At 36.8% G+C, this 52,005-nt stretch overlaps 5 protein-coding genes across 6 annotated transcripts; 3 read left to right on the top strand and 2 right to left on the bottom strand.

Annotated features, from left to right (window-relative positions):
- Positions 1-6,753: 6,753 nt before the first annotated feature.
- Positions 6,754-20,862, top strand: LOC103436541 (copper-transporting ATPase PAA1, chloroplastic). Its single transcript, XM_008374972.4, has 17 exons — positions 6,754-7,376; positions 7,480-7,533; positions 7,640-7,793; positions 11,585-11,659; positions 11,817-12,094; positions 12,935-13,168; positions 13,490-13,588; positions 13,723-13,872; positions 14,306-14,452; positions 14,649-14,699; positions 15,186-15,358; positions 16,385-16,517; positions 17,617-17,714; positions 18,696-18,936; positions 19,354-19,557; positions 19,893-19,973; positions 20,132-20,862. Exons 1-17 carry the CDS (start codon positions 6,933-6,935, stop codon positions 20,387-20,389), a joined length of 2,874 nt encoding a protein of 957 aa, XP_008373194.1. The 5' UTR covers positions 6,754-6,932; the 3' UTR covers positions 20,390-20,862.
- Positions 20,863-21,623: 761 nt separating this feature from the next.
- Positions 21,624-30,513, bottom strand: LOC103436540 (potassium transporter 7-like). Of its 2 annotated transcripts, XM_008374970.4 has the most exons (10): positions 30,004-30,513; positions 27,184-27,412; positions 26,741-26,989; positions 26,495-26,545; positions 25,831-26,091; positions 25,468-25,520; positions 25,207-25,321; positions 24,815-25,069; positions 22,774-23,296; positions 21,624-22,543 (listed from the first exon to the last, which is right to left on the bottom strand). In XM_008374970.4, exons 1-10 carry the CDS (start codon positions 30,280-30,282, stop codon positions 22,000-22,002), a joined length of 2,559 nt encoding a protein of 852 aa, XP_008373192.3. In that variant the 5' UTR covers positions 30,283-30,513; the 3' UTR covers positions 21,624-21,999. The 2 variants fall into 2 exon arrangements, with proteins under 2 accessions (XP_008373192.3, XP_070678289.1); XM_070822188.1 differs by lacking the exon at positions 24,815-25,069.
- Positions 30,514-31,826: 1,313 nt separating this feature from the next.
- On the bottom strand, positions 31,827-37,528 carry LOC103436539 (uncharacterized). The gene is made up of 10 exons (XM_008374969.4): positions 37,395-37,528; positions 37,078-37,309; positions 36,487-36,612; positions 35,962-36,114; positions 34,819-34,948; positions 34,618-34,659; positions 33,591-33,926; positions 33,467-33,509; positions 32,641-32,718; positions 31,827-32,042 (listed from the first exon to the last, which is right to left on the bottom strand). Exons 1-10 carry the CDS (start codon positions 37,457-37,459, stop codon positions 31,976-31,978), a joined length of 1,272 nt encoding a protein of 423 aa, XP_008373191.1. The 5' UTR covers positions 37,460-37,528; the 3' UTR covers positions 31,827-31,975.
- Positions 37,529-37,602: 74 nt separating this feature from the next.
- On the top strand, positions 37,603-42,866 carry LOC103436538 (ATP-dependent Clp protease proteolytic subunit 6, chloroplastic). The gene is made up of 9 exons (XM_008374968.4): positions 37,603-37,846; positions 38,033-38,097; positions 38,278-38,347; positions 38,631-38,832; positions 38,958-39,023; positions 39,672-39,812; positions 41,440-41,493; positions 42,385-42,477; positions 42,687-42,866. The coding sequence occupies exons 1-9, from the start codon at positions 37,746-37,748 to the stop codon at positions 42,732-42,734; spliced, it is 840 nt and encodes a 279-aa protein (XP_008373190.1). The 5' UTR covers positions 37,603-37,745; the 3' UTR covers positions 42,735-42,866.
- Positions 42,867-43,541: 675 nt separating this feature from the next.
- On the top strand, positions 43,542-46,528 carry LOC103436544 (annexin Gh1-like). Its single transcript, XM_008374978.4, has 5 exons — positions 43,542-43,724; positions 44,395-44,540; positions 44,642-44,869; positions 45,009-45,221; positions 46,091-46,528. Exons 1-5 carry the CDS (start codon positions 43,649-43,651, stop codon positions 46,382-46,384), a joined length of 957 nt encoding a protein of 318 aa, XP_008373200.2. The 5' UTR covers positions 43,542-43,648; the 3' UTR covers positions 46,385-46,528.
- Positions 46,529-52,005: the final 5,477 nt, after the last annotated feature.

The raw sequence follows: 52,005 nt of genomic DNA on the forward strand, positions 1-52,005 counted from the left end.
TCGCCATTATTTTTCTAAGTAATCATTTTAAAAGTGACAGATTTTGTTGATATTTTTGACCAATTGGTTAAATATTGAAAAAATTATTATATTTCGTACAAACTAGTGTTTGACATTCCCTCAAGTTTAATTTTAAAGTTTCATGTTTTCCATCGCAAGGAGCCGATATTGAAACCGATAATCCATCGATATTTCTGCAAATTTGTTTATCTATATTTTTACCGATACGGATATTTTAAACATTGGTTGTAGTTAAAAAGCTGGATCTCATACAAAAGACCCCTTCGGTCATTTTGAAATATTTCATTTGAGGGATGTATGGACAACAAGAAGAATTGTTTTGGCAGCTCATAGCATGCTCGATTTCAGGAAAATAACTAAAATGATGTCCGAACCCAGCATATTAAACAACAATATAGAAAACTATCGGTTTCGACAAAAATAAAAAACTATCAGTATTAAAAATTAAAAAGAACTTATGCATTAAACACGAAAGGAAAATTAGTTTAAAACTTATATTTGCACAGTAGGTGTAAACCTCAAATGATTTCCTTCAATTTTTATGTATATGTAAGGGCACAGTGGATTACATTTTTATTGGATGGTGTGCCCTGGGGTTTGTGTTTCCAATTCTAACTCATCAATAAGTTCATCTACCTCCAAAACTTTCCCTGCAAAAGTTGCCAATGATTCATTTTAAATTTTTATGTTTTCCATGAAAAGTAGCCGATATCGAAATCAATAATGTATTGATATTTAACAAATTTGTATATTAATATTTTTACTGATACTGATATTTTAAACATTGATTGCAGTAAAAGCGTTGGATCCCATACGAAAGACCCCTTCGGTCATTTTGAAATATTTCATTCAAGGGATGTATGAATAAAACAAGAATTGTTTTGGCAGCCCATAACATGCTCAATTTCAGGAAAATAATTAAAGTGATGTCCTGTGTAATCCTTCATATTAAACAATAATATACAAAATAATCGGTTTCAACAAAAAAAAAAAAAACAACTATCAGTATTAAGAATTAAAAAGAACTTATGCATTAAACGGAAGGAAAATTAGTTTAAAACTTATATTTGCAATGTAAACCTCAAATGATTTCCTTCAATTTTTTCTGTATATTTACAGGCATAAAGTTTCCTTCAATTCGTCCAAACTAGTGTTTGACATTCCCTAAAGTTTCATTTTAAATTTTTCATGTTTTCCATCGAAAGCAACTGATATCGAAATCTATATGGATTTATCCATCAATATTTCTACAAATTTGTATATCGATATTTCCACCGATACATATATTTTAAACACTGGTTGCAGTAAAAGCATTGGATCCCATATAAAAGACCCATTTGGTCATTTTGAAATATTTCATTCGAGGGATGTATGGACAACAACAAGAATTATTTTGGCAGTTCATAACATACTTGACTCCAGGAAAATAACTAAAATGGTGTCCTGTGTAATCCTGCATATTAAACAATAATATAGAAAATTATTAGTATTAAAAATTAGGGTTAATCTCTGTTTACTACCCTAAAGTTTTGTGGTTTTCAACATTTGGTACATGAAGTTTTTTTCATCCCAGAGTCATACCTCAAGTCTTAATTTTGGGACAATTTCATACATCCGTTAGGTTTTCCGTTAGAATTTCTGTTAACTGATAATGTGGTGCCTACATGGACAATAAATGAGCGACACGTGTCAATATGGACCCACTTCAATATTAAAACATTTAAAAAAAATACAAAAACACAGAAAATAAAAAAAATCCCCACCCCACCCGTCTTTTACCTCCCCAACCCGATCAGTTAACTTTTTTGGGCATCCTGCCCTACCCTTCCCGACCCCCTCCCTCATTCTCCCTCCCTTCTCTTTTCTGCACCCATCCATCCTCTACCCAACCTGTTCACCCATCTACCTATCTACCCCGCTTCCTCATTTCTCATCGCCGTATTCGAAACCCCCGCTCCCTCACTTCTTTTCCCTCTCGAGTTGGTTGAAAACAACTCAAGCAAAAGGGTCTTGAAGCTGTGGCAGGCCACCCCGCCGCACAGATAGGTCGGCGTTATTGAAGGTCGGCCGCGGGTGGCGGTGGATCAACGAAGCCAGTAGCAGATTGCCATTTCGGAGATAGTGAATCGTAGTAGATAGATGGACTTGCCATCGAACCTTCATGGACATTGAATAAAATACAAATCAAACAACCTAGAAGAGATCTTCTCTTCCTTGTTTCTTCAACCCCAAAATTTACCCTTTTTTTCCTTCATTTCTTGTGAACTTTCTCTCTACTGCTGAAAGGCTGTAGCTAGAGACTTTTTTCCTTCATTCCTTCATTTCTTATTGCTGCGTTTGTGGTGGGGTTTGGTTTAGGGGAGTAGGCCCGCACTAAGAGAATTTTAGGTAGGAAACAGAAAGAGTTTGTCTTTTTTTATTTACATAGATTAGGTTGTTCTTGGGGTTTTTGTTGTTTTTCGATTTCGAATTTGGAAGATGGTAGATGGTGCAGAGGTTGGGTGGGTGCAGATGAGAGAAGAGGGGAGTAGGGTAGATGGGTGGGTGTGCAGGGAAGTGGGTGCAGGGAAGAGAAGGGAGGGAGAGGGAGAGGGAGGGAGAGGGAGGGAGGGAGTCGAGAAAGGTAGGGCAGGATGCCCAGAAAAGTTAATTTTTTTAATAATGGACATCCCAGTGGTCCTCAATTGTCCTCGTCTGCAAATTAATTTTCTAGGGTTTGGTGGGTTGGTGCAGAGGAGAGAATGGAGTAATAAGGGAGGAAGGAGGAGAGAAGGGAGGGTGGTGCAAGTTGTAGAAGAGATAAGGGATGTAAGGGGTGCGTGTTGCAGAAGAGAGAAGGGAGGGAGAGGTTGTGGGAGGATGAGGGAAGGAAAGGGTGCGGATGGTTGGGGGAGATAGAAAACGAGGCTTTTTTTTTTTTGAATTTTTCCTTTTTTTTAACACCTTCTCCACAAAAAAAAATATTCCACGCGGACCCTTAATGACACGTGGCTCCCAGTCATTGTCCACATATACGTCATATCATCAGTTAACGGCAGACTTAACAGTTTGACTAACGGATGTATGAGACTGTCCCAAAATTAACACTTTAGGTATGACTCTGGGACGAAAAAAACTTGATGTACTAAATGTTGAAAACCACAAAACATGAGGGTAGTAAACAGAGTTTAATCCTAAAAATTAAAAAGAACTTATGCATTAAACATGGAAGGAAAATTAGTTCAAAACTTACATTTGCATTGCCAATGTATTAAAAGGCCGAGGCGTGGGCGAGGCATCCAAAGGATAGCCCCGCCTAGGCGGGAGGCGAAGCCTCACGAGATTAATTTTTTTAAATATATATGTTTTAAATATTATACATATAATTGTATAAAAAATAATACTTTGTAAAATAAACATCTATTCTCAATTTTTCATTCAAATCCATAGTCATTCAAAAGATAATATCATCTAAATTCATCATTCAAATGTAATATCATCCAAATTCATCATTCAAAAGGTAATACAAAGAAAGAAATCAATCATTCATCCAAATCCTCTTCATCTAAATCAAAATACAAACATTTCAATGCATATTCTTCAATGCATAAATAATATATAAACAAAACTATATAATTAGGCCATATGAACATACTATATAAACTATATAATTAGGCATTTATATGTCTGGACTTCACACTTGCATAGGGACCGTGAAAGTATATGTCTTGACTTCTTATAATTATATGAACATACTATACAAACAATAATTAGGCCTTTATAGGGCCGTGACTTCACATTTTCACACTGGTGTAATTACTAATTAGGCATTTATATGTCTATAACCTACTAATGCACAACAGTTTTGTAATTTGTAGTTACACACAAACTATATAAAATCTATATATTATGCACAACAGTTTTGTAAGCACAGTAGGTCCCTCAAGTAATCATTCAAATCAAGTAATCATTCAAATGATCAAATCACACTACATAGGCCAGTAAGATAACACACAAACTATATAAAAAAAATTTTAAAAATCAAAATCACAAACTTTTTCAGAAACCCTAACCTTTAAAATTGGGGATTTGTGGGCGCTTGCTGACGACAATGTTGTTGGGTGACGGCAGTGGGGTGACAGCGGCGTTGTTCTAAAGTTGGTGACCGTTGCTGCTCCAAGCTGGCGGCTGCTGATGCTGCTGTGTGCTCCGGCAAAATCGCACGCATGGAAGAATAAGGAGTGAAGAAGGCAGAGAGGACGCGATCGAAGAAGAGAGATGAGGTATAGAATTAAAAACCTTTACCCAAACGACATTGTTTTGGGTTTAGGAGGTTTTAAAAAAAAAAAAGCCAAAAAGACGCCTTGAGGCCCGCCTTTGCCGCGTCGGCATCTCCGACGAAGCCTTTCGTTGCCTTGGCATCTCCGGTGAAGCCTTTCGCCCACTCCCTCAAAACAGAGGCGGGAACACTGATGCCCAACCTCAGAGGCTACCTAGGTGCGCCCTAAGGCGAGCCTTTTAAAACACTGTGCACAGTAGATGTAAACCTCAAATGACTTTCTTCAATTTTTTCCATCAACATATGTATAGGCACATTCGACTAAGTTTTTATTGTATGGTGCCCTTAAATTTGTGCTTCCATTTCTAACTCATCAATAAGTTCATATGCCTCCGAAACGTTACCAACAAAAGCTACCAATACGGGTGGTTATGTCATTATCTGGCGAACCTTCTTTCTTTCACGACAAATCAATTATTTCTAAGTTTTGTTAAGGAAGTGATTTTAAAAGAGCCTTTTTACTTTCATTTTCCCAATTTCACCAATCTATGCATTTGAGATTTTTTTTTTCTATGATAAATCAGCTTTCCGAATGAGTTTTGGTGTGAAGCGAATTGAAGGAAGCTAAGAGGATGTCTCAAAATTTCATAATTTTCCATGAAGCAGTTTGTTTTAGTTTTGCAAGTTAATCCCACAAAAGTTACAATCCCGTCAGAACTGCGCAACTGTGGGAGAATGAAGATTCGAAGTCTTTCTTGATTTTTCCTAGCAATATGTGATAGGTGCTTGGAAAACTAAGACATAGAACTACAAGTTTCCTATTTTTTCTTCAGAATTTTCCAGAAGCTGAATCTAACCCAAAACAGGTGTGCAACACAAACGACATGTTTCCCAAGCCAAGAAGGATGTTTTCCTAGTTTGTATCATTAACTATTTAGAAATTTGTTTCTTTTTAGGAGTATTTCTACCAGACCTTTTACGGGTTTTCTAGAATAAATAGGGTCATTGTTTTATTTTTATTTCTATGTGTAACTAAGCTATTTGCTAAGGTTTATGATGAAGTCATGACCTAGATACTTGTGAAGTACTTTGTTGATTTGTATTCAATTTAAAGTTTTGTTAAATTCTTAATCTTTGTAATTAGTCTATTCTACATTCGAGTTTCTAATGGCTAATCACCCTTAAAATTTTTGCATCCGAATACTTAGATAAATCCAGGGGAGACACGCCATCCACTAGGTTTATTGGCACTGCGATTAAGAAAAGTAGACAACTAGGAGAGAAACACCATCCATTAGATCATTCGGTTGACATAATTCTTCCATGTGTAATGGATCTTGCATGTTAAATTTAGCACATTGACATGGTAGAATTACATATAAGGGAACACATTTTATTGACTTTGATGGGCTTCGTCATACTTTAGAAAAAAAAACCTTTAAAATTGGCATGGTTTAAAGGAAATTGAATTGTTGGTGGCGGTCCTTTGGCCTAACAATGTCCAACCCCAATCTTGTAGCTATGGATTTTTACAAAACTGTTAAGATTTAACTCTAATGGATCATGAAAAGGACTTGTTAATAGCAGAGGTGAAGAGATTGATCCATTGGCCTCTACTTACAACTTCTTCAATCTCTTATCAAGGCATGCTGAGACCTAGCTAGATACTAAATACAAAACTTTGTAGAGAGAAGGACATGCCATTAGGACTGTTGAGCATGGATTTGGGAAGAGATAAGAAGGAAGAGGATCCTCTCAAGATCCACTTTGTGGGGATCCTCACATCCTAGCTGTTTATCATACATTATGCGGCTGTTTTTGTCAAATACTATTTGTGTTTAATTTTAAATTTAAAAAATAATTTTTGACTGCACAATACATGATGAATGACTAAGATGTGGGGATCCCTAGGATCCTCACAAAATGGATCCGAATGGGATCCAATTCCCTTCGAGAAAGATATGGAGAGAGAGGAAAAGGCTGGACATCTTTATTCCGACATTTAACAGAGAGTTAACGAAAATCTCACTTTTGGATAAATTTGCTAACAATATTTATCACAAGGGTTTACATCTTTTTTTTTTTTTTTTTGTTATCATAGCCTATCTTTCAAATACTCTATCATTAGGAGACCATTAATTCGATTTCGCCAAGTTATAAAATTAGTTTAATCTCAAATTTATGACTTCTTAAAAGTTTTGTTGTATTTAATTTTAATCAGCTCAACATTATAATTCTTGATCATTTTAGTAGTGAGAAATGTTAAGGAGTGTCTCTCAAAGTAGGACTAACCATGAACTTTCTGTCATCTCATAATTAATGTCAATTTTATAAAATATTGTGAAAAAAAATAAAATGACGGAATGTCCATAAAGAGTTTGAGTCTCCTTGACATTTCTTTGTTTTTAAAAGTATAATCTATTAAAAAAGATGAAGTTATGTTGCACATTTAAAACGCACAACCATCACACGGAACATATTTGATTCGATTGTCACAGCGACATTATTCACGTGTCGCTCCCATTGCGATTATCTCATCACATTTATTACTATTACAATTATATAATATTTTCAGATGATAAGATAGATTGTAGAGGAGAAGCACATAAAACTTTGAGAGGAGCCGCGGCGATTTACCAACCCATTCTCTTCAATGTCAATGGAGGCCACATTGTCCGCCGCGACGCCCACAACGGCAGCTCTCCTTGCCGCCTCCAAATCCCTCAACCGCCGACTCGCCAGGACTTTCCTCAGTCAACGCCTCCCCAGTCGTCTCCTTGCTCGCAGGCACCTGACTTCCCTTCACACCAACTACTACGGCTTTCAGACCCCTAAACCTAATCCTCTCTCTTCCTCGTCTCTGAGGAGTCTCTGCGTCGTTGATCCGCTCTTACGGCGCCGTTTAGAGTGCGTTGGTAGCTCCGCTGCTTCATTTGCCTCTGGTGGTGGAAATGGTGGCTTTGGCGGAGAGAGTGGCGGCAGAGGCGGTGACGGCGAGGGAGGTTCCGGCGGCGGCGATGCCAAGTCCAAGGTTGTTGCTGCTGGAGGCGATGAGGTTTCGGTGCTCTCCACTGATGTCATTATTCTCGATGTTGGAGTATGAATACACTATTATTAAACCCCTCTCTCTCTTAGTCTCTCTCTCTCCCTCTCTCTCTCCCTCCTACTCAATCTGATTGATTGGTGATTTTCTTGGATAGGGAATGACATGTGGGGGATGTGCAGCCAGTGTGAAGCGAATTCTAGAAAATCAAGTAAGTTTAATTTCATTTTTTCATCTTTATTGACATGTATTTCGGTTGCAATCAAAGTTTCAAGTAAGTTTAATACCCGGCATATATGTGTGTATGTATATGGCAGCCTCAGGTGTCGTCTGCGAGTGTAAATCTCACAACAGAGACGGCAATTGTGTGGCCTGTGTCCGAAGAGAAGGCTGCACCAAACTGGCAAAAGCAGCTAGGAGAGACACTTGCAAACCAATTGACCAGTTGCGGTTTCAAGTCTAACCTTCGTGGTAAGCATTTCACAATTGTTTTGCTTTCAGCATGTTACGATTATTTATTGTTCATATGAACGTATGAATTCCATGGTTCTCATTTATTGGAAAGTTGTATGTTTGGTTAATCCTTGTAATGGCTAGTCTTTTTTACTTTTCATGGGCATTGCTAAAGTTTGCGGATTATTTTCTTTGAGTGTGTTTTCGGTGTTAGTTATACACGTTTAGGAAAAGTGTGATGAAACTATGTTGCTTTAGAGTCTGCTTAGACTAACATTGCTTGAATCAGTGACAACATAACTTTTTTAGTAATTGAAAACACCAAAGTGTTAATCTTTAATGCTAGATGTTCTTGAAATTCTTGACACATTAACATGATGTTGATTAAGATTAACTTATATTGGCACTTTGGCAGACATTTAGTGGCGATTGTCTGATGTTGGCTGTCAGAGTTTTATTAGCACATTAGTTGAGTGCGTAGGAGGACTAGGCTTTCATCTTTAGATTGTTGAGTTGCAAAATGAGACCAGCTAGCAGTAAGTGGAAACTGGATTCATCAGGGGTTCTCCTTTAAGAAATTAAAAAAATTTCTGTCTAACAAGCAATCACTTCCTGAGTTCCAGTCTACTTAAATGATTTGGAAATCTAATGGTCCTACGAAGTTTCATGTTTTGGTTTGGATCATGGTTCATGGAAGGGAAACTACTTGTGCTTTGGTACAAAGAAGATCACTTTTTTGCTTGTCTCCTCGTTGGTGTATTTTGTGCAACAAAGAGGAAGTGCTTGGAAATCATTCGTTTCCACATTGTCCGTATGCATTGAGATTGGTGGCAGTGAGTTAGGGTGGGGAAGCAAGAGTTCATTGGGTTATTCCTCAGTCACCTTCAAACATTTTTGTGAAAAGAGTATGCTTTGGTGGTGGAAAAAAGGCAAGAATTTGTGAAGTTGCATTGTGTTAGCTTTCTTTTGGATGTAAAAGAAAACTCTTCAGTCAGGTTCTGAGCATCATTTTGGGCTTCTGTTTCTCTAGCTTTTAGTGATCTATCATCTTCTATAATTTTATCAGATTGGGTAGTTGCTGTAGGGTAGCTATTCAAGTTGTAATGCAATGTGTGTGAGTATTTAGGTTCTGTTTTTGAGGATTGTATCAGTTTGTTGGTGGACCTCGGGTCAACTTTGTATTTTTATTATGCTTTAGTTCTTTAATGAATTTTTGGTTCTCACAGAGAAAAGGGTGCAAAAAGAAAAACAAAGTCAGACATAAGAGAATGAGAAGGATCTATCTTGCCTGAAAGGGTTTCTTTTCTATCTCTGTTTGATTTCAAACCCAGAAAGCTCTTTCTCTTTTCTTGGTACTCAAGCACGCCCCTTTTACATCTAAAAAAATTGTGATGCTGCGGAATTTGCTATATCCTTTTGAGAAGTTGAGGATTGAAGTTTCGTAAACTTTGGGTTGTACTGTTGTCATAATATTACAATTGCTGTGGAAGGTTGAAATTGTTTCAGCTGCTATCCATCCACAAAACAAGTTCCACAGAAACTAAGTGGGGGTAGGTTTTGTGCTGCTTTAGAAATGACGATAGTACTCATCGCGGTTTACTGGGTCAGCTGAATACAAAAGACTATTATCTATTTAGTCCTTCGAGCGTTGTTTCTTTACTTGTGGTTGTCCAATTAGAACCCCATAGCTTTAAAATAAGAGTATACATTTCGCCTGCTTAGGATTTCCAAATGATTTATGTGAAGCTTTCTGGGTTTAGTGGCAGGTGAGGGAGCTACGGAAGGAGATATATCACCATAAAAGATCAAACAATTTCTTGTCAGGCTGAACCATAATAGTTTATGGTATGTCCTCAAACTGTTGGATTTAATTTCAGTGGAGTATATGTACGCATAATGTCTTACGTCTCTCCACTTTATCAGATGTAACAAAAGAGGATTGAAAATCGTTATTGATTCAGAACTACTTGCTTCTTTAGGTAGTCTCAACCAGCAGCTCATTTTGGTGGATAAGTTTGAGCAGCATTTCTGTTATGGAGCACCCATTTGGTTTTGGAGGATTTTCGATTCCACTTCTACTCTCCGAGCTTAGCAATTCCTTGGTTGTCATTAGGAAATCGAGGACTCCTGCCTTTCTATAAGTTGGCTGTATTCTATTCATAAGATATTTGAGAATTAGACTGATCGTTTGCCCATAGGCATCGCTAGTGTTCGTATATGCTTATCTACAATTACGGAAAGCATTCAATATTTTCTCTTCTGTTTTTGTAATCTGTACTTTGTAGTAGAGGTGTCGCTATTTACAAAGATTAAATTTCTTTTGATGTCAGCATCCTTCAAACCAAGGAATAAATTACGCCCTATTTGATTTGGCCTTGTATTTCTTAATCCTTGTTTCTATTATTTGTTTTACTAGGTCGGAGTGAACTCAGATCTCTTCTTATATTCTCATCTATTCCAGTTGTCCTACATCAAGAGGCAAAGTAAATTAGATAATTTGCTGGTTTTTTCTTCTTCAAGGAAGCTATTTTAAGGAGGGCATATAATAAAAGAAAGTAAAGGAAAGTAGTTATGCAAGACTAAAAGTCAGCTCACTACAAATTTATAACTAATGACACAAATGAACAACTAAGAGGTATGTACTTTTGAAGGATAGTCTTTACAAGGGGGGATGTTACCTTACAATCAGTTTTGAGCAGCAATCCTACTTCACGTAGAAAGTAAATAAAGCATTAGATAAATGGTCAGTGGCTTTTCCAGTTGATTCCTTGTTCCATCATTAGGAGCATATACGAATTGTATTGTCAAGGGCGATCGTTTGAGGATCTTCCTTATGGTACCCTTGGAAATACATCTCTCCAAGGCTTATCTCTTTGTCAAAGTGTTTGGCACAGAAATGAGGCTGTTCTATCTCATCTTTATTAGTTTTCTTCATGTCATAATACAGTGAAGTACAAGTTCTGAACTAAAGTACAAGATCTTGTTGGCAGGCAGTTCATGGTGAAATAAAAATTACAAGACGCTTCAAAAAGGAGTTTCCAGGTGTAGTGCATGATGTGCCTAGAAACTCCTATTCCTTGCCAACCTAAATTGCTGGATAAACCAAAAAGGGTGTTACTCTTTGGCATCGTGCAGTTCTGCCTTCCATTCCGACGATGTAGTTTTAGAGGAAGAGAATAATTTTCGTCTATGGAGAAAACAAGGTGGTTTTTGTTTAGGTACACAATTAGATAGTTTTCCACTCTTTGGCTGTTACCCATCCCCGCTTGGTAAGCTGTTCTTGTGTCTCTACCTAGATGTTTGCATCTCCAATCCGTTTTTCTATGGAAATTCTTTGTTCGTAAATAGAAAGGGAACAAATGACTCTCTTGAAAAGAATATTGGCAATGGAAAATGAATGTCATCCCTTTGTATTTTTTATTTTCTTCAGTGCTTCAAATATATGATCTCGTTTTTGTTGTTTGGTGTGAACAACACTGTCCACTATGCACCATCTATCTGTGACCTGGAAATTTTAGTCTATTGTGGCAAATAGATTCTATCAATCTGTTAGGTTTTGCTTTGTGTGATAAAGACGTGTTTTCTTTCCTAGATTCATGTTTTGATTGGAAATACTGCATACTTACCAAATTCAAGACCCCAAACATACATTCTTGTATGATATGGCTCTTCATGTCAGTCATCTTTAATCTCCATCATGGCAAGAGGACTTGATTATTACCCCAATGTACTAATTTGATTCTGTGTAATTGACCCAAAAAAAAAAAAATGATTCTGTGGTTGAACTAATTGGTTATTCTTGTGTGCAGATTCAGGTCGAGACAATTTTCTCAAAGTTTTTGAAAGGAAAATGGAAGAAAAGCGTAAACGCCTAAAAGATAGTGGTAGACATCTTTAAGTAGTGAGCATCTCTAGTTTACTTGTTATATTTTTTAAGCGTGTGTAAACTTCTTGTAAACTACATCAAAGCTTCATGTCGTTAAGCACTTATGATTAATATGCATACACAGTGCAGCTAATTTTTGCCTTTTCTTTTGTTAGGAAATGAGCTTGCATTCTCTTGGGCTCTGTGTGCTGTCTGCCTAGTTGGCCATGCATCTCATTTCTTTGGGGCTAAGGCTCCATGGATCCATGCGCTCCATTCGACAGGATTCCATTTGTCCTTATGTCTATTTACATTGCTTGGTCCTGGGCGTCGACTTATCTTTGATGGTTTGAGGAGTCTTGTTAAAGGGGCTCCAAACATGAATACTTTGGTTGGTTTAGGGGCCTTATCGTCATTTACTGTCAGTTCATTAGCTGCCTTTATACCAAAACTGGTTAGTGCTGATCTTTCTTGTTATATTTTTTGGGTTCCAGATCTAGTCGGATCTGCAACATTTAATTTCTATTGGTGGATGAGTAAGGATCCTCTGTTATAAGTAGACTGGCTTGATACATATATTATTGTCATGTGTTTTGAATAGTCAAAACTGTTTTATGTCAATACCAAGAATTTTGGTCTGTTCACCGTTTAATCGAACAAAGATTCTTATTTAATATTGCCTGTTATTCTCTAATGGTAGCGTCCACCTGCAGCGTAAAATCCGTGTTTGTAAACTCATTACAAATGTTTCATTGCTGATCTTTGCAAGGTGTAGCCTAGAAAGTAACTGAATGCGTAGAAGGGGATGATATATGTTTATCTCTGTTCCCACATGCATTCTTGAGGAATAATCTTATGCTCTAACTGTTTGGGCTATCAAGTCAATTAGGCTCCAATTCCAACTAACTAGTTCTTTTAGTACATAAATATCTGAAGTCATGTTGGTTCAACAGGTTAAAGTTTGGACGACCTGGCCCAAACACTTGGTTTTAGACTAATTACTTGCCCTATGTTTGTGTACGACCCAACAATGTCTATATTTCTGTTGTAAAAAAAGTAAATTTGCCCTTTCCATTGCCCTCCCTTTCTGCCTCCCTCTCTTTTTATAAATCTCAAAATTTGATAGACTTGGCTAAATTTGTATTTCACTTAAACATATGCGTATCCTTTTCCTTAACACATGCACACACACACACACACAAAAAAAAAAAAAAGAACTTATGTCTCTTAATAAAAAAATGTGTATTGTGCTTGCTAACTCCGTAGCCTTGTTCAATGGACCTTCTGGACACAGGGCTGGAAGACTTTCTTCGAGGAACCAATTATGTTGATAGCATTTGTCTTGTTAGGGAGGAATCTTGAACAAAGAGCTAAAATCAAAGCAAGCAGTGATATGACTGAACTTCTTAGTATTGTACCGTCAAAGGCACGTCTTTTGGTCAATAACGGTGAACAAGAGTTGGAATCAGTAGTTGAAGTTTCTACTAACAGCCTCTCTGTTGGAGATAAAATTGTTGTACTACCTGGAGTAAGTATTACACCATCTTGCGTTCATTATTTAATGTTTTTAATCATCTCAGCCCCACTTGGAGGAAGTAAGTATGATACAATCTTGCTTTTGCTATTTAATGTTTTGTACCCTCTACCACCTCTACATGACTATCAGTTATACTCTTATTTGATTTGTCCTTTGCTAAATTTGGTATTTTCTGTTGTATGCCACTTTTATTTTGTGGATCGTTAGTCTCCCAGCTTCTGATGCAAAGGATAAAATAGTTGTGAATTATATATCCTTTTAAAATTCTGAACTGTGGCATGCAGTTATAGTTTCCTTTTTGCATTGCTTTAGGACCGTGTTCCAGTAGATGGAATTGTTAAAGCTGGTAGGAGTATCATTGATGAGTCAAGTTTTACAGGAGAGCCGTTGCCTGTAACCAAACTACCTGGGGTATGTTGCTTATTATGAGCATGTGCCTTTTTCCCCTATCTTCTGTGCACATATTTAAATTCACTTAGGTAATTATAAAAGCTATCTCTGATATGAGGTTATCACGATGTTGGAGAATTTTATCTTTATGCTAGAGTCAAGTTGCCGCCGGAAGCATAAATCTCAATGGCACTCTTACAGTTGAAGTACAGAGACCAGGTGGTGAGACTGCTATGGCAGACATTGTTCGCTTGGTAGAAGAAGCACAGAGTAGGGAAGCTCCTGTACAGCGCTTGGCTGACAAGGTTATCCATTCTTTCTTACAGTAGTTGGACTGAGTATTTTACAGTTGGCAATTTTGCAGTAGAGATATCCAAAATAAGGTATTGTTATAAAACTAGCATATTGTATAGGGGTACAAATGGGTTTGCTTGGGTCGGTGGCCCCAAAGTGTACCTTGAACCGACATAGTTGGATATAGGTTAGATACACTTGTCAGTTGGTATTCCAATAACTTTTATCTTCTTCTAATTCTATGTATGGCTTACTAGTATTTGTCTTTCGTATATATATTTGGTTCTCTTATTTGTTTTTTTTATATTCTTTTTCTTGTTTCAGAGCCAAAAAATTGAATCAAGTATAACCAAGTAACTTACATGCTTAGCGTTGTGGTAATATAATTTGTTGATCTCACTTACTAGAATTGTGCTCATCTTTTGATTTCTTTGGGTTCACCAGGTGTCTGGACATTTTACATATGGAGTAATGACACTCTCTGCTGCTACATTTCTATTTTGGAGCTTGATTGGTGGTCATATTTTACCTGCTGCTTTTCACGGAGGAAATTCAGTTTCGTTAGCATTGCAACTCTCTTGCAGTGTACTGGTATGAATTAGAGGTTTATGATTTATCTCGCTTAAAATTTTGAAAGGGACCCTGATTCTTGAATGCCATGAAGAGATCATATATTATAAAAAATAAATAAATAAATAAATAAACAAGATAGGTACTCTTTGCAATTAAGTTTTACTTTTCAAAGTGTAAAATAGCTGTTGGTGAAGCTCTGTTTTTGTGATTGCAGGTTGTTGCTTGTCCATGTGCTCTTGGGCTAGCCACACCTACAGCTGTGCTGGTAATCTCTTTGCAAACTCTAATCACTGCTACACAACTTTTCTTATTTGAAAAAAAAAAAAAAACTGTTTCGGCCATTACCAACTTAGAAATGATTTGTGCTTATTAGGCCTTAAATTTTTAGTTCTGTTGTGTTTGTAATAGAATGGTTTAAACTTTAACCAATTCAAGATTTTGATTGCAACACTTTTAAGGGCTCAGATTTTGAATCCAACTCTTTCTGTTTTATGTTTGAATTAGAACTATATATGATTCCATAAAATGATAAATAGAACAGGAGGGACATGCTAACTTGTGAACGCAATTTACTTTGCATTTAAGCAATTGAATTTTAAAGATACTACTCCCAACACCTGACCTCAGGTAAGGTAGGCACACACTATCTGAACAAAATCCTTACCTCCTTAAACTTGTTTGATAAGTTCTAAATTTGAATTTTCTTGCTTATGATATGTCAAATTTATCTTCAGTATTGAGTTCTTTCCAGGTTGGGACTTCATTGGGAGCTAAAAGAGGACTACTTTTGCGTGGCGGTAGTATTTTAGAGAAGTTTTCAATGGTGAACACTATAGTGTTTGATAAAACAGGGACTCTGACAGTGGGCAAACCTGTTGTGACTAAGATTGTGACTCCTGAACGTTCAAAAGTTACTGACTTAAAGTTGAGTCGTGACAAATCTTCATTCTCACATTACTGTTTCATTTAAGGATATTAAATTTATTTGAAGCTTTCCGGTGACATAGAAAAAGGGTTGCTTTAATTTTCCATGATATCAAAAGGAGTTCATTATACTTCTAGGATCTCATCGACCCTTACCAGCTTATAGTTAGGGAATTCACAACTCTTAACTTCCTGTAGCCCAGGTCCTAAAAAAATGCAAAAAAAAAAAATTCAGCTGATGGTGTGAAACAAGTAAAATAAAATAAAAAATATGTTCTTCAATCATACTAAAAAATCTCTTTAATCAATACCTAAACCCTAAACAACTTCTCTGATAACTTAATTTTGTAAAAAGGTTTTGGAAGGACTGTGCTAAACATGTTGACGCAATAACTTTGTGTTATATATTGGGTGCCTTTAAGCTTTGAATTTCTCCATTTTACAATAAGAAACGTGTCTCCAAGGGAATTAACAAAAGTCAACAAGGAGACAGTTTACTGAAACTGTTCGTCCTGCATAGTTGAGCCGTGTCTTAGACTCTTAAGTCAGGTAGCTTCTAGATTGCAATCTAGCTACATGTGTTGATGAATGTGCTTAGGTGGTTTACTGACATGTGGATTACCAATTCTTTCCTGGATTGGAAAACTATCCAGTGGCTTTGCATGCTGTATCATATCTGTATCTAGGTACAGTGCATTTGTTTGATCTGTTTCACATTTTACCTGTACTACTAAATTTGTGTTTTCTGCGACAATTTTATGCAGTTTTGAGGATCCAAATGAATTTTCATGCATGATTTGTTTTTGGGATTTGAATTATTAGAGGCACAACTCGAACAAATAACTCATCTTTTTATTGACTAGAAAGATAACCACGTATTACCCTATACTAGAACACTATCTTTGTCTGAAAAAGAAAACGTCTTTATGGTTAGCTCAGATCCAGACTGTTTCCAATTCAGAGATTTTCTTACTAGGGTTTGCCACTAAGAAAAAAGATGGAGTGATTTTTTTTTTCTTTTAACAGAGAAAAGATAAACCATACTTGGTCAGAAGTTGATGTTCTGAAGTTTGCTGCTGGAGTAGAATCGAATACAGTTCATCCTGTTGCAAAAGCTATTGTGGAAGCTAGTCAGGCTCTTAATTGTCAGAATATGAAGGTTCCTTCTTCTCAAGATTTCTAAATTTGCTTCTTATGGATCATTTTATCTTTAACTTAACTGAATATATGGGCTTCAGTAGCAAATGATTTTAATAATTACTCTCTTTCTCAATTACTGTGGGATTTGTTAGCAGCAGTAAAGTGAGTTAGGTCTAGCTATTGTTCCTGTAGCCAAATCCTATTGAGAGTTTTTCTTGTTTCTTGTAAATGGTGGATTTCTTATCCACTTCAGTATATTTCTCTTTTCTTTTATAAAATGTTTGTTTCTTCTCAAAAAAAAAAAAAAAAAAAAAAAAAACTTAACTGAATATATCTGGTTCCATAGACTGTTGATGTGGATTTTGAGTGTTTTGCAAAATACTTTCTGGAGTGCATTCCATACAGGATTTAATACAAGTCAAAGTTTCTTAAGAAGTGAACTTATGATTTTTTTTTCTCCTTGATGATTGCATATCGGGGTTCTTTGTCGTTGTTTCAAGTTTCTATTATATTCACAAAATCCCACTGTACAATTCTCCTTTGGATGGATCGGTATGCAAGTTATGCCAAGTGAGGTGTTGCTTGTGGTTGTCTCTATTCACAGGTTATATTTTCTCTAACTAAAGGTCGTACCCAATGCACAAGGCTCCCGCTTTACGCAGGGTCTGGGAGAGGTGAATGTCGGCTAGCCTTACCCCCATTTTATGGAGAGGCTGCTCCCAAGTCTCGAACCCGAGACCTACCGCTCATGGGCGAAGGCACTTGCCATCGCACCAAGTGCGACCTCTTTATATTTTCTCTAACTAATGGATTTTATTTGGGACAACTAGATATTGTATCTGTTTGGGAATCTTTGGTCTAAGCACTTTAAGGATGTCCCCTTAGTGTGCTTTTGTCTTAACTGGGCTAGATTTTTGTATAGAGTGGTGCTGGAGTTCTGCATTTAATTTCTCCCCTATATGAGCATCATCTCTTACAAAGAAAAAGAAAGAATGCAGTTCTGTGAACAAATCCTTGGTGTTCTAGAAGAGGATTATATCATTAAGTGCATGCATTAGCTGGATAAGGTTCCGAAAAAATCATGATGCTCAGATCCTAAACTGTGCACTTTATTCCAGGTTGCGGATGGAACATTCTTGGAAGAACCTGGCTCTGGTGCTGTAGCAACTGTTGAGAACAAAAAGGTTTCTGTTGGGACTTTGGAATGGGTTCAAAGGTAATTACAGGGTATAATGGAATATAATAGTTTGTATCATTGCATATTTGAATGTGAATTTGCTTCTTGTAAAGGTGTAATGCTGATAGGCATTGGCCCTGGACCATTGTTAAGGGAATTTAGAATCCTAATTTTGAAAATTTAGATTCATATAGGACAACATAAAGAGATTGCTGTCTATGATCATGATGAACTCTTTAGGATACAAATAACAATGTAAATGGAGAAGTAATGCTTGACAGATTCGACTTACAGGAGCACTAAACAGAACCAGCTTATTGCGACTAAGAAGATATAGAGGTTACTTCAACAGATGCTTATTTTTTTCACTCCAATTTGACTTTGGCTCACAAAAGTGAGCCTTTTCTGAAGGTTTTTGGAATCAAAACGACTTTAAAAGAAAATCCTAGAGACTCATTATAGAATCTTAGAAAACTTCTAGGGCTCATTTGGTGTTAGGGAATTGAAGGTATATTGAAGGCAACCAAGGGCACATGTTTTGTTAAATTTAGGGATCTCAATTAACAGAGTTTTGGTTCATGGACCAACTCTAAATTTTACTCTTGATTGTTTGCCGCAGTCTTAAGAGGTTGCACTTGGTGCGATGGCAAGTGCCTTCGCCCATGAGCGGTAGGTCTCGGGTTCGAGACTTGGGAGCAGCCTCTCCATAAATGGGGGTAAGGCTAGCTGACATTCACCTCTCCCAAACCCTGCGTAAAGCGGGAGCCTTGTGCACTGGGTACGACCTTTTTTATTGTTTGCCGCAGTCTTAAATGACCCCAGAAGATGGATCGACTGTTTTCTTACCATGGAAATTAATTTTGGGAACCAAAGGCTTAGTTGTTTTCATCTTCCAAATATGATATCTTTTGTTTTTTGTTTTTTTTGTTTTTTTGTTTTTTGTTTCCTTCTTAATATGACTTAAATAATTTAATATTGGATCATGTATTGAGGTCCCATTGAAAAACTAAATATATGCAGGCATGGAGTTACTAAGAATCCATTTGACGAAGTAGAAGCCCATACGAGTCAATCTATTGTATATGTAGGCATTGATAGTACTCTTGCCGGTCTCATTTATTTGGAGGATCAGATAAGGGATGATGCTGGACAAGTTGTTAAATCTTTATCTAAGCAAGGGATCGATGTATACATGCTATCTGGGGACAAAAGAAATAATGCGGAGTACGTCGCGTCTGCTGTTGGTATTCCGAAAGAGAAGGTAAGGAGTTCTTAATTACTTCTCTCTTTGATGGGAAACAAAATTTTTATCAATTTGGAAAAATGTAAAAAATAGTGAAACAACTTCAAGCAGAACACCAAAAGCTTGTCCTCTGTCTTTTATTTTAATTTATTTTTTGAAATGAAACAGATTTTTAATAATATCATAAAAAATACAACTTTTGGATAAGGTATCCACAATCTGTATATCGAGCCTATAATACAAAAACCTCAAGACTAGAAACCTAAACTTAATCACAGCTGCTAACACATCCGTCATTATAGAAGAGTGAGAATACTCAATCCCTAAACTCATTTGAAACTGATGCCCAAATAGCTGCCCAGTATCCAACTCGATCCCAGATTTTTTTTTTTTCTCTATTGAATTTATTTGTATAGCCTATGCTATGGATTGCAGGTGATATCTGGTGTTAAACCGACGGAAAAGAAGAAGTTCATAATGGAGCTTCAGAAGGATCAGAACATTGTAGCAATGGTTGGTGATGGAATTAATGATGCTGCAGCATTGGCTTCATCGCATGTTGGAATTGCCATGGGTGGTGGTGTTGGAGCTGCTAGTGAGGTGTCTTCTATTGTGCTATTGGGCAACAGACTTTCACAGGTAAACATTGTAGTACGATTATTTGCACAAACACCTCTTGGGTTGTTTTTTAAAGCATGAATAGGTGCCAGATTCTGCAGTGTTAGTTTTGGAAACCAAACTGTAGAGGATTACATGCTGTCGTGTGGCAAAATTTGCTTTTACACTTTTACCATCAACAAGTATGAATAAATAATTGAAGAATGCAGCGCAAATCTTTTCACCGTCTACAAAAGATTATTTGAAAAATATGCATGATGTTGAGTGCTGGAGAACTGATGGAAAAATTTGGTATCTTTCTTTTCATATAATAAGCACTGTTGTGTAGGATATTTGATCTTCATAATGTCCTGCAGTTACTTGATGCATTGGAGCTGAGTAGACTAACTATGAAGACTGTGAAGCAAAATCTGTGGTGGGCTTTTGCATACAATATTGTAAGTCCTTGTATGGATTAAGAATAGCCCGATACTCTGTTTATTTCTGGTGTTTTGTTCTGCTGAACGTACAGGAATTAGAGCCTATTAACATCACAAGCTTATTACGAAGTTTATTTAGAAGCAATACCCGGTCTTATGCTACTAGAATTTTACAGGTAGGACTTCCAATTGCTGCTGGAGTGTTGCTTCCAGTAACTGGGACCATTCTGACGCCGTCAATTGCTGGAGGCCTCATGGGCTTGAGTTCTGTAGGGGTTATGGCAAATTCATTGTTTCTGAGATACAAGTTCTCTAAACAGGAACACAAATATAGTGGATCTGCTCGCTCCAAAACTAACGAGGAATCCGATCTTCTCATCGACGTAAGTGCAGAAGAAGAGCATCCTCGTTCTGATGGTAAATGGAAAGAATAAAACAGCCAACAAAAACATCGGCCTCTGCGAGTTCTGCCACTAGATGTGGAGGAGCAGGGTCATAATTTGGCTTCAAATAAGGGTCCTAACCCTTTCATTTTTCAGAAAAAAGATTTTTGAAAGACGGGTCAACGACCAAACTCAATAATGCACAAGTGAATTTAGGAATAAAGTGCAGAATTAGATAAAAGTTCAAAATTGAGTAGTGAAAGTATTCTTCTTGCACTGTATGTCTGTCCCGGTGCAATGCCCGGATACGAGGTACGAGTCGAGTTCATGGTTTTGTTCGTGTACGGAATTCGCTAGTAACCTATTGTAGCTATTCGATAGGGAGTGGCCATACATTATGATATTTCGGCCCGATTCATTCTAAAACTTGTTTGGGAGTATAATTTGAATTTGGTATGATCGTAAAATATTTAAAATGATACATTTTATACATTTTTATTTATTTATTTATTTATTGTAAGCAATTATTTGTGTTTTATAGCAGTGATTATATATCTAAGTGAAATGCATAAAAAGGTGTATCAAAGCAATTGAATAAATGCTAAAATGCTAGCGGGTTGAATTGCTTAGAAATCGTCCACAAGCACTCTGTTGCAAACTTCATTGCCCGAGAATGCCAGAACAACTCAACAAGGGTGAAACCGTTACTACTTACATCAGTTATCATTTAATGGGTACTAATATTATCTTTGTTAGGTCCCCATTGGGGAAAAGAAGTGAGACTGCTCGTGGCCCTGTGTTTGTAACGGTTTATGAATCGAACTAAATTTAGAGCCAAATTACATTTTCAAACGAATCAAATCAATATATTGTACATTGTCTCCTTCCTATCGAAAGATACAATAGGTTACTAGCGAATTCTCTACCTGAACCGAACCGAACCGCGAAATTGCCTCGTATCCCGTATCTGTTAATGATTCGGGAGACACCCTTCCGTTAGCGAAGGGAAAAACGATTAGCTCTATTTCCTGATGACATGGAAAGGAACAAGTTTTGAACATTCTAACTTCCCTGTAGAATGTGGGCATTCGTATTAAAACCAATTGGTAAAAACAGAGAAGGGGCTCAGGGTTGTACGACACCCTTTTTTAACCCCTACTTATTTCTGGTCATCGGTTGAATAAATAAAAGAAAACGGACAACATTAAACAAACGTGTGAGAGGCTAAAAACGGTGTTTACCATTTCCCATTTGTACGTAATTGATCATAGTGAAAACGACGAAAGACAGATGAATTAGGTATGTACTCAATGTAAATCAATCTGAAGATGAAGGATGTCATTACAAATCACATTCACATAACTTTGACATCGTAATTACGGCACTTTCCAGATGCATAACCGCAAAAATCGATGCTTGGAAGACAAGCCAAGTACAAAGTAACAAAACTTCAGCCATGCGACATCCTCAAACGAGTGGTGGACCAAAATGACCGGCAATCAAATCCGGGCAATGAAATTCCAGAAGCTCGTGGTTTCCAACTGCAGCAATGAACACGTCGTGCGCTACATGAAGACCACTTGTAACATAACACCAGCTGCATGTCTCGGACTCCGGTGTAAGAGTTCAAGTTGGCCTTATTTTCGTAGCAAAATCAGCCTTCATACCATATATGTCATCCCAACCTGCATTAGATGCGAATGGGGCACGCTCAAATTCGCAGTGCCCCTCCTGCAATTTTTCCTCAAGAAAGCATAAAAGTAATTGATGATTAACTTCTTAATGAACCATGAATCTTTCCTGGCCCTAATATCACCATGACCAAGAAGATAAACAACCCCCGATTCCTTGGCCTTCCGTATAAACGATAGTTCCCCATCAATACTCTGCTCAGAATCAGAAACTGTTGGATCTGTTGGAAACACTGGCTTCACCTCCTCTGATGTGCTTGCTTCTGATGTAGACTGCTGTCTTGTCTCCTTTAACTCAGCCAGGAGAGGAACGCCAAGTGAGTAAACACTTCCATTGGGGGCTATAAGAACCCTTGAGCAAGAGGACTCATCCTCTGAGTCTGTATCACCATCATCCCCGTCACTCTCTAGTGACCGCTCCTGAGCCTCCCTACGTATGAATTTCTCAAGGCTCTCAATTAGTAGCTGTTCAAATGTTTGGTGATTTTCTTTACGAACATCCTTATAGCCGTACCTGTTGAAGTCATAACATCAGACATAGAAGGCAACAAGACATGATAGAATGAAAAAGAAAACGGAAGAAAAAACACTTTGAATGTAAACATGAATGATAACACATCTCACTAAGGCTGAATATTTTCCGATGACTGGTTTGGCCATTTTACATTATGGATCTAAACTTTGCACTAGATTATACAAAGGCATCATTCTACCCTACCAAATCAGAAGCATTGAGCATATTACCTGGCAATACAACGAAATATGTGGTAGCTTTTTGGGCAGACACGCCGGAAAAGGAACCTTTCACTTTGAGGTACTACAGGAACTGGAACATACTTTATACAAACAAATATGATCATCGAGTGGATTGCGGGAAGTGTGGTCAGAAAATGGCCAAGAATTGCTGGAATTCCCTTCACCAGCTCATTATAAAGCAAACCAATGCCTGGAGCTCTTATTGTCCCAAGATTGGGACCCAATTGCCGCATCAAATCCATTGACAGCTTTTGCTTGACTTCAGTTTCATACTTAAGCTTGCTTCCATAGTTCCAGATAAACATAATAAAAAACATAATTATGGCAAATACCAAAATGATCCAACTTCCATCTCCCACACTCCACAAAACTGATGAGAAAAAGGTCAACTCCAACCCCAGGAAAATTATTAAGAAACTCAGCACGATGATAATGTTTATCTGCCATATAAGAAGCATAACAATTGTTACTAAAATGGTCGTCATCATCATCACTCCTAGCTCAGCAATGCCTGTAGTAAAAGAGGATTCATATCAAGAAATTTAAAAACCTGCAAGGAAATTGATTTTATGCAAAACTTAAGTTCAACAACGGAGATACAGGAAACATATAAATGATGTTATCTGTTGAAATAATTCACGACAACGCCTGTATGTTATTTCTCAAGTGGGTAAAGCCAGATATTTAGAATGTCCCGTCAGGTAGATCTAACCTAAGAAAAATAAGAAATTGTACTGAGGTTAAAAAAAAACCTATTCACCAAATACAAAGAGAAATCATTCCATGGCATTTAGATGTCTTATTCTATGCATGTAACAGAAAGAGCAAAGACTGCAAATATCTATTTAATCTTAGATAATTTTAATCAAAATTTATTTTTTAGTTTTTTTATAATACCAATTTGTATATCTTGATAATTTTTTTTTTTAATACTGTGATCAATTAAGGCCGGCGATGTTGTATGACACAGAATGTTGGGCGGTGAAGCATCAACACGTACATAAAATGGGTGTAGCGGAGATGAGGATGCTTCGTTGGATGTGTGGGCACACGAGAAAGGATAAGATTAGGAATGAGGATATCCGAGGTAAAGTAGGAATAGCCGAAATTGAAGAAAAGATGAGAGAAAACCGGTTACGGTGGTTTGGACATGTGCAAAGAAGGCCTACTAACGCTCCGGTTTAAAGATGTGACTACGGGACAGAGGTTCAGGGCCGAAGGGGTAGAGGAAGACCTAGGAAAACTTTGGAAGAGACCCTAAGAAAAGACTTAGAGTACTTGGATCTAACAGAGGACATGACACAGAACCGAGCGCAATGGCATTCTAGGATTCATATAGCCGACCCCACTTAGTGGGAAAAGGCTTTGTTGTTGTACTGTGATCAATTATAATTTTATTTAATAAAACGTGTAAATTAAGGAACTTGATAAATTTTGGAATACCTGATATATGTTCTTCAACATTAAAAATATAGAAATTGTAATTGGAAAGAGGTTAACTTTGGGGGCTATGGCGATGACAAGAATAAACAGCAGAAGAAATAGGGTAACTATCTTATAAAATTACACAAAAATCACACAAAAATAACGAAAGCGGGTACCCAAGCAGTATGAAAGAGGAGACTAAATAGTGTTGACATAAAAATGAATAAAAAGTGGGAAAAATTATATTCTTTGAAATAACATAATTCCAACAAGGCATTTTTGTGCAACAGATATTTTGTTGAAAACCAAAAGACAATAATAAGATTGTCTAACCAAACAAAGTTTGACTAGACAGAAATTTGATTGATGAAGTTTGTCGAGTAAACTGTGAAAACATTTGGTGATCAATGCTAGGTGAGGGGATACCAAAATTTTTTTTTCAGAGTTTGGTGAATTCAAACCTGAGCAGTTGTTTTCACTAAAAAGCTTATTTAGTATGACAACTACAAGAAACCCAAATTTAAAACCTAGAGTTTATTAACAAACAGATAAAAAAACTGAACAGATAACAAGACTAAATGCTTTGGAAGATGATGAGTATTACCATATGCATTTCCAATCTCATCAATGTTTGAAATAGTGCAGACAGACACCAGGCAAACCACCAGCAAAAACCAATTTACGACAGGGATATAAATTTGCCCCATAAACTTCCTGGAGGTATGTATGATTTTAAGGCGAGGGAAACAACCAAGTGCCATTGATTGTTTTATGCATGAAAAAGTGGCTGTTGTCATTGCACGACTAGCAATCAATGCAGCAATGTTAGCAATGAGGAGCATAGGCCAGAAAAAACCACCTGCAGACGACGTGATATTATTTCTCCACAATCAATTTCTCCAGAATCAGTGAAATAAGTATGACTACTGACATGTTTGTAGAAAGTTCTAACTGAATAATTTGCTTGGAATCTATAAATGCGTCAGTAAAGCTTACTTGGGATTGAAGAAAAGAAAGCTAGATCTGCTTCATCTGGGTTCTCCATAAGGTATGCAGCTTGACCCAAATAGCCCAACATAAGGCAGGGCAAAACAAGAAAAACGAACGTAAGCTGAAAAGAACAAATACCCAGTGAATTACAGTTCAAACAATCTGAAGGCTGACAGTCCGACACCGCACATTCTGACACTTGATGCATCATATAAATAAAATGAATAAAACAATCGTCCAGAAACCAATTATTATTCCATTCTTTACCTGGACTGATCGCACAGAAAAGTAGCAAAGATCCGCAAACATTGCCTCAGAACCTGATACATACTATATATATCAGTAAAGAACATGAAAATAGTAGGTGATAACCAATAATATATAGGTTTCCAGTTCACCATATAATATTAACCAAAAATTTGATATTGTGAGGGTATCATACTTCAAGATATTTTGTATACTTTTTACAAGGAAAAAAATTAATATTGCAGAAATTCATTCCAGTATAAAATCCATGTGTAGGCTAAAATATGACAATAAAACTCATTATCAAGGTTGTGAAAATTTACAAAAAAGAAAGATAGCAACTCTCATGCATCCCCAAGGTCCAAGTTTTTCCAGATTGATTACCTGTTGCGCATAAAATACAACCCCCAAGAGCATACCAAGCCTTAGTTGAGTTCCTCTTGAAGAAGTAATATATGTGAATAGGATTGAATGCCTTAAAGACACTGCTGTCATATTTAACAAGGTTGTAAATCCCAATGCCCCCAAGGGAACAAAACCATATGAATAAGGCAGGGCCTACAGCCAGTCCAACTTTACTTGTCCCAAATTTCTGTACACTGAATAAAATAACAAGAAAGGCAACCGAAATCATCACCACTTGATCTGCACCCAATAAAAAAGAGGTAAATATTAAAGTGTGGTTTAATTTATTTATAGAAGAAACAATAACATTTTATTAAAACAATAGCATGAATTACAAAAATAGTGGATATGAAATCCACCACCTAGCAAAACATGCTAAGAAAGAAATAAAACGCATATGCAAATATACGCATACTAAAAAGTTCAGACATCAACTGTAACTTTATTCAAAATAAAAATTGTAATTTAAATAAGAACTAGAAGATTTCAGATTTGCAAAAGTTAAAGTTCTATGCTACAACACCACACTGTGCAAGCCATCTCCTCTAACCAAAATTTGCCAAGACTATGTAGGCCCTCCAACAAAATTATGACAGTAGACAAAGACAAATTTTTTAGACTTGCTCTATGGGGTAAACAATACCTTGCTTAATTGCCTCTACTTCAACCGTTATACCACCAACAGCTGATACTACTGCATTAAGAAAATAAAAAGCAAAGGTTATATAAAACATAAAAGAATTTATGCACACCCACTCTTAACAATTGAAACAAGAACAATACATCTAAAACAGCTCTGCAGCATTTCCTCATTTCATCACATCAATAGTAGGTTGATCAGTTGCAACTTGCAACAAGTTAAACAGAATAAGAATTGATTATGCAATACCTGACATTGCTGGTGTAACAACCCCATCAGCTATCACCATCGCAGTACCAGCAAGAACTAACGTCAGAAGAAGCCTTTTCAGAGTCAGTGAAGCCTCAAGCCTTTCCTTGATTTTTAAAGATCTCTCAAGTTCAGGAGATGGCACCTTTAGCCTGAAGCTTGATATCCGGGCATCTGACGGAAGCTGATTGGGAAGAAGACTGACCTTAGCATGTCGACAGATCAATGAATACAAAGCAAATGTACCACCTGGAAAAGTTAAATGACCATGAAATAGATAATATGCATTCAACAAAGCATTGACTTTGTACTGCAATAACTGCATACACAATAGGTTTGTTTGTACTGTCAGAGAGAAGGGAGAAGGGGGCGGGCCCGGGGGGGGGGGGGAGAAGAGAGAGAGAAAGAGAGAATAACGACTTGATTTACTGAATCCCACATACCTTCACCATCATCATTTGCCCAAAGAACCACCAGCACATACTTAAGCAAGGGGATCAAGATTAACGTGTACAGGACTAATGACATTGCTCCAATAACATCCTCATTTCCATTAATAGGTGCTTTTTTAAACATGACACTGAACGTATATAATGGACTTGTTCCAACATCACCAAAGACAACTCCAAGGGTCTGAAAAGCAATTATTATTTTCCTTCCGAGACTGAAATCCTGCAATTAAAATTATTAAGGAAACTTGGTTTAGGTCAATAAATAACTTCATATTTTGGCATAGGTCATTAGCATAAGTTAATCAAAAAAAATTTCCTCTTCAATTATGGTAAAAAAAAAAAAACAATTTTCCTCTCCAACCAAGGTCAATACCCCTTCCTAATATCTCTCTTTATTGACCTCTTACAAAAATATTGCTAGACTCAATTCAAATGGGAAAAATATTTTGTGACCTAAAACAAATTACCCATGCGTTATTATTAGAAGAAATTCTAATCATAACATGCGTGCACATAAACATAATTTATTAGTTTAGCAAAAAGACAAATTCAAAATTATAAAAGCAAAAAAGAAAAAGAAACACAAGTAAAGCAAAAAAAAGGAATATATGTGTTCCAAGTAAGGACTTTTGTAACAAGGTTCCCTCTTTCAGTAGAAATTTAAAATTTCATTTCAAACCTTAGCTATGTACAAATTCATAATAGAATACTTTTCTTACGAACTCAATATAATGCAGACAATGAACTATAAGGAAGACTAATCTATCAATCCATATTGGAGAAAAATGCCACTTTCTACAGTGAGCATAGACAACGCAAGTTAACTGCTTTTGTGAAGCAAATTTCAAAGTTACCATGGGTTGCCTAGGTAATAGTTAATTGTCAAAGTTCAACATACATGGGGTTACGATTACAATCTATGTTTCTAAATATTATCATCATCCAAATGTGACAATACCAAGTTGCTGAACACTAGATCTCAATCTTCTTGACATATTCACAAAGTAAAAAGGAAAATAAACATAAGAAGATAACTAAGGTTTCTTGAAAATTATTGAGTAAAACTTCCTCCTGTCTCTAGTTGCTGCCATTGTAGGTCTTTTCCAATGCTAACTACTCTACTCCAATTAAATAATGGTCCGAAGAGATTAAAATCATAAATGGTGAGAAAGGGAAGTCTATATTCAGAACTACATAAAAACTCAGCACATTATCCCCCAAAAGGAAAAATGCGGCACTCAATCAGCCTTACAGCATCGAGTATATAAGAGTCTTTATTAAGCGAAAGTTCAATGGTTACAGAAAGAACATAAGAAATGCCCGGCGGTGGAAAAGAGGTTCACCACCAAGCAAACCTTCTAACAATAAAAAAAATCTTCGAAACAGAAGTATACAACTCGTATCCACCAGCAACAACCCTCCCAAAATCAACTGACTGGAGCCGCCAATCCAAATGAAGAATGAAGAAATGGAAATCTCTAAATACGGCCTCTACCATTGGTCGCAAGAAATTTGAAAGCCTCACCCTACCCCATAAAAACTATCCCCTTCCCCTCCTTCCCTAGAAAAACAGCCAACTCAGCCCCGCCTCAGCTTCTGTCACAATCCAAGAGCTACTGGGGAATGAAGTAATATATAATCAACATTTTCTACTCCATTCTCGCACATAGAAAACTAATCTGGTCCCTGACAAAGGATAATACCAAAATTTATTGACCCTATCCATGTATACATATGTACTTTACTAGGTAACTCAGCCATCCAAAGCAATTGAGATGGTTCAAGAAAAGGTTCCATTTGAGGAGAAGAATGGATTGAGCATGATTACATTGTCATAATTGCTTATCATTTGAAGTTTGGTGTTGATGATTTATGACTTGTACTTCCTATGGTGTAGGTGATTGATGTATGAGCATTCTGTTTCATAAAGAAGGTTCTGGAGGAAGTCAAAAATCATCACAAATTCCAAACCTAGAATGGTAAACAAGTATGCAATTTGTGACAATGTAACTTATGTTCACTAAAAGCTGCCATTTTGCATTAATGAGTCTCCATACTCCTCTCTATGACTCTATCCCCACCCCCAACATTATGTAACTGCTTTGAAGTTCTGCTCAAAGATTCAAAAGATTCAAAATAATCCAACCTTAATTGTTTACCACAATTAGAACATCAGCTACTCAATTACCTTCACAAAGCCACTCATGCCATGCTCATGAGCTCTTAGATAACATTCAGAATTTCAATACAGCAGAAAAACCACGTAATCCTAAAATGTTTATGACGTAAATGCTTAGGCAGTTCATTTTTTTTAGCACTGCGTTCTACCAGAAATCGAGCTAGCCAAAAAGAGTAACTGTTCACAAAGTAAAAAATTAAACTCCAAGGTCTGAAAAATGACAATATCTTAGATTGGGTAGGATGCTAAACATGTCCCTTTAGAGCCTAAGCATCAACATTGTAAGGCATCCATTAGAACTAAAATAATTATTAAAAACAGGGATAATAAAACCTAAAAATCCAGCTTCACGTGTACGGTCAATCGCTATTGTAACACCTCTAGATACGCAACCGATAATTGTCCAATAAGTAAATCTCCCAAAATGTAAATTAGCCACCAAGCTAGAAAGGATGTATGTATGTATGTATGCAGCACAACAATATAGGAAAGTAAAGCTAATACAAGCATTGATCTACATCTCACAAAGCAATGCCGAAAGAGCGAGGCTACTCGAACCGAATCCAAAAATGCAAGTCGTAATCTCATCACAAAGTAAATAGCAAAAGTGAGAGATTGGGAATTTGAAGCACCTCGTATTCATTTCGGAGAGCGCCGGGGACCTCGAGCGCTTCTACGTCAAAGGAATCGACGCGAGGGCCAGTGCGAATCAATCGCTGCTCGGCATTATCGTCCTCCTCTTCATCATCCTCCGAATCCACAACCGTCCGATGCATCGCATGTGCCTCTGCATCGTCGTCGTCGAGGTCGGAGTCGTCCTCGTCCTGAAAGACCCACCGCGACTCGATGGAATCCATGGATGCCGGTCCGCCATTGATCTCGCCCCTCTCGGGGCCTTCCTCATCCGCCATCGATCAATGACAACAAGTGTAGAGTTGGTGTAATTGTGAAGAGGGAAGGAGGGACTGGGATTGGGGAATGGTGGAGTGGGATTTTGGGAGGGAGGGTGTTTGGATGGGAGGAAAGTGAAGGAAAATTGTTGTCTGGGTTTTTTTGGTTAAATTCAAAGGAAATTGTTGGGGAATTTTTTGGTTAATTTTGGCTATAAACATACGAAACTGGAAAAAGTAAAATTGTGTATTAGTATGTACGGTCCAGGCTTCCCCAATTTAAGCGGGCGGTCCAAACCGGTTATGATTTGCTCTCCTTTAGCTTTGGGCTACGTCGGGCCGGTCCAAGGAGTGACGTCGCTTCGTCATAAGGGTTGGAGGTTTTGGTGATTTATTTTGGGGTGATGCTAGCACCACCTATTTTTACTTCTAACACATTCTCAATTTTCGATAGTCGCATTGAGTCTATTGAAGAAGATTAATGGAAAAAAATTAATAAATATATGTGAAAAGTAAAAATGAGTGTATGAATAGCACTGTTGTTTATCTTCTTGTAAACTTGTGAACTATGGTGTCATAATGAGACATGCGTTTAAATATTCCATAACAATATATTTCACACTTAATGAAGAAGGGAGTTCGGCTAAATTACACAATGAAAAACCTAATTATTATCAAATTTGTTATTCACGAGATTCAAACCTAAGGCCTCTCACTTAAAGTAATAGACCATAGTACTGAGTGACAGCTAAAATATTCCCCTGGTCTAGAGTGACAAACAAATATAAAAATCATTAAGTAGATTAGATGCAAAGCCCTAATTTATAAAGGTAGCTAACCTAAAAAGATTCACAATGTATTTTGATAATCTCTATCCAACATTTCTTTTGTTTTTATAATTTGCTTTCAATCTCGTGACTTGAAAATCACTCACCCAAGTCCAACGCACGGCCTGAAAACGTGGCTTTGCGGGGTCAAAGTGGGGTGGAAGAGAGAAAATCCAATTTGGGGGTGTGAGGGGATGATCAGGGTAGCATGCACGTTCTTTCCCTTTCTCGATGTAGGATTCAGTCTCAACAAAAACAATTTTGGGAAAGCCAAGGCAATTTATGGGCAAGCAAGGCAATTATTCTTCAAAGTCATTTATAATAACGAGACTTGCTTGGTGAGGTTGTGAGAGATTAGAACAACTTACATGATACAGACACATCGCTACTGGTTATGTGCCAATAAAAAAAGATATGTTCACAAAACTTACACGTCACAAGGTGCCATCGTAAGCGTATCTATACCGAGTAAGTCCTAGGTAGACAAGGGTATCCCAACACAATATTCCCCCGTGTGAGATTGACAGATCTAAACCTCCCCCAAATAAAAGGTCCCTTTGCCATTTTACCTTTCAAGCAAGAGGTCTCAGCGGGACTGTCCAGTCACAGATTCCACAATGCATCAGGGGTCGTGGACCAACCCACCACATCTTACTGGTGTACAAACTAAAAATAGACCCGCAAAGTCAAATTGCAGCAATCGGAGGGTGCATGCAGATTGTAATCTAACACAAAAAATTCAAAAATAACAGAGCACATTTGCAACCATTATATTTCATAATCACAACAGACCGGATAATCGTTATACATTACAGTAAAGTTATCTAACCCAAAAACTTCTCCTCTATAGTCTGTACAGAGTCGACGAAGCAGAAAAACTTTCCCTTTCAACTCACAGTGGTTGTAGTCTGGTGAATCTCATCATATATGCCAGTTTCCTCATTGAACGAGTACCTATATTTGACAGAAACACGTATCAGGTTGCAAAACACATCAATGGCAATTACATGAACCAAGCTAACTAACTCATTGACCTTCTCTCACTTCTATTCCAATCATTCATAAGATTGTGCTTGGTCAAGACAAACTTTCATTAAAATCAGATTAAAATCGGTGCCATCTTTTACTATTATTCCCAACATTATCACTAAATCCAGAAAGTTGCCGGTTGCTATGTCATGTCTTGTGTTGTTATAACTTGTAGTTGTTAAGCCATGGTCTGACCAATACAACCAACGACATATAAAGATATTATTCAAATGGAATTTACATCACATCTCAGACACTGATGGCTCGTTTGGTGTCTAAGATTGGAGTGGATTGGGCAAATCTCAGACACTAATTGGGCGGTTTAAGAATTTAACGGACATAAGCGAGAAACTTTTGACACTTAATATACAGACTATCTAAAGATATGAGAATGAACCGGGACACATCCAAGTAAAAGTAACAACCAGTACAATGAGTTATCCACCAAAAAAAGAACACTGCGCAAAGAATAGAGAGCAATATATACAAAAAATTCTATAACACAAGGATAAATTTTATTTACCATAGCCCTGATGAAGCGGAGCAATAGAGTCCTGTAGATGGGTCATAATAATATCCCAAACTGCTGCTATAATAGTACCTAGAAAGATTAAACGAACTCGGGTTATTCCAAAATACCCACAGAAAAAATTATTTCAAAAAGATACTGTTCATATAAGACTCCCAGTTCAGATAGCTATTTGCAGTCTTACTGATAAAAAAAGGAAAACTTAACTATTTAGCATCACGGAAAACCAACTGAGCAAAGGATCACTAGTGGGACCAGTGGGCCAATTGTAATCAGAACATTATGTTTTCAATTTCATAAACACAAATAATGGCATCATTATATAAGAAGTAAAATTTGAAATTAATTAATAGAATAAGAACTCTTAAATACACAAGTGAACAACAAATAATATTTAGTAACCAAAGGATTACTAAAACACAGGCTTATGTACGCAATAGTTATGCTACTATCATTAATTAAATCATATATGGTGGAAGTCAAAGGATCCGTCATTGTAAATTTTGCTAGACTGCACTACAAACTTCCGTACTTGAAGTCCTCCCCATATATATTGACTTCTTGAGGTATTGTTTATTCATGTTTCCAGACTCTCCAACAAGAGAACAATTCCCTACATACAAAAGAATAAATGCCATCTAGCAAACCATTTCAATTAGTCCCCAATCCATCCCTCACAGAGAGCACTTCTCCACAAGGTCTACTTAGAATAGATGACTACTGTATATCTATTATGTGAGAAGTAGGGTATATATATTACATATACACACAGAAGACAGAAAACAATATTTGGGAGAGGAGAGAGAGAGAGAGAGAGTACCCAGAAGACTCATCAAACACATAATCATTTTGCAAAACTCCATCTGGAAAAATGTAAAATAAAATTATTAAGCAGTTGCTATGCCAATATGTCAATTTTCCAAAATCAACATTACAAAGCTTACTCTCTGAATAATTGTTTAGGTTGTTCGATGACGGTGAGCTGACGCAATAAGAATTAGGGCCAGAAATCACATTACTTCCTTCAGAAGGTTTAGCAATTGCATGTTCATCATCTTCTGCAAACATATCAAATGCATCATCACCGTTACTTGAGATTTCTACAGTGGTTGCGTTAGAACTGGATGTGGCCACAGCAGTTTCCGGCAGTATTGAAGAGGGTGCTCCAGGATTTGTTACATCAGAGGAGGACTCCCACTCCATGCCGAGAACAGATCTCTCTTGATATGCACTAATAGATGTAGGTTCCCTTCTTGCCCGAGCTAAACTCTCATATCCTTCTGAAAAAGAGAGTTGGAAATTATAATTACGAATAAGCAGCATAGCTAGGTTCTAATAGATTGCTGGTTATTTTAGATTCATTCACATAATGTGTGACTGTTTCATGATTTTATCACTTTGCGGTTGCAGCTGTGCAGTCAAGTTTGTCCAGTGGACAACTTGGCCCTTGTGGTGTAATGTTTCTTTAATTAACAAAAGCTTAATTCTTATATAAAAAAATAATAATGAACAAAAAAGGAGAAGAGCCCACCCCCTTTCTTTTCTTTTATTATTACTTTTCAAATTTTTACATTTGTATTTTTTTTTTTTTTTTGCACATAGAACTAATGTAAAATAGAATTAAACAATGAATTCAGGGTTTACTGGTTTAATGTCAATGAATAATCTAAAACCCCAAGAAAATCCAATCCAAGGAAATATGTATGTATGACCTAGGTGACAAATCACCATAACATGGAATGTGCACTAGCATGCGCTAAAATTAGACAAGGAAGCAGACAAGGATTCATAGCTATGTTAATGCACGCAATCACCCAACCAAAGTCACAGCAGAAAGAACGCAACTACAACCTCTCCTCATAATTGAATTAAGATCGGAAAATGGAACATGAATCCAAGATTAAAAGTTTGGATAGAACAAGAAAAATCATAACTAACTTCAGAAATGTTAAAGGTGAACCATTTACAGACCTGCCTCACGCTCAAAAATCTCCTTCTTCTCATGATAAACATCTGCAGAACAAAACTTTAACAATAAGCACTTGCCAAAGAAGACACTGGTTCCTTACTAAAGGTTTATGGACTAAATTTGAGGACTGAACAACCACGCATGACAGATTGTCTAATACTTATGCAATTTTTATCTAAACCCAGAAGCAAAATGAACTTAACTGGATTCACCGTTATCCATCAGGTTCATGGCATCTTCAGTTAACTGGTCAAATACTATCTTCGTTTCAGCTGACATCTTCTCCTTCTTGTTTTTAGGTGTTCCCTTCAATCTTCTCAAAGCGTGTAGAACCTGTTGTAATAGAAATTTTTACTTTAATGATGCTTCCAGTGCTGGGGAATCAAACCAATAACTGTCATTTTAGTGCAAATGAAGTCGCCAAATGTGAATTATTTATAACAATCTTTTATGCATTTTCATACAAGCACCCCTACATATTCCCATCTCCACTTCTGCATGTGTGCCGTAAACGTACCATTTCCTAGAACCTGATATTACCAAGCATAAGGCCCCTACATTTCAGGACCAACTTTTCATGCTTTACAACGTGTACAATATATATAACTGAGCACCAGATTAGTAAATAGTAAATAGTAAATTCAATTCATAGCTATTTGATTTAGATTTACTAATTTGTAGCTACTGATAAAAATTATATTTTTTGTAATTAATGTTAAAACCATAGGATCAACCATATAAAGTGTTATTAGCCTTGGAGTTGGCCAAATGAACTTAGGCCTGGGCTTCCACTGAGGATACTTGTTTTCAAACTAAGCTATAGCTACTCTATCAAAAAGCCCTAAAATTGAACCTTCTCATAAAACAACTGCATTAAACCAGAACTACCCAACACAAATCCTAAATAATTCAAAAATAAACTTTGTAAATCCATCAAGTTTTCCATCATTGGTCTTCAATTTTCTACAAGCATGTATGCATCAGCTTTATGCAACAAAACGATTAGTGACCAATTAGAGCAAGTACACATACAAAAGAAAATTGTACTTCTCATAGTGCATCATATTTCATACACCAAATGGATGTGTTTAAATGCCAGGATATGGTGCGAAGATACACAAATGCTCAAGCTACATCAATTTAGTGATTTGGAAATTTCACCTTTGTCAGGTTAATCAATTCCAAAGCTAAATCAGAAATTAGAACAGAATAACTCATAAAATAGCACATTAAATAATCAATTCTCAAATAACACAGGCAATGTTAGATTTAGTAATACACAAACTTAAAATTTTAAATAAAAAGCTTAATTCAAAGAAGAACTAGTAAGATGAATGAGAGTTTACCGTTTCTCCTGGTTCAAGCACATCAGCAATACGTCTTTTTATCTTCCCAATGTCATCAGAAGATAAATCTTGGACATCATCATAATCTTTTGTTACTACAACGTCTTTTCCAGCATATTTTGTAGCAACTTCAATACTATCAAGCCATGCATCCTACACCATTAAGATATAGAAACTGAAGACATAACTAAATCTGTCCTTCACACTAAAAGTCAGCAACCCACAGTGCAAAACCTATTTCATGTCATCGATGCAAAGCCAAGGACTGGTTTGATGCCATCGATCCAGGACAATAGCTTTGGATTGCAGTTGAGCTGTTACAGCTTTGTTAAAGATTTGTTGTTTGAATGTTTCTTTTACTGAATCAAGTAATTCAACTGAATTAATCAGAAAGAGATGAAAGCCAATAAAAATACTTACAGGCATAGCAAATCAGTAAACTCCAAGAACCTAATTGTACGAGATACCCCTCTAGCATTAACTACCCAGAGAATGTTTATTGCCAAAAATGATAAACATGTTTACCTTGACTTCATTTTTATTGGCATATTCAACGAAATTTCCATTTGCATCAAAATAACCTTCTTCCCTCTCCTTGTTCAAGTTGAAAGGTTCAATTCGAATCCCATCCTCAACAAAGTCCTCATAATCCTGCCAAAATATACCCTAATCATTGGCTATCGTTTCCATTGATCCAATTAACAGAAGTATCCGGCAATCATCTCGAATGACAAAAGTGCTGCCAATTAAGAAAAGAACCATTCCAAATTACAGATGTACTCAATTAATTTAACCAAGAACACGCATGGCACCGCCGCTATTAAGAAGCAGCAACATATAAAGTTTCCACAATCAGTTAAATTGCGTGATTCGCATCTTAAGCCGCGACACTGAACAGTTGCTGCATCAAGCAAAAATTTTAGCTGGAGTAGCCACTACACAAATGAAAATTCGAAACTCATTTGGGAAGCAACCAAATGTAGTTGATACATATTAAAACTCGAAACCGAAGCAAAAGGTGAGTAATTTGTGTAGAGTGTGGTGTGTGTGTATATAAATATGCACAGAAAGCTGAAAGAATATGAAAGAATCGAAAGGAGTGGAGGAAGAATGGACCTTGTAAGTAACTTCGGCAGCAGAGACATCGCTGACAACGCCTGCAGCGTCTTCAGTGAAGAGCTCAGTTGTGATTTGGCTGCGGCGCTTGGCACGCTCTTTGGCGGCGGCCCGAGGGTCCGTCGCCGCCGCCGCCGGAGTCGGCCCAATGGCCTCAGCAGGTATGGATTTGAGTGCCGTTTCATCTTCCGGCCTCGCCTTCTTCCCCTTGGGGAACCTAACCCTCTTTTGCCTGCACACATTTCCAACCTCACTCAGAAACAACAACACCCGCAACTAAATAAATAAATATTCCCTACGCCTACGCCTACGCTTACGCCGGAGGTTTGCCGGAGCTGTCGTCTTCGAAGAAGGGACGTTTCAAATTCCGATTGCCTTCCATTGAAATTTGAAACCGAATCCTGCCAGGCCAATCGATCGTACCAGCCAAATTACGGGTACCTGGGTACCCAGAGAGAGAGCGACACGAGGAGGGGGGTAGGGTACTGACTCGGGTCGGGTTTTCCCTACTCGGACTCTGGGCTGGTCGACAGGATTAATACTGCTCCATTTTTAATGGGCCAAGCCTTGCAGCCCACAAATGTGCTCCTCTAATCTCTCTCTCTCTCTCTCTAAAGTCCTCTACTCTCTCTCTCTCTCTCTCTATCTCTCTCTGTGAGTGAGTCGAAATGGGAGCGTTAGCTGGTTTCTCAGCCCCTCTGAGCTTTTCATTGGCTTCTCGCCGGAGTAATAACTCATCATCTCTTCCTTTATTGCCTCTCAGTCGCAGGTACGAACAACCAGTTTTTCAAAAAAAAAATTTAATGCAAGCGATATTCTACATTAATTTACGCTAATTACTAAAAGGAGGGGAGGGTTTGACCTCGGGACGCAGTTTAATCTTCAGTTTTAATTTTCGTTTTTGTATAGTAATATTTGTTTATTGGTTGTTCATGTTTTGCTGGTGGTGGTGCAGAAACTCAACGCCCAAGTCCACAGTGTCTGCCTTGCACAGTCCGTATGGCGATTCTTTAGCAACTGGTAAAAATTAAATTCCATACCCAGTTGTTCAAAATTCAGTTCAATGCTTGAGCTTAATCCGTAATTTCGGTCATTTTTTTTGAATAATTTATGACTATGTACATGTATTTGGCTATTTATTTAGAGTTTATATTCAGTTTTGCAGACTAGTTTGAATTCTAAACGTATTGCTCTTTCCAGGGTTATCTAGCAGAACTTGTGGGTCACCTCTAAAGCTTGACGGCAACGATTTTGGTGATACTAGTACAAGGTCTATAACTTTCTGCCCTTTTGCATAACTGATAGAATTTGTTTTTGATTCTATTTCAAGTGTGTTTTCAGACTATATTTGTATTGGTTTTCACATGATATTGTTTTTGTGACCCGGTAATTTTATCTTGGAAAATGATTTTCACAAACCCCATTTCAATCCGAAAATAATCCTATCAATCTCTGTCCTACTTAAGGCTGTTGAATTCTACTCCCCCAATATGTTGCATGATGTTTTTTTTATTATGTTTAGATGGGATTTTAAGTCTATGAATTTTTTTTAGTTATGGTGCAATAGAAGCCAAAAAGGGGAATCCACCCATACTCCCAGCTGTGATGACCCCAGGTGGACCATTAGATCTCTCGTCTGTATTATTCAGGAACCGTATAATCTTCATTGGGCAGCCAGTCACTTCAGCGGTGGCTCAACGAGTCATATCCCAGCTTGTGACTTTGGCTACTATTGATGAGAATTCAGATATACTGGTGAGCTTACACTTTCTCCGCTCCTCTTCTCCACCCCTCTTTCAATTGATTCACCATGGCTAAAGTTTTAATATGTCAAAGTCGGTTTCTTTCAAAGATTCTGACTTTGTCCTGTATCATTTCAGGTGTATTTGAACTGCCCTGGTGGGAGTACATACTCTGTTTTGGCAATTTATGACTGCATGTCTTGGGTAATGTCATGAAGCTTCGTTATCTTTCAGGGTTTTTTTGTTCCAATTTTATCACATTTCTTTGCTTGTGGATAAAAAAAAAAAACAATTTTATGGCAACAGAGACAATAAAACAACATAGGAAAAGGAGTGTTCAAGTACAATAGTAAACAAAATAACAGAAATGCAAGAGGGAATCAAACCCCTCCTAAATTGCAAAAACATCTTCCAGGACTCTCTAGGACTTATGCAATGAGCAAGTTAATAGCCACAGTTAATGGATTTTGAATATCAAGAAATTTAAAACACCCAAGTCCATATAGTATAAATTCACTGTTCATGGATGTTGAATATTTCCTCACTTGGTTACAAAATCATGTTGCTGCAATCTGACTGGTTATGTTCTTCTGTATTGTATTGATAACCTAGCATATTGGGACATTTAATCTGGTATTGGATCGAGCTATTATTATATTTTCATTGCAGTTAATGATGATACTAGCATAATATAATGGTAGTTCAGTCCAATAATTCACAATTAAAAGTTCCGAATCTTCTGTGGTTTCGAAATCATGGAGAAAATTATAAACATAGAGTGCACCAAAGAAGAAATAGTTTTATTTATAAATTAAGTTCCGTTTGCACTAAATAATTTTTTTATGTTATCAGATCAAACCTAAGGTAGGAACGGTATGTTTTGGAGTAGCGGCAAGCCAAGGAGCACTTCTTCTTGCTGGGGGAGAAAAGGGAATGCGCTATGCAATGCCAAATGCACGGATCATGATACACCAACCACAGAGTGGATGTGGGGTATGAATCAACTTTTTTTTGGTATAGCTTGCCTATTTTGTTATAAGAATATGCTTATAATAGGGTAGGATGATGTGAATTAATGGGCTATATAATAAGTAAAAGTGCATTGTATTTTGATGGTCTATTATCCTAGTTGGCACTAAAGTCCTTCCTACCTTGTGCTGTTATCAGTTTTGGTTATGGAGAAGACCTAACTTCTTTTTGTACCATATGGTAATTAATTCTGTAGTATCATTAAGAATATAAAATTCAAAGTTTGGTAATGAATAATGATATAGAAATCTCAAAGTGCAGTTACATGAGAGGGATTTGCAAATCCCAACTTGGAAGTTGTCATTTACAAAATCCCTCATGTATGCCTTTGCAATGTTCATGTTGTTTTTTTCTTTCTAATCCCTTCTATTTAACATTTTATGGTCCATTCCTTACTAACTTCTCCATCCCTTGGGAATTGGAAATCCCTCACCTAAATACAGTCTAAATGTTCTTTTCGATCCTTGCATTTGCATCACAACATTAATTTAGCAAGCATTTTGGTATGTTGGATTCAAGGACTCTAGATTACTTGTAAAACATTTTTTACATTTTCATCACTCCACAATGCATGCATTTAAGAATATAGAAATTGGAATGGCTATGGTAGGTTGGATTCTAGGATTGTAGATTGCATTTCCACCGTTCCACTAACTTTTAGTATGGACATTCGAGAAAATGGAACTTGATTACATTTCTTTTCATATTATACTGATCAGGAAAAAAAAAACCGATTATATATTTGTGTTAAATTGAAGTTCGAGTAAAATGTTTTCATATTAACAGATCCCTTAGAATTGTGTATGCAATGTGGCCCAGGTTTCCATTTTTCTTATGTTCAATTCTGATTGATATTATTGACCATGAAGCATGTTATTTCTTAGTCCTAGAACTAATGCCTTTGAAAATTCTTAAATGTTCTTTTTTATCGTTGCATTTGCTTGAGATGATAAATATTTTGGTGGCTTCAGTAGGCCCTTAGATGATGATGGAAACACTGAATTCTGTATCCTCTTATTATTGGTTCTACCAAGCGTTTGGTTACGTATGATGGTTCAGTACTAAAGGTGTTTGTGAGTTTGACCAAATTGTTCCATCAAAACGTAGATGTATTTTTGAAAGTGTGAAGGTCTCCAACAAAAAAATAAATACAAGTGTGAAGAAGGAATACTACCGTGAGAACATAACTTCTTGTTTTAGTTTCTGTATTCAATCTGTTTAAATACCTCTATATTATGTTACATAACCAGCAAAGGTCTCATGACTGCATGAATTTTTGGTCAATAATCTCATATCCAATTTGTGACTTAATCTAGTTTTAATATCCGTTTTTGTTTGTTGCCCTATTTTCTTCTGTAATCATAACTGCATGAATTTTCATAGTAATATGCTAATTCATGTATTTATGGTTGATTTTTCCATGTATTTTGAAACAAATTGAAAGTATGAGACATTAACACTATTAGTTTCAAATTCTTAGATTGTTTGTGAATTATTTTCCGTAAATTAAAATAATTTCTTATATACTAATTACTACATGATCCGTTTTGTTTTAAATCCGTGGATTGATTTTTGCATTATCTTATTGTAGGGCCACGTGGAAGATGTGAGGCGGCAAGTGAATGAAGCAGTTCAAACTCGCCATGTCAGTCTCTTCTCCTTTAGTTATATTCTTGAAATTTTTTCTGGATATATATTAATGTTGCAGCCTAATTGATTTCAATCAAACTGAGCAGAATAATCAATTCTGTTATAATAATTTTTCTAATCAAGTCAAAGTTGAAATCTTATAGACATTTACGAATTGAAGGTGTGCGCTGAGACCTGTTGCTGCACAGGGCTACTAGGGAAACTAGAATTAGATTCAACCCTATTCGGGACTGGGTTGTTGCAAATGAATTAATTGCATAAGTCGCAACTTCATTTAATGACATACCAACCTTAGGATCCAAGGAAATCTCGTTTTGTTGTGGTATTTCCTAAAATTGTAATATTTTATAGTGTTACAAGTTGCATGCGGGTGTTGAGAGCTGTTGATTCGCGGTGCTACTTGGACAACTTAAATTTAGGTTCAGCCCTGTTCGAGGATTCACTGTGCCATTAGTTTAGTCTTCATTTATTGACAGACAAACCTTGGTCATCAAGGGCCGTTAATGGTAGATAATAAATCCGTGATCACCTTTTTGAATATGCATGGATCTATTGTCAGCAAAAGCACGTACAATAAAGAGCGTCTCTAAGAACACTTACTGCTCCAAAAACTCAAAAGCATTCTCCGAACCTTTGAGAAAATATGTACTACTCAGACCCTGCATGGGCAGGATCCTCATCCACCGGACAGCTCCTTTTGATGTTTCAAAGAATATGCATCTGTGATTATTGCTTTTCGAGTTCCAGGAAATTGAGATTTAGGGTTCTATCAATACTGTGCTCAACATGCAGCTATTTGTTCGTTTTATTCATGAAATTTAGGACTTCCGCCTGCTCCATAATAATTATTTTAATTTGGTCTTGTGTCTTGATAAATTTGATGCAGAAAGTCGACAAAATGTATGTTGCATTTACTGGACAATCTCTAGAGAAAGTACAACAGTACACAGAGAGGGATCGTTTCTTATCTGTTTCTGAGGTAACGTTGCTAACTCGTCTCTAAAATTTCTTGTTCTGTGTATCGAGTGCATAATTTATGACCCGTGTAGAGTTACGAAGTACCATAAGCGTCTTTTAACCAAATTACCTTTTCAATTGCCCGCAGCTAGTATACTCTTGTACTACTTACCTATATCGAGCTTCAACTATTATTAACCTCCCTTTTATTTATTGTGTTTGAAATTGCAGGCTATGGAATTTGGGCTTATCGACGGCGTGTTGGAAACCGAGTATTAATTCCAAATTTGTACCGTATGTTTTGAGTTAAAATTTCAGTGTTTGTTGTAAAATTGCTCATGTGAGCTGCTGCTGCTGCTGCTGCATTTGCAAAACGATCAGTCATCAGTTATCCAATTGATTTGGTTCCAATTCTGCTTCACTTCACTTGAGATGTTTGGAGATCACCCTTCTATTTCCTACTTCCCCCTTCTATGTATTCTCTTCACAGATAAGAGAGAATCTGTATAAAGAAGGAGACGGCAGGAATTGCTATTTGGTAAAATGTCGATTTTGTTAATAACGTTAAGAAAGTTGAGGTTCCATATCATAAAATCAATTGGTAACGTGGAGACGCAGCATAATGGATGTTTCCTGCTCGCTTAAAGACTTGGTCAGTCAGTCGTACAAACGCATAGAGGGTTTTTAACATGCAAATATACTGTATAAAAGGAAAAATTGAAGGAATTAAAGATGTATATCTTTATATATTGCAACATAATGGACGTCTCCTGCACGCTTAAAGACTTCATTTCCTTCCGTGATGGGGATTTATACTCTAAATCCGTCCTCTCACGCGTTGCGAATTTTCAATTGAGAGTTGAACAACACAAATTGAGTGAGATGGAGCTTTACATGTGAAAGTTGAGGTTCCACCGTACTTAAAACTAGTTGGCAATAAAGTCAATAGCCAAACTCGTTAAAAGCGCAGACAAAGTTCATTTTTTCTTGATGCGGGATTTATACTCTCAACCCAACTAATTGTGTATCATCTAAAATGCTAAGAGAACTCCGTGTGTGCGCGTGGGTCTATATATATACAGAGAGAGAGAGAGAGAGAGAGAGAGAGAGAGCAACCAGGGCCAAGGCATTTCAAATTCCTTGCAATAAGTTTTAACAAAACACACAATTTCCTCTCCGTTACGAGAACAAAAATGGCTACGCTTGTAGTACCGCAACCGGTCCCTCCGGTGGCTGAAGACTGTGAGAAGCTTCATAAAGCTATGCAAGGTCTCTCTCTCTCTCTCTCTCTCTCTCTCCCTCCCTCACATTGGCCTTGAATGTGATCCTACAAACATGTTCTACATGGAAGGATCCAAAGCATTCCAACAAAAATTGATTGTCGACAAATACCGTGGTTAATTGTGTTGGATCTGTTTCCTGTCGATTTTCTATGTTAATTATACGTCCAAAGTCAGATTTTGTTTTGATCTATGTTATTTCTTCTTTTATTTAGATCCAAGTAATTTACTTCTCTTTTTGTTTTCTTTTGTTCATTATACTCCAGCGTTAATTGGGAATACGATAACTTTTAATGAATATACAAATTAACTACATAATGAGTCTTGGCAAAGGACATTCTGTATTAAATAGGGAGCATCATCAAACTAAATTATGGATCGAGATTAGTGAACATCTAATTCAAAATTTCGATTTATATCTCTTAACTACTTATGAAAACATTGTCGAGCAAGCCAACATGAGTAGTTAGTGTTGTAATAAGTTACCAATTGTTTAGCGCTTGAGCACTCCTGTATGTATATATATATGTATGTATGTATATATATCTCGCCTTCAATACATTGTGGATCGATATGCTTGTCAATAAAACTGGCTAAAAGTGCAGTACATTACTAATTTTAAAAGAAATAATTTCTGATATATATCCATGCTGGTGCAGGATGGGGAACAGATGAGAATACTATTATAAACATATTGACTCATAGGAATGGTAAGCAACGTTGTTTGATTCGACAAACTTATGCTGAGAAATATGGAGTGGAGTTATCCAAAGCTCTAGAAGACGAACTTTCCGGGGACTTTCTGGTGATGACTTGCGAGCCCTCTATGCTTTCTCCCTAGTTGAATTAATGGGCTTAATCAGTCATTAACTTTCTAATCAAGTAGTTGAGTGGCTATATATGCAGAGGGCAATGCTTCTGTGGACACCGCATCCTGCTGAACGTGATGCATGGCTGGCTAATGAAGCGCTAATCTTGAAGGACAACTCAGGCCATCGTCACTACGTAATAATGGAAATCGCTTGTACAAGAACATCCCGAGATCTTTTCGAGGTGAGAGAAGATTACCATGCCCGCTACAAGAGATCTCTCGAAGGAGACGTTGCTTTTCACACAACTGGAGACTTTCGCAAGGTAATTGTGTTTACATTTAAAAGGTAACACCAACCTACGATTGCTAGCAGTTTGACAACATAAGATGATAATTCTATACATTATACTACGCGTTATTGCAGAATTATACTAATTTTTACTGTTTTTCCCTGGTGGGCAGCTGTTGGTACCTCTTGTGAGTGCTTACAGGTACGAGGGAGCGGAGGTAGATATGACACTGGTGAACCCAGAGGCTACCATACTTCATGAGAAAATCTCTGAGAAGGCATATAATCATGAGGAGATCATCAGAATTCTAACTACAAGGAGCAAGGCGCAACTCAATGCAACTCTTCAACATTATAACGACCAATTTGGCCATCCAATTAACAAGGTACATACGTGTGGGTACATAGATGGCATATCTAATCGTCTATGACACTGCAAATTTAAAACCAGTTATGACAGAAGTATTCAATGAATGATTGAGAATTAAAAACTGTAACTTTTTCAAACTGAAATAATTATATGTTGATGATAACTTATAATTCACTTTATCATTCTACTTTAGTTTTTCACATTTTCCTTAATTAGCAAGATTTTTTATATTGAGTATTACCCTAGCCATTCTATAAGCACTATATTTTTCCTTTCTACTACACCATTTTCTGTGTGGTGTGATGGGAGCAAAGAACTCATGTTAGACTCCATGATTCTCACAAAAGTCTTGAAACTCTGAAATTTCAAACTCAGTTCGATGATCAGATCAAATTCTACCAAGACTGTTATGACTAGACACTTGTTCATTGATCAATCTTGTGCAAATAACTTTAAACTGATCAAATGTATCATTCTTTTCCCTAAGAAATTCTACCCATGTAACTTAGAGAAGTCATTTACCGTGACGCAAACATACTTCTCTACTTCATTATAGGTTATTGTTATATGAATTTGGTTAGGCATTTGTATGATAGATCATAATTCTCCCAGACCTTGCGTAAAGCGGGAGCCTTGTGCACTGGGTACGATCTTTTTATTTGTATGATAGATCATTGTGTGGGATACTTGGGACCTGGCGAATAGACGGTTTCGATCTTCAAACTTTGCAATCCCTGATATAATTGAGTATATGCTTAATCAGTTAATTGCATGCATGTTTGGTTATAACTAGCAGTATTTGACAGTTAATCAGTCATAGAATTAAAATTAGAGGATCGATTAGATATTAATATGGGCTAGCTGCATATATACGCATCCATGCAGGACCTGAAGAAAAACCCAAAGGATGAATACCTTAGGTTATTACGAGCCAGCATAAAATGCTTGACGTGCTCTGAAAAGTACTTTGAGAAAGCTCTGCGACTGTCAGTGAAAGGCCTTGGAACCACGGAGGAGATTCTGACGAGAGTTATAGTGACTCGAGCAGAGGTCGACATGAAGAAGATAATGGAACAGTACCAGCTCAAGAATGGTGTCTCCTTGGCTCAGGATATTAAGGGTGATACTTCTGGTGACTATTTGGCCACCTTGCTTTCCTTGATTGATCATCATGCATGATACAGAGGCCAACCATGGACCGCTTAACTTGCATGCATACTTGAATTCTGTTGATTAAAAAATAAATTATAATTATTATTTATTAATAAATGGTGTAATAATGAATAAGTTTTCAAAACGCAAACATTGTTACTTTTCTATTAATATTCTTCTTCTTTCTATTCTGAATGAAGCTAATAATAATTGTGGAAACTGATTTCCATCATCCAAGGAGGAAATCAATCGTGGATTAGAGACAAAGCCACATGGACTCTAGGGAAGATAAAAAGTTTTTAGAGTTTGTAGGGTGAAAAACAAAATTTTTACGGACTTAAAACATGCAAACAACCTTCCTTCGAGATCTTTAATGTTAGGTTTGATGTATTCACTTGTTTTTAAAATAAATAATTATACCTCTAGGAGCACTACCTTGATTTTCATCACTTTTGTTCACCCTGAGTGAGGGTCTTCTTCCTTTCTTTGTATGCTCCACCACCTAGGACCACAAGACACCCTTTGTAGATTTTCAATTGCACCAAGTTAACCCATCGATGGATTCGGTTGCCTACGTACTTCGTTTTCAACAAGGATCAAACGCCATAGTTCACCTCTAGAACTAAGGTGAGGGTGGAGAAAGAGTAAGAGTGTAAGCTAGGACATAGTCAAGGGAAAGGAACAGCTATAATGTTGGTGCTGGTGTTTGTGTTTTCTTCTAATTTTCTCTCTACTTGGGTCTTAGAGAGAAAACTCTCTCTCTTTTCTTTCTCACTTAGTCCATAAGGTCTAAGAGAAGTGTGCTTCATAGATTTAGTGATCGTTTCGTTTTTGTGACATATCCGATATTTTAATAGATCGTGTCGTGTCAAAGTCGCTAAAATAAACAGGTAATATGACCCAACCCGAACTTGACCCGTTAAACTTAACGGGTAATATGACCCGACTCGCTTCCTGTTAAAGAAAATATATTTTACTTCAATAATCAAATAAACACTTCATACTAAATTAGTATCTACATACCCCACGCATTGTCACATAAATATATTTCAAAACATAAAAATACATTTGTATTTCAAGTACATACCTCAAAATAAGAGTCATGAAAAAACATTAGTACACTACTACAAAATATTAAATGTACATGGATATGCAAATTGCAAATGAAGGGAGTTTTTTTCGAGGATGTGGAGCATTTCTCAAAAGTCAGAACCTTGACAATGGCAACCCTAAGTTCTAAATTCTAAATTCTAATCATGAAATACCAAATTTTACAAATCTTAACTTGAAATTATACAATCCTAAAATCTACGAAACCCTAATTTATTCTTGAATTGGAAGATATTACAATCAAATTCAAGAAATTGCCTGAACTTAGGAGGATTGGTGGTCAAATATGAATGTTGGCTGGCAATTTGTATCTCGATTCGTAAACCTTGCAGTTGGGTAATGAGTAAAATCAATGGTACTGGTCGTGATTCATCACTAGTGTGGTGGTGCATGATAGTAGTGACTTGGATGACGAAATTAGATACACATGTGGTTGTTAGGACCACATGGTTGGGCCTATCAGCCACCATCAAGCTCGCTCTTCAAAGCCCTTAACTTGGTTTTGTTCCTATGTCCCAGGCCTCTTTAGCTAGGGTTTCTCTTCTAGCTTGAATATAAATAATGTAATGTGTCTGTTGAAAGAATATGAATGAATGAATGAATGAATGAACTTTCTTTTCCTTTTCTTCGATTTCTCGTCCCTTCCATTCCCTCTTCAAGCTCTTAAACTGATTGGGCCTACCAATTGGTATTAGAGCCCATCACTCCATAGGAAAAAACACGTCTGCTACTACCTCTGACCCCGACGCCATAGTAGCAGCCGTGGATGTTCGGCACGAGCACCTTCGTACCTAGGTTAAGGATGTTTATAATGCTCTATCCTCCATGAAAACCCAACACGCCTCCTTCCAAAAGACAATCAACCAGATGAACACCTCCAACACCGCCTTTCAAAACGCCATGACCATATAGTTTGCAGCCTTTCAATCCTTGTTGCTGGATGAACTGCGTATCCTCAAATCTGCCCACCCATCTCCCCCCACCTCGACCACCACCTCACCCAGTAACCTTACTCCCCCGCACCCTACCACAACCAACCCTCAGCCTTCATTCCGTTCCCTATTCACCTCACCTATACTTTCCAAGGCCTAGTCACAGCTCAACCACCCTTCCAAGGCTACCACTCACTGCAACCCACACTCCCCCATACTGGCCCTAAACCCATCCACACACCAACCATCCCTACTTCCTTGTCCCCACTTCTTAACACCCACCCAGCCATTATATCCCTTTTGACTACCTACCAACACCTTTTCTCCATTCTCTCAGGCCTTCCCCCACCATGCCCAATCGACCACAAAATTACCCTTTTACCAAATACCACATCCATCAATGTTCGGCCCTACCAGTAACCCCATTCCCAAAAAGTAGAAATTGAAAAGCAAGTGCAAGAACTCCTCGACTCAGGTCTCATTTCAAGGGGGGAGTTGTTAGGACCATATGGTTGGGCCTATCAGCCACCATCAAGCCCACTCTTCAAAGCCCTTGACTTGGTTTTGTTGCTCTTGGCCCATGCCTCTTTAGCTAGGGTTTCTCTTCTAGCTTGAATATAAATAATGTAATGTGTCTGTTGAAAGGATATGAATGAATGAATGAACTTTCATTTCCTTTTCTTTGATTTCTCTTCCCTTCCTTTTTCTAAATTTCCTGCACTATTTACAATTTTTACCAATTCAAGATCTTGAACCGATTGGGCCTACCAGTGGTCTTGGTAGTGGCTGGACGGAGACAGAGAGATGGCAATCAGAAAGAGAGAGTGAGTGTCGAAAGCTAAGACAGAGAGAATACAAAGAGAGTTGGTACTAGGAGTTTGGACACTGGCTGAGATAGTTATGATATAGAGTGAAAGGTATCAAAACAATTCAATCGTAAGGATTTAATCTCACTTATATGAGATTAATTTTACGGAAAACTAATGAAAATGACTTGAAAACTTTGAGTTTTAACGATAAGGACAAAATAAAGGGTAAAATGAATAGTACCAGGATTGACTTTTTAGTGTAAAAATGTGGTTTTTCGTTAAAGTTAACAGTACCGGGAGCTTTTCGTTAAAATTTCCTTAATTTTATAGGTATTGTAGTTAAGGTCTTTTAGTAGTTGAAAGTTACCAAATTAACCTTTTTCTTCACGACTTGAAATAGGCAACCCACATGCATGTGGTCTCATTGTGGATAGGGTGTTGGATTAACGAGTCGTACAAAAAGTTTCCCAGTGTCTCAACCTCTATTTTAAGATGATTGGAAGACATCTTTTAATGTGAGTCTTGCCAGCAAAGAAAAATTACAACTTCCACAAGAAGTTGCAACTCTTCTAAGCTTCCCCCATACATGTGGTCTCCTTGTGGATAGGGTGTTGGGTTTTCACCCATGCATCCCGGATTCGAAATTACAACTTCTTGTGCATAGGGTGGACTGACATGGCAAAACCAACAGTTGGTCATTTTTGTAAATACGTTTAGCTTTGGTAGCATTCAACTATTTCTTAATATAGTTTGACCTAAACAACTACGAAACAGTTATTAGTGCCACCAAAGTTCAATTTATTTATAAAAATGTCATCGCCTCTTTTTTTTTCTTCTTATTATTAATAAAAGTTCATCAGGTATTTTTGGCTTAAAAAAAAGTTTGAGGGTCTATTTCAACTTGGCTCCTCAATGGATGAGGGGTTCCTCCTCAATTCACTACATGACCGATTTACAAACTTCATACTTATGATCAGAACTGTTTATAATATAATTCACTTTGTAAAAGTCATCTCTGCAAAAAATCAATAAAATATGAGATCGTTTAGTCATCAAACTGCATAAAACAGATGGACAAATTCGATAAAAGAATTATGAACTATCAATCTATTTGTTACAATTAATTGACTAAACAACCTTAATTTTTAAGGAAAACTAATAACAAAGTCTTGAAAAGTTTTAGTTTTAATAAAAAAAAATCATGTTATAAGTTTTGTTTGATGATTAGTACAAGGCCCATTAAAGCAGTCCAACTAAAAATGGCCCAACTATAATAAATTATGATTTGTCGATTTTACCTCTAATTTTTTTAGGTTGAGTTCCAAATTTTCGTCGTTAATGGAGTTCATCGTTGTTTTGCAGACCTTCTTCTCTTTCTTTGAAACAAAAATGTAGATTCTCATGCTATTTAATTTATATTTTGTATTATTTCGTTGAAATGTGATTGTCGTTATTATTCATATTGTATTCGTGGTACTATTTTTCAATTTTTTTTCATCAATAGAGTTCATCGTTTATTTCTCCAGAAAATAAATTTGAGATATGCATGCTATTCAATAATAATGACAGGTCACTGTTTCTGGACTGTAAAAATAAATTGTTTCTGGATCCAAATGAAATAGACACATTGTTTCTTAATTGTAAGCTAGAAAAGAAATAGCGAAATTCACTGTATTTGGATTCAAAGCAAAATAAGCACCCTGATTCTTAAATATAATCAACTGATGTATGAAAGAAAATAAACAGTCAAAGGTTAAAACATAGACTGTTTTTGGAATCTAAGTCACTGTTTCTGGAATCTAAGTCATTGTTTCTGAAATTTAAGTCACTGTTTCTGGATTTTGGTTATTTTCTTTCCAGATACAATGTTTGTTTGTGCATAGACAAAACAAACACTGTATCTATTTTTTTTTCAGAAACAGTGTTATGTTTTGGGTTCTCCAGAAACAGTTTTATGTTTTGGTTCTTTTTTTTTTTTCCAAACACTTTTTCGCCGATTTCTGCCATTAAACTTCTTTGAACTTGTTTTGGCGGCTTTGTTCTAATGAATGCTTTATTTTTGAACTTTGATTTGAACTTTGATTTGGTTGTTTTTGAAATGAGGGAATTCGATTTGATAGGAAGACAAGAAGTTATTATGCCGGTTTCGTGCTGAGTTGAGGTTGGTGAAGAGTCGGGACAATATCAAATCATTTAGGGGTATTTACGGAAGTGTAGATTTGTAGCGGGTTGGGCTTGTAAGTTTGACCCATGAACAATAATTTTGGATGATTTTTTATTAAACTTTGGGCCCTTTTGGTTAAAAAACATTTTGGGATGGTTTTTATTAAATATTTGTTGGCCCAAGCTCTTTTTCTTAAAACTCCCTAATTTTTATTGATTTTTTTGTCGAGATGATATTTACAAAATAATAAATAATATGAACGATTCCGATTATAGACACGAAATTTTGAGAATCAGCCACTAAATGAATAGAGGAGGTGGCACTCCTCATTTTAAGGAGCCAAGCCTATCTCTTACATTCCTATAAATTCTAGGCTTATTTATTGATTTGATTGTTTTTGAAATGAGAGAATTCAATTTGATAGGAAGACAAGAAGTTATTATGGCGGTTTCGTGCTGGGTTGACGTTGGTGAAGAGTCAGGACAGTATCGAATCATTTAGGGGTATTTACGGAAGTGTAGATTTGTAGCAGGTTGGGCTTGTAAGTTTGACCCGTGGACAATAATTTTGGATGGTTTTTTTATTAAACTTTGAGCCCTTTTGATTAAAAAAACATTTTGGGATGGTTTTTGA

This window comes from Malus domestica, chromosome 05, assembly GCF_042453785.1.
Source record: "Malus domestica chromosome 05, GDT2T_hap1".
Taxonomy (NCBI): Eukaryota; Viridiplantae; Streptophyta; class Magnoliopsida; order Rosales; family Rosaceae; genus Malus; species Malus domestica.

Coding starts and splice junctions, on each gene's coding strand:
- LOC103436540 (XM_008374970.4), bottom strand. CDS start 30,282: ATGGCGGATGAGGAAGGCCCCGAGAGGGGCGAGATCAATGGCGGACCG. Junction 26,990..27,183: donor GGCAAATGATGATGGTGAAG/GTATGTGGGATT, acceptor TAACTTTTCCAG/GTGGTACATTTGCTTTGTAT. Junction 25,070..25,206: donor TTTCTTTTCTTCAATCCCAA/GTAAGCTTTACT, acceptor CGTCGTCTGCAG/GTGGTTTTTTCTGGCCTATG.
- LOC103436539 (XM_008374969.4), bottom strand. CDS start 37,459: ATGGAAGGCAATCGGAATTTGAAACGTCCCTTCTTCGAAGACGACAGC. Junction 32,719..33,466: donor GTGTTTGATGAGTCTTCTGG/GTACTCTCTCTC, acceptor TAATCTTTCTAG/GTACTATTATAGCAGCAGTT. Junction 32,043..32,640: donor TCCGCTTCATCAGGGCTATG/GTAAATAAAATT, acceptor TGTCAAATATAG/GTACTCGTTCAATGAGGAAA.
- LOC103436544 (XM_008374978.4), top strand. CDS start 43,649: ATGGCTACGCTTGTAGTACCGCAACCGGTCCCTCCGGTGGCTGAAGAC. Junction 44,541..44,641: donor AACTTTCCGGGGACTTTCTG/GTGATGACTTGC, acceptor CTATATATGCAG/AGGGCAATGCTTCTGTGGAC. Junction 45,222..46,090: donor TTGGCCATCCAATTAACAAG/GTACATACGTGT, acceptor GCATCCATGCAG/GACCTGAAGAAAAACCCAAA.
- LOC103436541 (XM_008374972.4), top strand. CDS start 6,933: ATGTCAATGGAGGCCACATTGTCCGCCGCGACGCCCACAACGGCAGCT. Junction 12,095..12,934: donor CTGCCTTTATACCAAAACTG/GTTAGTGCTGAT, acceptor TTCTGGACACAG/GGCTGGAAGACTTTCTTCGA. Junction 14,700..15,185: donor CCACACCTACAGCTGTGCTG/GTAATCTCTTTG, acceptor AGTTCTTTCCAG/GTTGGGACTTCATTGGGAGC.
- LOC103436538 (XM_008374968.4), top strand. CDS start 37,746: ATGGGAGCGTTAGCTGGTTTCTCAGCCCCTCTGAGCTTTTCATTGGCT. Junction 38,098..38,277: donor TGGCGATTCTTTAGCAACTG/GTAAAAATTAAA, acceptor TGCTCTTTCCAG/GGTTATCTAGCAGAACTTGT. Junction 42,478..42,686: donor GTTTCTTATCTGTTTCTGAG/GTAACGTTGCTA, acceptor TTGAAATTGCAG/GCTATGGAATTTGGGCTTAT.